The sequence below is a fragment of the Prionailurus bengalensis genome, chromosome X (assembly GCF_016509475.1).
Source record: "Prionailurus bengalensis isolate Pbe53 chromosome X, Fcat_Pben_1.1_paternal_pri, whole genome shotgun sequence".
Lineage (NCBI taxonomy): Eukaryota > Metazoa > Chordata > Mammalia > Carnivora > Felidae > Prionailurus > Prionailurus bengalensis.
The window spans coordinates 40813274-40885362 of record NC_057361.1 but is presented as its reverse complement, the minus strand read 5'-3'; the positions used below and the strand labels follow the sequence as shown (position 1 = coordinate 40885362).

Sequence of the window (72089 nt, the reverse complement as noted above, 5' to 3'; positions counted from 1 at the left end):
TGGAGAGTTGTAGTCAGGCACCAGAAGAAATCAGGCTCTAGTCCAGTTTATAATAAACAGTATTAGACTCTAACAGTTACTCAGGTAGGTCATTGAAACATGTTTCTCTTCTATAAGCGCCCTAATTTTTGCCAAAGATAGGCAAGTTACCATTTGTTTGTAAAATAAGTCTAGTTTTATTTTTGTTTATTTATTTATTTTATGAGAGAGAATGAGGGAGACAGAGAATCTCAAGCAGGCTCCACACGGTCAGCACAGAGCCCGATGCAGGGCTCGGACTCCCCAACCATGAGATGGTGACCTGAGCCGAAATCAAGAGTCGGACACTCAAATGACTGAGCCACCCAGGTGCCCCAAACTAAGTCTAGTTTTAACAACTTGGCCTAATTATTTACATAAGCTCAGCAAGAACAGTGACTGGCCATATAGGTTCTTTTAAATCTGCTTTGTTGGTGGGCACCTGGGTGGCTCAGTTGGTTGAGAGTCCGACTCTTGGTTTCGTCTCAGCTCATGGTCCCAGGGTCACGGGGTTGAGCCCTGGGTCAGGCTCCAGGTTGGGCTCTGCGCTGAGAGTGGAACCTGCTTAAGATTCTCTCTGTCCCTCCTCTGGTCATGCTCTAAAAAAAAAAAAGAAAGAAAGAAAAGAAAAAGATAAATGTGCTTTGTTGGAACTCTTCATAAGGATTCCCTAGACTGAACTTTTAATAGCCTCTTGAGGCCAGAAGCCGAGCCAAAACACGCACCAAATCCTTGCCAGGCTTTGTCTGCAACCCCTGCAGATTTGGGTGAATTCTTCTCGGGGAGGGGGGCCTCCCCATTTCTGTCGCTCTGTCTTGTCGAGAACGCCTTCCTTTGTAGTACTGTGCCCTGACATTTCTAGTAGCCTCGGCTGTCCTGAGCACTGATCTCTTTCTCCACCCCAAGAACCGCTGAACTCTTCTTGGGATCCCCCCCTCCCTGCATCACGTCTTGCTAAGTGCCTCCCAGCAGAGAGCCAGAGTGAGGGGCCCACCTCATTTACCACAATCCCGCATGGCCTCTGTCCGCTGTATGAGCACTGCTAACCTCATGGACCGTATCGGTGCCATCTAGTTGTTTACCGTAGGGGGGGAGAAGTTTAGTCCTGGCTCCTCCATCACGGCTGGAAACGGAATGGTAGGAGTTGATCACTCCTGCTTGGGATTCGCAGAGCTTCTTGGCTCCCTGGCTTAGATCTCTTTCAACATACGTGCTTTATTTACCTTTTGGCTGTTTCCCAAATGCCTCTCGAAGTTTGCTTCTGGTTTTCTGCATTTCGCCCCCTCGCTTTGGGACAAGCCTGTTGTCCTCAAAGTCACGAATCCCGTCTTCTGCTATGTCTAATCCACTGTTAAAACCCATACACAAGGAGTTCTTGGTTACTGTATTTGTTTTCAGTTATAGCATACATATTTTACCCATTTTTAGAGATGCCAGCAACTTTCACCCCGTTTGTCTTTTCCTTTATTTCTGTTATATTAATGGATACTGAAAAGTGCCTTTTGTGGATTCCAGCATCAAACTCGTGTGGGGTTTTTTTGTGTGTTAGTTCTCTACTGTAGCTGAAACGAATTCCCACAAACAGTGGCTTAGAACACCACCCGTTTACATAGTTCTGTAGGTCAGAAATCCTGGCGGGCTTGGCTACTCTCTGTCTCACAAAGCGGGAATCAAGGTATAGTCTGGGCTGGGTCTTAGCTGGAGGCTGTGGGGAAGCATCTACTTCTAAGTTCATTCATGTTATTGGCCGAATTCAGTTCCTGTGGCCGGAGGACTGAGGTCCTCATTTTCTGGCTGGCTGCCGCTCTCAGATCCTGGATGAGGCTCACGGATCCTTCCCCACATCAGCAACAGAGAATCCCTCTCGTGTTGGATCCCTTCCACACCTTCGAATCTCTGACTTCCTCTTTTGCCACCCAGCTGGACAAAACGGCCTTTAAAAAGCTCGTATGAAAAGATGAGGCGGGGCACCCGGGTGGCTCGGTCGGTTAAGTCCTGGCTCTCGGTTTCGGCTCAAGTCACGATCTCACGGTTCGTGAGTTTGAGCCCCGTGTCGGTCTCTGCACGGACAGTACACAGCCTGCTTGGTATCCTCTCTCTGTCTCTCTCTGCTCTTCCCCTGCTCCCTCGCTTGCTCTCTCAAAAGTAAATAAACTTAAAAAAAATACAAAAAAAAAAAAAGATGAGGGCTACTCAGATAATCCCCCTTTGGGCGTAGAATATAGCGTAACCACAGCTATCATTATATTCACACGTTTCACCCAGTCAAAGGGCTGGGGAGGGGGCACGGATTATAAAAGGAAGAGAGTCTGTGGGCGTCATCCTTAGAAGCATGCCTACCACAATTGTTCATTTTGTCCCAACAACTGCATCTCTCTGCCTTTTCTCATGTCTAGTAAGCTTCTGTATCAGACAGCGTATGTTAAAAAAACCGTGGAGGTTACAGGTGCCTGGGTTTGCCTTTTCCTCATTCAGCAGACGAGGCCTGGGACCGATCACCTCCGATCGAGCAGGGTCAGACTGCTGGGTGAAGATAACCTAGCTCTCCCCAGCACCGTTCCTCAGGCTGTCCCTGCTGCACTTCTGCCCGAGAGAGCAGGAGTGTTGGCTCTCTGTCTCCTCAGACGTGAGACTTCTGGAGATTTAGTTCCCCCTTCATAGGTACTGAGCTGAGCTCTTCAGCCTCCTCCTCCATGATCGCGCGGACCTCGTGCTCTGTCCAGACTGTTTGCAAAGCACGCGACACCACAAGAGGGCTCACGCTGTGTTTCTGGCCTGGGCCCGCTAACCTCCTGCGCCGTCACAAACTCGGCAAGCACCCCCTGGACGAAGGCAGTCATGCTCCTGGAGCTCTTTTCGTTTCCCAGTTGGCCCTATATAACCTCTACAAGCTCTTCTGGATCTCTACCCGCCCCCCTGAAAGTCCATCAGCCCGGGCCGAGCCCCATCCTCCGCTTGCCCCCAGATTCAGCAGATGCCTCCAGATAACGGACAGCGGTCATCCGCTCACCTGGAAAAGGCACTTCACTCTCTAGAATTTTCATTCCTCGAGTCCTCGTTGTTTCCACGGCTCTGCGATTGCCCAAAGGCATTTTTCTTTGCAGTTTCCCCTCCCTCCCCCCTAGCCGTTCCAGCAAGACTGCTGGCCTGGCAAGACCAACTGTAGTATACGTGGGAATGCGAGTCTGCTTTTTGCTTTCTCCTAAACGTTTCAACCCAGCACAAAACGCAGACAGTAGTAAATAACCACGCAGGATGTCCTCACCTTGCTTCCACTGGGTGAGGTCTGGAGGGATGAAGGGCACTGAATGTCAGTTAGAGGAGATGGCTAATGCTTGCTACGTCACTTACTATTTCTGAGTCCTAAACACAGTCCTGGGGCACCTGGACGGCTCAGTCGGTTGAGCGTCTGACTCTTGGTTTCAGCTCAAGTCACAATCTCGCAGTTCGTGGGTTCGAGATCCGCATCAGGCTCTGCAGTGACAGCACAGAGCCTACTTGGGATTCTCTCTCTCAAAATGAATAAATCAAAACTTTAAGAAAATAAACACACTCCTTATGATGGTTTCTTCAGCTATAAAACATCAGTTTAGCTGTTTGGTTGGGGGATGTGGGACTGTCATTATCCTCCTTAAAATTGTTGCCAAAAAGCAGAAAAATCCATTAACGTAATATTTTTATAAAACTAAAGACCCTTGGGGCGTCTGGGTGGCTCAGTTGCTTAAGTGTCTGACTTCGGCTCAGGTCATGATCTCACGGTTTGTGGGTTCGAGCCCCACATCAGGCTCTGTGCTGACAGCTCAGAGCCTGGAGCCTATTTCAGATTCTGTCTCCCTCTCTCTCTGCCCCTCCCCCACTTGCACTCTGTCTCTCTCAAAAATAAATAAACATTAAAAAAAAAAACTAAAGAGTCTTTACTTATGTAGAGAAAGTTTAAATTACACTTTGAACACCTTCCCCACGAGTAATATTTAGAGAGTCTTTGTCTTATAGAAACGAAGTCTGTGCTTGGATGAATGATTTTTCTGAATGTTGTGAATTCTTGGCCGCTTGGACCTTTCTGTGCTTCCCTGTCTTCGAATGCAGTCTGCCACACAGGTTGGTCTTGGCTTTCCCTGGGGCGGTCTAGCTGGTCTTCAACTTGCCTGAGTTCTAGGGGGAAAAATGCAATACATCATCATTTCTACTCTATATAATGTTATGGGATAAAATTAAGTCATAAATGTCCTGCTGTGCACTCCTATCAACAGGACTTGGGCTGATGTAAATGGGCTCTCCCTGTGCCCCCCCCCCTCCTCTGACTGCAAATACGATGAGATGCTGGCCAGTATTTAAAAGAATACACAGTCAGGCTGAAGATCAATGAAGAATATTATTATGTGATTTAAAGTGAGGGGTGAACACAAACGGATGCCGTATGGCTTTGCAGTTGGGGGATTAAGACTTTAATTCACGAGTGGAGTGGATTCCAGGCCACAGGCGGGCAAAGAACTAGAACTGAGATACTGCCTTAAAGCCGGAAGTCATAAAGGACATTGCGGCTTTTAAAATAGGAACTAGAAAGCTGTCACCCCCTGGCTGATGAAAACAGTAAGAATCAGGAGTCACTTACAGGAAATGAGAACCCAAGTCCTGTGCCACAGGAAGGCACGCACTCCACACGGACACCTGAAGCAGAGCACAAAACCCAGAGGTTGAAAAATTCCCGACAGCTGGTCCTGCCTCAGGGAAAGCGCTGGGCCCCAGCAGTGGCACGGGCCCAACAGTTCGGCGGGGATGCCGTCATAACGAGCACACAGAATTTCCATGGAAAAGAACTCTCACTGAAAATGAGTTCACAGTAAAAAAAATTAAAAACCTCAAAAGGAGGGGCACCCACGTAGCTCAGTCGGTTAAGCATCTGACTCTTGGTTTTGGCTCAGGTCACGACCTCATGGTTCATGAGTTTGAGCCCTGCACTGGGCTCTGCACTGGCAGCACGGAGCCTGCTTGGGATTCTCTCTCCCTCTCTCTCTGTGCCCCTTCCGCAGGTGTGTACTCTCTCTCTCTAAATAAACGTAACAAAACAAAAACCTCAAAAGGAAAGGAACCACGAGGTGAAACTTCTGTCCACAGAAAAACCTACATGTGTAAATGACAGCTTTATAGCAGCTTTATTCACAGTGGTCCAAAACTGGAAGCAGCCTGGATGCCCTTCAATAGGGTCCGACTTCGGCTCAGGTCATGATCTCACAGTTCGTGAGTTCGGGCCCTGCGTCGGGCTCTGTGCGGACAGCTCGGACCCTGGAGGCTGCTTCAGATTCTGTGTCTCCCTCACTCTCTGCCCCTCCCCTACTCATGCTCTGTCTCTCAAAAAATGAAGAAACATTAAAAAAAAAAAAGATATGGAGGAACCTGCAATGCATATTGCTAATGGAAAGAACAGTTACACAGTTAGATAAACTGATCCATTTAGTGGAATACAACTCAGTGACAAAAAGGAAGAAACTACTAACACAAAAACCAGATAAATCTCCAGAGAATTATACTGAGTGAAAAGAATCAATCCTGTAAGATTACATACTGTATGAGTCCATTTGTTAATGTTCTTGAAATGAAAAAAATTACAAAAATGGGGAACAAATTAGTACTTGCCAGGGCTTAAGGAGGGGGTAAGGGTAGGGGTGGGAGGAAAGGGATATGGCTATAAAATTCCTTATGGTGACAGAAATGTTGTGTATCTTGCCTGCATTAATGTCAATATCCTGGTTGTATTCTGTACTATAGTTTTGCAAGATGGCACCAGTGGGGGATACTGCCTAAGGGTCCAGGAAATCTTCCTGTATTATTTCCTATAAGTGCATGGGAATCTACAGTTATCTCAAAATAGAAGTTTAACTTTATTGTTTTATTTAAAAAAATTTTTTTCATGTTTATTTATTTTTGACAGAGAGAGTCAGAGCACGAGTGGGGGAGGGGCATTGAGAGAGAGGGAGACCCAGAATCCGAAGCAGGCTCCAGGCTCTGAGCTGTCCGCACAGAGCCCGACGCGGGGCTCGAACTCACGGACCGCGAGATCATGACCTGAGCCGAAGTCAGACGCTCCACTGACTGAGCCACCCAGGCACCCCTAGAAGTTTAACTTTAAAAAAAAAGCACACACACAAATATTCCAGAGAGGAATGGGGAAGCAAGACAACAAGAACCAAAAAAGAGAGGACAAAAAGAAAAGAAATAATGAAATGACAGGCCTAAACCCGACAAGATACATAATTACATAAAATGTAAGACTAAGAAAAAAGAGTGATATTGGTTAATCCCTAAAAGCATTTGCGACATTCAGTACCCAGTCATGAAAAAAACTCTCACAAAACCAGGATCAGAAGGAGATGTCCTCAACTGCTACCTGGCATCTGTGAAAACCCCTACAAGCTGAATTATACACAGCGGTCAAAGAATGAATGATTTTGGCCCAAGGTCAGGAGCAAGGCAAGGATGTCACTCTTCCTATACATAGGCAACATTGTACCAAAGATCTTAGCCAGTACAATAAGGCAAGAAAAAGGAATAAAGGCATCCAGATTAGAAAGGAAGAAATAAAATAGTCTTTATTCACAACTATAGGATTGTTTATGTAGAAAATGCCAAACTTTCAACAAAAAAGCTACTAGCCCCTAATATGTATGCTTAGGAAGGTCCTAGGATACAAAGTCGATATAGAAAACTGAAATGCAAAAAAATGAATACATACAACACACACTCCCACCATTAATGCTGTAGGAATATACAACAGGGATAACTTAAAATATGTGCAAGGCCTGTCCATTCAAAACTGCAAAACATTACTGAGATAAATTCAAGAACACCTGTAAATGGAGAGTTTTACCATGTTTAATAAATCAGAAGAGTCAATACAGCTGGCAGAACTACAATCCACAGACTCAAGGCAATCTCCAAATCTGCAGGCTTTTCCTCACAGAGATTGACAACCAGATCCTAAAATTTCTATGATGGAAAGAGCCTAAATGTCCATCAACTGATGAATGGATAAAGAAATTGTGGTTTATATACACAATGGAGTACTACGTGGCAATGAGAAAGAATGAAACATGGCCCTTTGTAGCCACGTGGATGGAACTGGAGAGTGTGATGCTACGTGAAATAAGCCATACAGAGAAAGACAGATACCATGTTTTCACTCTTATATGGATCCTGAGAAACTTAACAGAAGACCATGGGGGAGGGGAAGGAAAAAAAAAAAAGAGGTTAGAGGGGGAGAGAGCCAAAGCATAAGAGACTCTTACAAACTGAGAACAGGGGCGCCTGGGTGGCGCAGTCGGTTAAGCGTCCGACTTCAGCCAGGTCACGATCTCGCGGTCCGTGAGTTCGAGCCCCGCGTCAGGCTCTGGGCTGATGGCTCAGAGCCTGGAGCCTGTTTCCGATTCTGTGTCTCCCTCTCTCTCTGCCCCTCCCCCGTTCATGCTCTGTCTCTCTCTGTCCCAAAAATAAATAAACGTTGAAAAAAAATTAACAAAACAAAACAAAACAAAAAACTGAGAACAAACTGAGGGTTGATGGGGGGTGGAGGGAGGGGAGGGTGGGTGATGGGTGTTGAGGAGGGCACCTTTTGGGATGAGCACTGGGTGTTGTATGGAAACCAATTTGACGATAAATTTCATATATTGAAAAAACTAAATAAAAATAAATAAATAAACATTAAAAAAATAAAATTTATATGAAAAGAGCAAGGACCTAGAGTTGCCAAAACAACTGTGAAAACAAACAACAAATCTGGAGGACTCACACTACCTGATTTGAGCACTTAATATAAGGCTGCAGTAATTAACACAATGTGGTATATGCAGGTAGACTGATAACATACGTATTCAACTCATTTTTAGGAAGGGTGCTAGGGAAACTGGGAAAGAAGTCTTTTCAGAAATGTTACTGAATCGAATGGAAAGGAGTATGCAAAAAATAAGAATATAGGGGCGCCTGGGTGGCGCAGTCAGTTAAGCGTCCGACTTCAGCCAGGTCACGATCTCGCGGTCCGTGAGTTCGAGCCCCGCGTCGGGCTCTGGGCTGATGGCTCAGAGCCTGGAGCCTGTTTCTGATTCTGTGTCTCCCTCTCTCTCTGCCCCTCCCCTGTTCATGCTCTGTCTCTCTCTGTCTCAAAAATAAAATAAACGTTAAAAAAAAAAAATTAAAAAAAAAAAAAAGAATATAAAAGAATGTTGACCCTTACCTCACACCGGATATAAAAGTTAACTCATTATCCACCACAGGCTTAATTACAAGTACCAAACTGTAATCCTCTCTAAGAAAAACTATGAGAAAAATCTTTCTTACCCTGGGGTAGAAAGCAATTTGATAAATGGAACACAAAAGCATCAACCACAAGAGAAATACTTGCTAAATTGCACTTTATCAAAAATAAAGATGTCTCCTTCAGAAGACACTGTTAAGAACAAAACATGCCCCAAGTTGGGAGGAAACACTGGGAAAACACATAGAAGATAAAGAGCTTGCAACTACAATATATAAAGATAACAGATACTGCATGTGTGTGCATGTATATAAAGATATAGGTGTACATAAAAGGTTGTAAAAATGACAACTTAATAACAAACAAAAAAGGCAAAAGATTACAACAGATACCTCACCAAAGATGAACAGATGGCGGAGACAAGCACGTGGCAAGATGTTCACCATCGAGACTCGTTACAAAAATGCAAATTCAAGTCACGATGAGATACCTTTACACACCTACACAAAAGGTGTGTTGTTGGTGGGAAAACCAAATGGTAGAGCTAGTTGGCAGAACCCTCTGGAAATGTCTTCTAAGTGAAACATATGCTTACCATATGACCAGGCAACCCCACTCCAGATATTTCCCCAAGAAACAGAAAAACATATGTCCACATAAATATCTGTACAAGATGTTCACTAGTTTCCTTAAGAATAACGCGAGGGGCGCCTGGGTGGCGCAGTCGGTTAAGCGTCCGACTTCAGCCAGGTCACGATCTCGCGGTCCGTGAGTTCGAGCCCCGCGTCGGGCTCTGGGCTGATGGCTCAGAGTCTGGAGCCTGCTTCCGATTCTGTGTCTCCCTCTCTCTCTGCCCCTCCCTCGTTCATGCTCTGTCTCTCTCTGTCCCAAAAATAAATAAAAAACGTTGAAAAAAATTAAAAAAAAAAAAAAAAAGAATAACGCGAAACCTTGAACAATTGCAGTGGGCATGAGGTGGTCCACAGATACACAAACCGGAACATTACTTGGCTATGAAAGCGACAAAATAACACAATGTGCCACAACATGGATGAAATGAAAAAGCATTAAGTGAAAGAAGGGAGCTGCATTTGGCCATATACTAAAAGATTCATTTCTAGGACGTTCTAGAAAGAATTAAAGTACAATAAAAAAAAAAAGATCAAGCCTGGGAGTGGAAAGAGTAGTTTAAGAATAAAGGGAACAATGGTTTTGATGGGGAGTGATGAAAAAGTCTAATATCATGGTGCTGGTGGTGGTTCCATGACTCAATCTCCGTCAAATCCATGGGACTGTACGGTGAAGAAAGGTGAACTTTTTCTTTTTTTAAAAAAATTTTTTTAACAGTTTATTTATTCTTGAGACAGAGAGAGACAGAGCATGAACGGGGGAGGGGCAGAGAGAGAGGGAGACACAGAATCCGAAGCAGGCTCCAGGCTCCGAGCTGTCAGCACAGAGCCTGACGTGGGGCTCGAACTCAGACCGCGAGATCATGACCTGAGCTGAAATCAGACGCTCAACCGACTGAGCCACCCAGGTGCCCCTAGAAAGGTGAACTTTTGATATATAAATTATATCTCAATAAATATCACTTAAAAAAGCGTCATATCAGCATAAATATATAATGAAAACACATGAAAAATATATATAGGGATTATATTAAACATGATGACATACAATCAAATACCAGATGGTGCTATGTATGAATTTATTTTTTATTAAAATACCTATTAAGCATTAAACACAAACATAGTTAAATGATATGCCTGTGAAAGTATTCAGGGGTGAAATGTACTGGTCTCTGAAACTTACCAGGAAACACATCACAAAAAGAAAGGGGGCTGATAGGGGCACCTGGGTGGCTCAGTCCGTTAAGGGACCCACTTCAGCTCAGGTCATGATCTCACAGTCTATGAGTTGGAGCCCCGCGTCAGGCTCTGTGCATTGCTACTGTTTACACAAATGTTCTTTGCTGCTCCCTACACTATTTGAGACAGTCCAGTATACGGTGTTTATGTAACTAAAATTATTTTAACCTTTTTAAAGAAACAGATGAGCTATTAGAACACCTTACCCTGGAAGTGCAATATTCCCACTTGTCCTGTGGGCCTCTTCCCTCTGCCGTAGGGTCTGGGTGTGTCCTATGAGCCTCCTCTCTCTGTCCTAGGCTCTGGGCTGAGGCTCCTCCTCTTAGGACTCTGATAAGAGCTCTCTTGTTCCTAATGACGCAGGACCAAACGATCCAGAGACAAACGCATCTCCGTTGGGACCATGGCCACAGCACCGCATCTGTCCCTGAGCCAGGGAACTCACCTTCTGAGGCCTCGACTGGCTCTTCTGTAGACTAGGAAGCCCAGGGACGGCTGAGCCGGAGCCCGCAGGAGGTGAGCAGTGGTCTCACTGATGCGCCCTGACCCTGGAAACAACGACCGCACAGGAGATGCAGTGAGCAACCTCTCTGAGGCAGTGAAAGCGAGGAAAACCCAGATGGAATACTTTATGGAAGCAGCCACAAGGCCTCGTTTCAGTGTTAAGAGTAAACGCTTAGTAGCAGCCTAATTGTCACCAGACAAGGAGCTAAGCACTGCGTCATCCCATAAGGGTCCTAGCTGTGGACTCGAACTGATTGCCCGCTCTGTCGCCTTGATTCATTCAGTGAAAAAGTTGAGTGCCTACTGTGGACCTGTCCAACGTGTTGCAGGTACATCAGTGAACAAAGTAATCAGAGTTCCCCGACCCTGCGGAGCTGTGTTCTAGCAGGGAAGGCACACAGCAAGCACAAAGTTGATACATTTCGGGAACGCTCGTTAGAAACGCATAGGTGCTAGAAGGATCTCCCGGGGTTTTCTAGCCGTGTGACTCTGGACAGGCTACGAGCCTTTCTGTTCTTGCTTTCTCGCGATATAATGAAGACAATCGTAGTACCTACTCACAGCCCTCGGGAGGATGACCGTGCACCCAAGGGCGCCTCGCACGTACTAGACACTCAGCAAACGGCCGCTGAACCTGACCCAACGACTCAATGACAGTATCACTGGCTGTCGCCCCCGGCCCGTCGCCCACACTCAGCCCAGGGCCCCGAGGTCGCAGGGGCGCGAACCCATCACCCCCACCTGCCCTCCGGCCCGTGCCCGCTCCGCCTCCCGGTACTTGGCTACCAGAACCCGACAGCCAGGTCGGAGGACAACAAGCGGCGCGACCTCGCGCCGCCCTCGGGTCAGCGGAGCACTTCCGCTCCCGGCGCCCCGCAGCCCGAGGTCGGAGCGCGGCGCACGCGCAGGAGCTGCTTCGGGGCCTCCACGGCCAATGGCCAAGATGGCGCGAGTCGCGGCCAGTGATTCCGACGGGGTTCGTCTGGGGCACGATGTAGGGACCGGAGCGGGCGACCGTTTTCCGGACGAGTCGCACGAGAGGCCGGGGGGCGGCGAGGGGCCGGCGGACGGTCGCAGAGGCCCCGGTCCCGCCGCCTCCGAGGCCGAGGCGCCGTCTCCCTCGCCGTCTGCCGCGCACCCTCCATCCCCCGAAGCCGCGCTCTCCGCTGCCTTCAGCTTCTCGGGATGAGAAAGGGTAGTGGGGCCTGCTGCCGTTCTCAGCGGCACATGGGCGCCGCCATCTTGGGGGCGGGGCCTGTCCCTGGGAACCGGGCCTGCCCCAGGGGTCAGAGAGCAGAGGGCGGGCTCCGTCGGGGGAGTGGCCCGGAAGAGCGCTTGGGAGCGGGCGGGGAGGGCGGGCGATGCGCTCAGTGGGAGAAACCCCGATGCCCGGGTCTCCTGAAATAAATCGTGTTACTCCCGGGTCTGCGACCCAGGGCGTCCAGGGAGAGTCTGGTGTTTGCTTTTTGATAACACGGCGTAAAGTAGCCGAGCGTGTTGTTCTCTGTGCCGGCCGGTGTGCCAGCCGGTGGCAGCATGGCCTGCTAAAAAGGCCCGTAAGTGCCTTGAGGAAAGTTTTCTGGTTCCCGTCAGGGTCTGGGGAAAGAGGCCCAAGCGTGTGCTGGCCCTGGAGCTGCCTGCCACGAAGCAGAACTCTTAGGTCCGGGCACCGCAAGGTCCCAGCTCAGATCCACCCGATTGCTTCTGTGCCCGAGCCAGCAGGTGCCAGGCACTGTTGCGAGAAGCACGTGACAGAACCGTCGTGGAGCCGTCATAGGCGTATGGGATCTCCATTGGAGCATACTGCTCTGTCCCTGTCTTTCCCTTTCCCCTCCGAGGTAACTGACATTCCCGGGTGGTTTGGATGCATCAGAGCCCAAGCTTCCACCGCAGAGTTCTGGGAAGTGAGTGTCCCAAGCCTTATGTAGGAGTCCCAGGAGAGAAGCCTGTTTGCCCTCAGGGGAGTGGGCATTGCCACCAGTGTCAGGTCTTTGCGCATTTGTAAGCGATGGCCAGTCCTCGAGAGACCATCGTATTTGTTTCTAGAGGAGAGGCGACCTGCTAACCTTTTCAGACATCGGTATCAGGAGACCAGAAAATTAATATGATAGTGTCCCAAGGACAGTAGAGAAACCCCCAGCTGCAGAAGGACCTCGTCTTTGGCCTTGGTCAGAGTGTCCCCATACCCTGATAACACAGGAGCAAGGGGTCTCACCGAGAAACAAGACTTCTTGTTTTGCATGGGTCCTGGCGGAGGACACACATTTGTGACTCATGCGGTGCCAGCGCTTTTAGTGTGACTTTGTCATTTTGGAACCGAGCAATGTGCCAAGTTTTTCTTCCAGTCTATCCCGAGCCCGGGCTGTTGGGATATATCAGTCCATAGGGGAGAAGATTTGTCCTTACTACTCTCTGGTCCCTTGAGTCATAACTGTAGGTCCCCTGCCTGAATGGCTGTTGTGATTGATGTAGGGTACACCTTAGAGCCCCAAACCTAGGACTTAGCCCACAGCAGGCACCTGGTACATGGTGGCGGTTTACATTGTTTTCTCATACACACTACGCAACGTGCTGGTGCCATTACTGTACCTTCCCGTGGTGTGGACTTCCCCTTTGCCACCTTCTTGCACAATTGTGTCTGTCCCTGGTTCCACCCTTACCCAGGGTCAACTCTCCTATCCGACTGACAACAACATTTTTTTTTTAGTTCGGCAATTAGGCCTCTAATCAAGTGGCAAATCATTGGTAAAGTGTAAACCTGGGAGGCCTGGATGGCTCAAGCCACATATACTCCGAGGAGAATCATGTTTCAGGAGGACTGGTCCTTGTCCAGCTCCTGGGAGGCCGCCGCTAAGCCGCTGTCATATTCTGCCCGATCAGTGTTTTTGGATTCCAGGCATCGCCGTCCTAGTTTGGCCAGATCATTTCTACAAAGATTGTGACTTGCGGTGAACATCTGTGTTTGTATGTGTGAGGCCCTGGGCCACGCTGTGTTCGTTTGACGCCTGGGGGCTGTCGACTGAGTAGCTGAAGTCAGTCACGTGGTTGCCGCCTGCCTGCATGACCTCCAGTAGAGTCCCTGCGCCCCAAGGCTTGGCTGAGCTCCCCTGGCCGGCAGCACTTAGCAGGTTTTGTGACGCACCATTCCTGGGAGAATTAAGCATTGACCCGCGTGACTCCTTTGGGAGAAGACAACTGATCTGTCACCACGGGTTTCTACTGGACGTCCCCCGTGTGCCTTTTTCCGCTTGCCGGTTGTCTTGTGCGCGCTCTCACTGTAATAGGTCATCACCGCGTATAAAGCAACTCAGAAGGACTCGCAGGACTCTGAAAAGTAGAACAGCTCTCCCGAGTCCCAGGGAATCTTCGAGCCTGACGAGGGTCTCGGAGACCCGCCTCACGCTGTTGCTCCAGGTGCTCAGATCGGTACACGCTCTACCGTGTGATTCAAGCATCCCAGTAGGTGGGCCTACTGAACCCAGTTGGACTGTGCCCTTGGCAATCCCCAGGTTGCAGACCTGATCCGGAACATCCTGAGGGCACTCGGAGGAATGAGGGCTGGCCGGAGGGCCTGCCCGGGGCAGGAGCTGAGCGGGCTTGCTTTCTTGAAGTTTCTAATTATACTTTTGTGGTTATCCTAGAGATGATGACATCTACTCCTGATTTATTAGTCTCTTGTAGATTAATAATCCTTTTACTGCTTCCTCCAGAATTGAATAATGTAAAATATTTGCTCTGGCCCATCTCCCCTTTTGTCCTGTTGTTGACCTGCATTTTAGGTCCACATCTATTTTAATGCCTCTCAAAGCGATGTAATCGTTTAAGACGGTGTTCCTAGAAATTTACCCACATACTTGGTCTTTCTAGTACTCTCCACTCCTTTTTGCACTTCTATTTTTTAAGGATCCAGATTTTCTAACTTTCACAGATACCTTCAGGGGGCGCCTGGGTGGTTCAGTCAGTTAAGCATCTGACTCTTGATGCTGACTCAGCTCAGGTCAGGATCTCTCGGTTCGTGAGTTCGAGCCCCACGTTGAGCTCTGTGCTGACCGCAGGGAGCCTGCTTGGGATTCTTTCTCTCTCTGTGTCCCTCCCTCTCTCTCTCTCTCTCTCAAAATAAATAAACTTTAAAAAAAAAAATCTTGGGGCGCCTGGGTGGCGCAGTCGGTTAAGCGTCCGACTTCAGCCAGGTCACGATCTCGCGGTCCGTGAGTTCGAGCCCCGCGTCGGGCTCTGGGCTGATGGCTCAGAGCCTGGAGCCTGTTTCCGATTCTGTGTCTCCCTCTCTCTCTGCCCCTCCCCCGTTCATGCTCTGTCTCTCTCTGTCCCAAAAATGAATAAACGTTGAAAAAAAAAAATCTTGAGGATTTGTTTTAGTGTAGGAATGCTGGCAATTGATGTTATCATTTTTGTTTTTTCCGGAACCAAATTTATTTCATCGTCTTTCAAAAAGGATGTTTTCTCTGGCAGTAAAATTCCAGGTAAAGAGTGATTTTATTTTGTCACTTTAAAAACACCACTTCTTGGGGCGCCTGGGTGGCTCCGTCGGTTGAGCATCTGACTTCGGCTCAGGTCATGATCTCATGGTTGTGAGTTTGAACCCTGTGTCGGGCTCTGGGCTGACGGCTCAGAGCCTGGAGCCTGCTTCCGATTCTGTGTCTCATACTCTCTCTGCCCTTCCCCCACTTGTGCTCTCTCAAAAATAAATAAATGTAAAAAAAAAATTTAAAACACCACTTTGTGTTTGGTTTTCACTGTATTTGTCAAAAAGTCAGCTGCCAGTTTTATTGTTTCTCCTTTGAAGGTGATGTGCCTTTCCTTTCTGTGGCTGCAATTAGATTTTCCTTTTTTCTCTTTTGTTTTTCAGCTGTTTGATTATGATTTGCCTAGTTATGATTTCCTTTGTATCCATTCTGCTTTACATTAGGAGAGTTTTTTGTAATGTTCATTCATTTTTGAGAGAGACAGAGCACCAGCAGGGGAGGGGCAGAGAGAGAGAGGGAGACACAGAATCAGAAGCAGGCTCCAGGCTCCGAGCTGTCAGCACAGAGCCCGATGCGGGGCTCGAACCCACGAACTGTGAGATCGTGACCCGAGCCGAAGTCAAGCTCTCAACCAACTGAGCCACCCAGGTGCCCCAGGAGAGCTCTTTGAATCAACAGTGTGATATCTTCTGTGAATTTGGACATCTTTTCCAATTTATATCCTTTCCAATTAAACATGTATCCGATCTTTCCGTGCCCCATGTCTCTTGCATTCTTTCCATTCTTTTTCATTTTTTTTTTTCAGTGCTTTAGCCTGGATATTCTCCACTAACTCTCTTCCCATTCACTAAGCTTCTATTATGCTGCGTCTAATGTCTATTAGTGCTTACTTTAAGCTCTGTTTTCAGTTCTAAAATTTCCATTTGATTCCTTGTAATTGATATAATTTTGTCACCTGATTTCTTTTAAGTTTGTGTCTCATAACTCACATATTTGATTTGCCGATGGGTTTATTTATATAGTCTGTTACATCTTGGTTTCCTTCATCTGACTCATGGCAGCCTGTGATTTTTTTTTTTTTGAACACCAGAAATTGTATATGAAAAGTTTTCAAAGATTTCTCTGAAAAATGTAATCCTCCAGATATGATTTACTTTTTTTTTCTGGCAGCCCTCTATAATAGAAGCAGATAACCCCCATCCCATCAAGGAATCAGATGATTTGAGGCTCTGTTTTATCTCCATATCTGGTTTGCCCTTCCTAGGACAAAGCCATTTGGGATTTTTACCTGAAACCCTGATGGACCTTGATCTCTAACTTTTGTCTCTCTATCACTATGAGGTTTCTAAAAGCTCTGCTTAACTTTTTAGCCTCTTACTTGCTGCTTTCTGCTTGACTTCATGGCATCTTGTCTCGCGTGGTTTAGAAACTGAACCACACCCACGGTTTGGAGCTCTATTTTCTGCGGTTCCTTTTCTCATTGGATCTTGACATTCGAGTTCCTGGCTACCTTAGTAGCTAGCAGTAAATCCATTTTCCTGCCCTACTTCATGAGACTTCTCAAAGCTCTGAATTACCATTTTCTGCTCTTCAGCTTGGCTCCATACAGGTTAAGAATTGACAGACGTCTGGGGCGCATGGGTGGCTCAGTCGGTTAAGCGTCTGACTTCGGCTCAGGTCACGATCTCACGGTCCATGAGTTCGAGCTCCGCGTCGGGCTCTGTGCTGACGGCTTGGAGACTGGAGCCTGCTTCGGATTCTGTGTCTCCCTCTCTCTCTGACCCTCCCCCATTCATGCTCTGTCTCTCTCTGTCTCAAAAATAAATAAACATTAAAAAAATTTTTTTTAAAAAATTTTTTTTTTCAACGTTTATTTATTTTTGGGACAGAGAGAGACAGAGCATGAACGGGCGAGGGGCAGAGAGAGAGGGAGACACAGAATCGGAAACAGGCTCCAGGCTCTGAGCCATCAGCCCAGAGCCCGACGCGGGGCTCGAACTCGCCGACCGTGAGATCGTGACCTGGCTGAAGTCGGACGCTTAACCGACTGCGCCACCCAGGCGCCCCTAAAAAAAATTTTTTTAAAAACAATTGACAGACGTCTGTTTCAGACTGCGTCTCCCTCGCTCTGCCCCTCCCCCGCTAACACTGTGTTTTTCTCAAAAATAAACATTGAAAAGAAAAAAAAGGGGGCGCCTGGGCGGCTCAGTTGGTTAAGTGTCCGGCTTTGGCTCAGGTCATGATCTCGCTATTCCTGAGTTTGAGCCCCGCGTCAGGCTCTGTGCTGACAGCTCGGAGCCTGGAGCCTGCTTCTGATTCTCTCTGCCTCTCTCTGTGCCCCTCCCCTGCTCATGCTCTGTCTCTGTCTCTCTCTCCCTCTGAAGAATAAATTTTAAAAAACATTAAAAAATGCCTTTACCTAGTGAGATGTGATTTTTCTTTTATTCTATCAGCGTAACATATTGTATTCATTGATTTACAAATACTGCATTTCCAGAATAAACCCAGGTTAGTAATAACCTATTATCTTTTAATATATTTATGGATTTAATTTACTAGCATTTCATTTAGAATATATTGAAAAACACTGAATTTCATTTTCCTTTCTGGTCAGCTCTTGGATCAAAGTAATGCTGATCTCATAGAAGAAGATGGAAAGGGTTCCCTCCCTCTTTTCTCCGGAAGACTTCCTTTTCTTTGGAAGAGTTTGTGTAATGTTACTGTTAGTTCTCCCTTAGCTCCCTGATAAAATGCATCAAGCAAGCCATATGAACCTTGAGTTTTCCTTATGGAAGAGTTTTTTTAATGTGTGTTGATTTTTGAGAGAGAGTGATGGGGGAGGGGCAGAGGGAGAGGGAGACACAGAATCCGAAGCAGGCTCCAGGCTCCGAGCTGTCAGCGCAGAGCCCGACATGGGGCTTGAACCCACAAGCCTCGAGATCATGACCTAAGCTGAAGTCCGATGCTTAACTGACTGAGCCACCCAGGCGCCTTGAGACACACGTTATTTTGGAGGACGGAGGTTAAAAATACAAGGATGAGAAAAGATACACCATACTAACAGCAACTATAAAAGTGCCAGAGTAGCCATACTAATACATGACGAAATAGACTTTAAGACAAAAAATATCAGGGTCGGAGGGGGTATTTCATAATGCTAAAAGTGTAAATGTAGCAGGAACATATAACAATTTTGAACCTATGTGCATGTAACAATAGAGCCCCAGAATACATGAGGCAAGGGCTGACAGAAAGGGGAAATGGACAATTTAACGATAATAGTTGGGGATGTCAACACCCCATCTCTGAATAACAAATAGAGCGAGTAGAATATCGGGAAGGATATAGAAGACTCGAACGCTATCAACACACTTGAACCAACTGTCACCTATAAAACAGTCCATCCCACAAGAGCAGAACACACATCCTTTTCACACGCAAATGAATCATTCTCTGGGACAGACCATATGCTAGGCCATAAAAAGCCTCAGAAAATTTAAAAGATTTGAAAGCAGGCAAAGTATATTCTCTGAACACAGCAGACCTGAATTAGAAACCACGAAGATCAAAATTTGGAAAATTTCCAAGTATTTGGAAACTAACACTTCTTTTTGTAAAAAAAAAAAAAAAAAAAAAAAAATTTAATGTGTATTTATTTTTGAGAAAGAGAGACAGAGTGCAAGTGGGGGAGGGGAAGAGAGAGGGAGACACAGAATCTGAAGCAGGCTCCAGGCTCTGAGCTGTCAGCACAGACTCTGACGCGGGGCTCGAACTCAAGAACCATGAGATCATGACCCGAGCTGAAGTTGGATACTTAACCCACTGAGCCACCCAGATGCCCCAACACTTCTTTTTTTTTTTTTTAAAGTCAGCTCCACGCCCAGTGTTAGGCCTGAACTCACTACCACGAGATCGAGTGTCACATGCTATTCCAACTGAGCCAGCCAGGTGCCCCTAAAGAACACACTTCTCAATAACTCATGAGTGAAAGGAAAAATTACAAAAGGAATTTAATAATATGTTGAAGTGAAAGAAAATGAAAACACAACATATCAAAATTTATGGGACGCAGCTAAGGCAGTGCTTAGGGGAATGTTTTATAGCTCATATGCCTATATGAGAAAAAAAAAAACCCCAAATCAATAACCTAAGCTTCTACTTTAAGAAATTAGGAAAAGAAGATCAAACTAAATCCAAAGCAAACAGAAGGAGGAAGGTAACAGAGATTCGAGCACAAGTAAGTGAAACAGAAAAATTACGACTACAAAACTATAAAGAAAATCAGTGAATCCAAAAGTTGATTCTTGGAAAAGGTCCATGCATTTTAACAACCTTTGGTTACACCAAGAAAAAGGAGGCACGAATTCTCAAAATCTGAAATGAAAAAGGAATCATCATTATTGATCTAACAGAAATTAAAAGAACTGTTAGGGAACACTACAAATTAGAAAATGTACATGAAATTGGGGCGCCTGGGTGGCGCAGTCGGTTAAGCGTCCGACTTCAGCCAGATCACGATCTCGCGGTCTGGGAGTTCGAGCCCCGAGTCAGGCTCTGGGCTGATGGCTCAGAGCCTGGAGCCTGTTTCCGATTCTGTGTCTCCCTCTCTCTCTGCCCCTCCCCCGTTCATGCTCTGTCTCTCTCTGTCCCAAAAATAAATAAAAAACGTTGAAAAAAAAAATTAAAAAAAAAAAAAGAAAATGTACATGAAATAGACAAATTGCTAGAAATACACAAATCACCAAAGTGGACTCAAGTAGAAATAGAGAATCTGAATAGACTTACAGTAATTAAGGGCCCTGAATTACTGATGAAAATTCTGCCCCTGAAGAAAAGTCCAGGCTTGGATGGCTTCACTGTTGAATTCTCTGTAATATATAAAGAAGAATTAACACCGACTCTCACAAATTTTTCCAGAAAACAGAGGAGAAGGGAACACTTCCCAAAGTATTTTTTAATGCTTTTTTATTATTGAGAGAAAGACAGAGTGAAAGTGGGGGAGGGGCAGAGAGAGACGGGGAGACAGAATCTGAAGCAGGCTCCAGGCGCTGAGCTGTCAACACCGAGCCTGACACAGGGCTCGAACTCACGAACTGCGAGATCATGACCTGAGCCAAAGTCTGACGTCCAGCTGGCTGAGCCACCCAGGTCCCCCAACCTCCCAACTCATTCTATAAGAACAGTATCACCCTGATACCAAAGCCAGACCAAGACAGCACAGGAAAAAACGAACAAATACTGACAGATGTCCTTCATGAACATGAACATAATAATCTTCAACAAGATATTAGCAAAGCAAATCTGGCAACATATAAAAAACTGTGACAGGTGGAATTCATTTCAAAGATGCAAGATTGATTTATCATCTGAAAATCAACTTCTATAGTAAATCATATTACTGAGATAATGGATAAAAAAAAACACACTTTCATCTCGATAAGTACAGAAAAAAACATTTGATAAAATCTAACACTCAATCATGATTTCAAAAGCCAAAACACAAAACCTCTCAGCAAACTAGTATAATAGGCAGGAACTTCCTCAATTAGGTAAATGGCATCTATGAAAAACCCACAACTAACATCATAGTGATGACAATTAAATGCTTTTCCTGAATTGGGAACAAAGCAAGAATGTTTACTCTTGCCACACCACTTTTATTCGGTATTGAACTGGATGTTCTAGCCCATGCGACAAAGAAAAAAATTAAAGGCCTCCGGATTGGAAAGGAGGAAGTAAAAGTATGTTAATTTGTAGATGATATGATCCCGTATTTTAAAATTCCTAGGGTATCCCCCCAAAATTACTACAACTAATAAACAAGTTGAACAAGGTTACAGGATATAAGATCAATAGGCTAGTAGTGAGCAATCTGCAAATGAAATTTAAGAAAAGTATTCTATACACAATAGCATCAAAGATATAAAATATTTAGGAGTCGATGTAACAAAAGAAATGTAAGACTTCTACACGGAAAATACAAAATTGTTGGGAAATTAAAGATCAAAGTAAATGGAGAGACATTCCACATTGATGGATTAGCAAACCAAATACTGTTAGATCTATAGATCGGTATAGGTAGCAAATAGATCTACAGGTTCAACTCAATCCTTATAAAAATCCCAAATGGGTTTTTTTTTTCTCCCAGAACTGTACAAGCTGATTCTAAAAGGACCCAGAATAGCAAAAACATTTTTGAAAAAGAACAGAGTTGAAGGACTTTCACTTCCTGATTAAAAAACAAACAAACAAACTATAATGTTACAGTAATCAAGAGAGTGTGGCCTTGTCACGAGGACGGACTGGTACAGAATTGAAAGTCCAGAAATAAACCCTTACATTTATGGTCATATGATTTTTGGCAAAGGAGCCGAAAAAAAACTCAGTGGAGAAAGGAAAGTCTTTTCAACAGATGGCACTAAGACAATTGGATATCCTCATGCAATAGATTTGTACCCTTATCTTGCAACATACACAAAAATTCACTCACAATGGGTCACAGATCTAAATGTAAGTGCCAAAGCTATAAGACTTAAAAAAAAAAAAAAAAAAAGGGGCGCCTGGGTGGCGCAGTCGGTTAAGCGTCCGACTTCAGCCAGGTCACGATCTCGCGGTCCGTGAGTTCGAGCCCCGCGTCGGGCTCTGGGCTGATGGCTCGGAGCCTGGAGCCTGCTTCCGATTCTGTGTCTCCCTCTCTCTCTGCCCCTCCCCCGTTCATGCTCTGTCTCTCTCTGTCCCAAAAATAAATAAACGTTAAAAAAAAATTAAAAAAAAAAAAGACTTAAAAAAAATGGAAGAAAATTATGGCTTATGTTGGACTAGGCAAAAATGTCGTAGGTGTAACACCAGACACAATACATGAAAGAACAAACTGATAAACTGAACGTCATCACAGTTATAAAACTTTTGTGTTTCAAAATACACTGTTAAAGGGGCACCTGCGTGGCTCAGTCGGTTACACGTCGGACTTCAGCTCAGGTCATGATCTCCTAGTCTGGGAGTTCGAGCCCCGGGTCAGGCTCTGTGCTGACAGCTGGGAGACTGGAGCCTGCCTCAGATTCTGTGTGTTTTTCTCTCTCTGCCCCTCCCCCACTCACACTCTGTCTGTCTCTCTCTCTCTCAAAATAAATAAACTTAAAAAAATACACTGTTAAGGAAATAGACAATCCACAGTTCAGAAAACATATTTGTAAATCATATTTCTTGGCAAAAGGTTTAATATGTTCAGAATGTACAAAGAACTCTATCAACTTGTTAATAAGACAAAAAAAAACCTTAATTTAAAATTTTTTTTTTCTTCAACGTTTTTATTTATTTTTGGGACAGAGAGAGGCAGAGCATGAACGGAGGAGGGGCAGAGAGAGAGGGAGACACAGAATCGGAAACAGGCTCCAGGCTCTGAGCCATCAGCCCAGAGCCCGACGCGGGGCTCGAACCCACGGACCGCGAGATCGTGACCTGGCTGAAGTCGGACGCTTAACCGACTGCGCCACCCAGGCGCCCCTAAAAAACCCTTAATTTAAAAATGGGCAAAAGTTTAGAATACACATTTCACCAAGGAGAATACCCAAATGACCAATAAGTTCAGGAAAAATCCCTAGATCATTAATCTTCAGGAAAATGGAAATAAAAACCACAACGAGACACCCCTTCATACCCAACAGAATGTTGGTGAAGCTTTGAGAAGCCAGAACCTTCATGAATTGCTGGTGGGAATGTTAAAACAGGACAACCGCTTTGGGAAAACCATTTGGCGATTTCTTAAATAAACAAAGTTACCATAAAATCCAGCGATTCTTAAGGCATCAACTCAAGAGAAATGAAAACATAACACACAAAGGCTTGTACGCCCAATGCTCATAGCAACATTATTCGTAATAGCCAAAAAGCGAAAAGAATTCAAATGTCCATCAATTGATAGAAACAAAATGTGTTCTATCCACTCAGTGGACAAGAAAAAGAAACGAACTAGTGATACCTGTTGTAACATGGATGCGTCTCAAAAACGTTATGCTTAGAAAGAAGCCAGAGGCAAAATGTCATATAAATGTGATTCCGTTTGTATGAAATGTCCAGAAGGGCAAATCTACAGGGATAGAAAGCGGTTGAATAGTTGTCTGGGGCTGGGTGGTGGGAGTGGGGATGGCCAACATCATGTAGCCTACTTTGGGATGAATGGAAATGTTCTTAAACTGGATTGTGTTGGGTGCCTGGGTGGCTCAGTAGCTAAGCATCTAACTTCAGCTCAGGTAGTGGTCTCACAGGTCATGAGTTCAAGTCCCACATTGAGTGAGCTCTAGCCCCGCTTTGTTGAGCATGAGCTCTGCTTCCGGTGAGCTCGAGCCCCACTTTGGGTGAGCTGGAGCCTTGCTTTGGGTGAACTTGAGCCCCGCTTTGGGAGAGCCTCACTTTGGGTGAGCTTGAGCCCCACCTTGGGTAAACTCGAGCTCCACTTTGGGTGAACCCCACTTTGGGTGAGCTTGAGCCCTCTTTGGGTGAGCCCCACTTTGGGTGAGCTTGAGCCCCGCTTTGGGTGAACTCGAGCCCTGCTTCGGGTGAGCCCTCCTTCTCTCTCTCTCTCTCTTTCTTCCTCCACCCCTCCTGGGATTCTCTCTTTCTCTCTCTGCTCCTCACTCACCTGCGCCCTCTCTCTCTCTCAAAAAACTGGATTGTGTTGATAGTTTCTGCACTCTATAAATTAAAAAAAATCATCGAATCGTGCATTCAAAATGGATGAATTTTGTGGCATATAATTATTCATTGATAGAGCTGTTTTTTTTTTTTTTTAAGTCAAAGCAGACACGGTTCTCCTTACCCACAAGCTACAGGGCGCCTGACATTTAACAGAAGAGACACACACATCTGCAAATGTAATATTTTGAGCTAATTTCATTTATAGAAGCATATTCAATGTGCAATGGTTTTCTTTCCAATTATGTTTCACACCTGATCTCAAAATACAAAATTCTCCTTGCAAAAAGTGGATTTAAATAATAGTATTCTGAAATCTCTCATTATTTAAGCCCTCTTGCCATCTCTCTCTCTCTCTCTCTCTCTCTCCCCCCATCATCTATCTGTCAATCTATTCATTATCTATCTACCATTGAAATAGTGTAGGAGTAGACAAAATTGAAAGACTAGAGGTGGTCCCGGCTTTTGAGTAGTTTATATGTAAGTATGCAAATAGCAAAGGTTTCCCCGTCATTCTTTCTGTCTCTTTTTATCTCTGTCTCTGGTTTTTTTTTTTTCACTCCAGGTGGAAGATGCTGAAATTATTGGTTTGACCAAGTTTTGTGAGTGGAGTCTGGGAACATTTTGAGGGAAAGAGTAATTCATGGGTAGACATTTTCTGTAGTGAAAGGAATTGGTGTGGCGAAAAGCGTAAAGCAAATGTTCCAGAAAAGGGAAATTATGGGAGAATAATTTAATCCAGTTGTTGACGGATGTATGAAGAAGAACAAATACATTTGCTTGACTTAAACCTTATTCTAGAACATATTTTTTTAAGTTTATTTATTTTGGGAGAGAGAAAGAGAGCACGAGCAGGGGAGGGGTGGAGAGAGAGGGAGAGAGAGGGAGAGAGAGAGAATTCCAAGCAACGAATCTCTGCACTGATGTGGAGCTTGACTCGGGGCTTAAACTCATGAACCACAAGATCATGACCTGAGCAGAAACCAAGAGTTGATGCTTAACTGATTGAGCCACTCAGGCACCAAGGATAAACCAGAATTTACTACTGGGATCTCTTGAGCTATCCTGGAGAGATTCAGTTGTGGTTTTTTTGCTTTTGTTCTTTTTCAGTTTTCACCGTAGGACTTTCCTAGGGCCATGGTAAAAGAGAACCTCTTTACCCCGCACCCCCACCCCCCGCTTACCCAATATTGTAGCCTTATTCTCCAAAATTCTTAATTTCACAGGTCCAGTGTTGATGTGGGAAATGTACATTCATGTGGTTGCTGAAAGCAAAGGGTGCAGTGTGGCCACACTGGGGCAGCAGACGCTCGGCTTTTCTAGCTTTTTCTCCCGGAACTGTGATAAATGGAGTGTTCTACGTACACATTACTCTCTTTAATTTAGATGTCTTTTCCAGACTGCCGAACTGAGAGAAAGGACTATCCTTAAAATACTAACAACGGAGACCTCACGTTTTAATTAGAGGTTGGGTAAGAGCTTGCTTTTTTTTTTTTTTCCCCTAATGGCTAGTTTTTCAGAGGTCACTGAGGGCAAGGGACTGTTTCTTAGTCATTGGATAGCCTCGGGGCAATCATAGTGCCCGCCATCTCATGAGAGCTCAATAAGTTTTGGTTGTCATTAGTGTTTTTAGAAGGCAACTGCTCCAGCTCGCCAAAGCACAATCTCTAAGATTTCAGACCACCGCATCCAAAGGGACCTGCATCACCTCAGCTAAAGGTATTCACATGGTCGAGCAGATCTGCACATTTTCTATAGTTCGGCGGTCACGAATCAGATGCGAATCAGTCGCCGCTTCTCAAGGAACCTTAAAAAAAAAAATCAGTGATTCTGAGAAAGCATCTCTGACATGGTTACTTCTTATTTACTGTGTGAAAATTAATACAAGGAAACCTCATTAACGTGGACTCCGGAGGCTGGAAGCGGGGAGTAGTAGAAGGCGCCTACCAGAAATGTCAATTACAGGAACAAATCATCAATTACAGACTCCTAACAGAAGACTCTTCAAGAGGAAAGAATGATCAATTACAGACCCCCCAAAAGGAAATTGACCCCCAACCCCCCACCCAGGGGCGCCTGGGTGGCTCAGTCAATCGTCTGACTTTGGCTCTGGTCATGATCTCGCGGTTCGCGGGTTCGGGCCTCAAAGTCTGGCTGTCTGTTGTCTGCATGGAACCCGCTTCGGATCCTCTGTCCTTCTCTTTCTGCCCCTCCCTCATTCTTTCTCTGTCTCTGTGTCTCTCTCTCTTTCACTCGCTCACTCTCAAAAATAAATAGACATTAAAAAAAAAAAAAGAAATGGACTACCCTTGCAGCTCAACCAAGGAGAAACCATCATCACGCTGAACCCCTGCTTTTCTCAAACAGGCTTGCATTCAAAACCACCTCTCCCAACTTCCTCCTTCTCCATAAAATAGGGCTCCTCTCCTCCATTTGTTGGACTCACCTGTGGTTTTCCCATAGCTTGCATAGCCCATATTGTAATTCTCTGCTCTTCTGGAATAATCCCAGTTTTTTTTTTCTGTTAAAATAACTGGCTATTTTCTTTTTAAGGTTAACACTTTTGAGCTTTCACGGGCTCTACCCCATTTGCCTTTTTTTTTTTAATTTTTAAAAATTTTTGTGTATTTACGTAATCTCTGCACCCAACGTGGGGCTCGAACCCACGACCCTGAGATCAAGAGTCACATGCTCTTCCGACTGAGCCAGCCAGGCGCCCCTCCACCCCGTTTGTTTAAACCCGTTCGTTGGATGCCTGCGTTTTCTTAGGTGCTCCTTACACACATAGCCCATTTCGTATTTCTCTACATTGTAGGAAAGCTGGTTCACCCCTGTTTTTGTGGGTGCTGCAGCCTGGGATGCCCTTTTCTTCTTCTCAATCTAATTCTTCTGAGTCTTTCCTGGCTAGCTCAAGGCACGCCCTACCGATGCGGCCACAACGGACTCTTTTGTCGCTCAGTCTTACCCTCAGCACAGTGCTGTGCTAGATCACAGGCCCATTCATTTCCCTCCTTTATGAAGACCATCAGCTCCCTGAGGCCAGAGCCCTGCCTTATTTGGTTGTGCCTTCGCAGGGTCCACCGGAATTTCTGGCACGTTGGAGTGGCTCCATACATGTTTGTGGAATGAGGAAGTGAATCAATCCACTCACCGCTGAATGAGATGTTTCATTTCCTTCCTTTCTCCTCCCCAGTTAAAATGCCTTGATATTAAGAAAAAGGTCCCGCTTAGGAAATTATTTTAGAAAGAGGCAGTCAGCTCCTACCTCCCACACAAGGAACATCAGAGAATACAAATGAATCGTCATTTACATGCGGGACTTCCTGAAGGAGGAAATTTGCACCGTGAAGCTCTCAACGTCCCAGCCACTGTGGAGTCAGTGGTGATAGGGGCCAAGCTCCTGGCACGCAGCTCTGGGAGATGCCCCGCGTCGGGCTTCCAGAAGCCCCTCCGTGTTCCAAGGATGCTCTCCGTTGATTTTCACAGCATCTCTGAGTGATAAGCATGAGCAATGGAGAATTTCTTTCCTTCCTGCCCTTCTCTCTCTCTCTCTCTCTCTCTCTCTCTCTCTCTCTCCTCTCTCTCCTTTAACCTTCTTAACAGAGAGCTAGAAAACAGAAAAAGACCTAAATCAGCCAGGACACATTCCACCAATCTGTGCTTCCTGTAGCTTAAACAGGTCTGGGTTTTAATGAATCCGTGGCATATGGGCCATAATATTCCAAGTGCCTGGCATTTCCTGCAATTTATGATCAGGCGGGGAATAGGTTGTTTTCTCCTTTTGAATGAATTCTCACAGGCCGAGCTTTGGAGTTCGTAAACTTGACACGTATTGTTCTCAAGGTCTGCGTCATGGGCGAGGCGAGATTGTTTTGTGCGCTGTCTCCTCCGTGAACAGAGAAGTTCACAGTCCCTCTCCAGCGACCGGCAGTTGTTGGGCACGTGCCTTGCAGATCAAGGGCTCTCCTTCTGACTTGACCTCTGGTTTGTTTGTTTGTTTGGTTTCAATTTTCTCTGGTTTCCAAAAAGCCTCGTTGACCCTCGTGGCAGTGAAAGTCTGCGAATTCAGAAATGACCTGACCTGCGTGTGCTCTTTGTTTTGGCTGGGTCTTTCGGAGTCGTCTTGAGCGTGAGGACGGTAGCTACGTCTCTTTGTTCCAGCTTGCTGAGAAAGCTGCCGTTGCATATCTCTTGTGGGCATTTAATGCCTCGTGCAGGTGACACCAACGGATGGCAGTGAGCTTAAGCAAATACCTGTGCGACTAATATTGATGTTCGTGTTGTGTTCTTGAAGTGAATCGAAGTTCCCCGCAAGCCTGACCTTCTCCTCTCCACCAAATCTCTGGCTGGCAATGGTAGCAGTGGATTTTTTTTTTTTAAGAACCTCAAATTGCATTTCTCAGGAGTGCCTTCTACGGGAAATTTTCCCATGCTTTGTTTTCTAATATTTTATGTGCACAGGTCTTCCGAGCTTGCAAGAACTCTTTTAAGACGGGATCCCTGGATATGTCTGTGAAAGGCATTCTTTTCTGAGCCAGACTGTCAGGGGAGCTATTTAGACTCCATCGCTCCGTTTGAGGGCTGAATGCTGCATTTTTCTGAGCATATTCTTAACGCAAACACCGAAAGGCTGCAAGCGTGCTGAGTATTTCCAGACCCAGGCAATTTGTCAGTGAACTGTAGATTTTCTCTTGCACTGAGGAGCCCTCCAGAAGCACCTCTGTCTCTCCGTGTCTCTCTCTCTCTCTCTCTGCCCCTCCCCCACGTGTGCACAAGGACTCTCTCTCTCTGTCAAAAATAAATATTTTTTTTTTATTAAAAAGCGCAGCATCCTTATTTTAAAAAAGATCCCAGTTCAAAGATAAACATCAGGAAAGCTAGGAAGCAAGAGTCCTGGGTTTGCAATTTGTCACAGATGTAACAATTCTTGGGGCCTATGGGGGGCACACAACGTCCTTCTCTCACTGTGGGGAGACAGAGGCTGGGGGAGAACAGAAAAGGACTTCCCGGGGAACTCAATTCAGCCGGGGACACCGTACCTACATCGGATCTTGCTAGCGCTTGATGGGGCACGAGGGCTCCCGTGGTAATTCCCTGAGGTTAACCAGCTATGACAGGGGAAAGTGATAACCGTATGATTCATGAATGTGTATAACCAAACTGTCCCAGGCAAGGTTCACAGGGTCACGTAGAGACCAGCGTCTGAGGTCAGGTTTCAGGGTACCTGCATGTGCTTTCCTGTAAGCAAACGGAAAAAGCAGCCGTCAGTGTCGACTTGAGTAACACCCCAATCCACGGTTCAACACCACTTAGTAAGGAATTTGTAGGAGCGTAAGACGGAGAAGTGTGTTTTTTTTTCCCCTTTCCTTTCCTGCCACGAGAATGGACTAGAAGAAAAGTAGAACGCCCATAATTTTACTGGGGTTTCACCGAGTGTAGGTAGGTACCGTTTCATGTATGTGGATCGTATGGGGCTTCTCAGATGCACAGCCGACGTCCCCGGTTTGTGAACGGGTGAGTTTCAAACTTGAATGATGGATGGTAACATTCCGTGGTTCATGGTGGGACGAAGTTAGAAGGGGAAACAATGACCCACGGTGTAAGCCACAGGCACGTCAAAATGAGAAGCTGTACTAATTGAAAGAACTTCCTCTTGAAGCTCGGATTACCTTGGGAAAGTGTACGATGTTCTGTACCAGCACTTCAAAACATTTAAGCTTCTGTGATGCCTGCTTGACTTGATTCCAAACGCATTACCTCCTGCAGATAAAACATGGGAGCAGGAGTTGACTTTGGAAATAGTATAGATCAAATGAAGCCCAGTGTCTTCAGAGCAAGTTTCCTTGGTTTTTACTTCCTTTGGCCACCCAAACACTGTTAACTTCGGAGGTGATACATCAATCAAATGGATTCTACTTTGGAGTCATTCGGTCTTCCATCTTACGACAGTTAAGTTGGTGAACTCTTTGCTCTTAAGTAGATTTTATTAAAAATTATATATTACTCGAAGGGCGCCTGGGTGGCTCAGTCGCTCAAGCATTCGACTTCGGCTCGGGTCACGATCTCGCCATTCGCTGGTTCGAGCCCCGCGTTGGGCTCTGTGCTGATAGCTCGGAGCCTGGAGCCTGCTTTGGATTCTGTGTCTCCTTCTCTCTCTGCCCCTTCCCTGCTCGTACTCTGTCTCTGTCTCTCTTTCTCAAAAATAAACACACATTAAAAAAAAAAAAGAAAGAAACCGGGGGGCTCCTGGGTGGCTCTGTCGGTTAAGTGTCTGACTTTGGCTCAGGTCATGATCTCACAGTTTGTGAGTTCGAGCCCCGCGTCGGGCTCTGTGTTGACAACTGGGAGCCTGGAGCCTGCTTCGGATTCTGTGTCTCCCTCTCTCTCTGCCCCTAACCCACTTGCACTCTGTCTCTCAACAATAAATAAATGTTAAAACAAACAAACAAACAAACAAACAAACAAGTTTTAGAAAGCCCCTAAGGTGGAATCATGCTTGGCGTGTTTGAGGAATAATGAGGAAAATGGTGATGGGAAAAAGCAGAAGGAGGTAAGACTGGACTACGAGAAGAACTTGGAATTTGACTCTGGAATGCGAAGTCACTGGAAGGTGTTGACTGAGGAGTGATGGGCACAGTGTTGGGAAGAGACTGTTGGCAGGCGGGGGGCGGGGGGGGGAAGTGGAGAAAATGGCAGCTCGTACTGGGAAGTAAGGAGTGAGAAGAGGTCATAGTCTGGATGTATTTTGAAGGTATCGCAGAATGGCAAATTGGCGGGTTGGACGTCGAGTGCCAGAAACCAAGGATGACTCCAACGTTTCTGCCCCGAACAGCTGGAAAAATGGGATTGCCAAATACCAAGACGGGAGAGCACGGAGGAGGTGAAGGGGGCAAGATCAGGAGGGTTTTTGTTTGTTTGGGGGATTGTTAATTATTTTTTTACTTTTTAAAAAAAAATTTTTTTTCAACGTTTATTTATTTTTGAGACAGAGAGAGACAGAGCATGAACGGGGGAAGGTCAGAGAGAGGGAGACACAGAATCGGAAACAGGCTCCAGGCTCTGAGCTGTCAGCACAGAGCCTGGCGGGGCTCGAACTCACGGACCGCGAGATCATGACCTGAGCCGAAGTTGGCGGCTTAGCCGACTGAGCCACCCAGGCGCCCTATTTTTTTACTTTAAAAATAACTTTTAATTGAAATATGTTCTTTTTAAAATTTAATTAATTAATTAATTAATTTAGAGAGAGACAGCGTGAGTTGGGGGAGGGGCAGAGAGAATCCCAAGAAGGCTCCGTGCTGTCAGTGCAGAGCCCGCCATGGGGCTTGAACTCATGAACCGTGAGATCGTGACCTGAGCCGAAACCAAGAGTCAGACTCTTGGCCGACTGAGCCACCCAGGCGCCCCTGGAAATATCATATCCTAGCAGAAAAATACTCATTGAATTTTCACAAAGTGACGTCCCCTGAAACCCACATGCAGATCGAGGAATAAAACACTGTCACAGACACAGAAGTAGTGACTTCGGGCTGGTATTTGGATAACAGGTCTTTTGTGCAAGGAGATTTAAAAAAAAAAATTGAGCTTTGGCAGCACGTAGAAGGTAGTTAAAGCCACGAGACGAGATGAAATCACCTGGGAAGTAGATGTGGCTAGAGAAGAGACTTGAGGACTAAGCTGTGGGATCATCTAACACTTAGTGATTGGAGACACGAAGAGGACGCAGCAGAAGAGACCGAGAAGGAGCGGACAGTGACGTGGGACACATCAAGACGGAGTGAAAAGAAAGAGCATCTGCTAAGTACATGCATTCTGCTACATACTGGGAATAAAGCAGTGAACAAGATCGATCATGTCCTCCCCCTCAAGGAGCTTATGTCAAGTGAGGTATATAGACAGGTAAAAAAATCTATCATCTATCTATCTATCTATCTATCAATCATCTATCAGTCTATTTGTTATCTATCTATCATCTATGTATCGTCTATCTCTCATCTATCTCTCATCTATCTATCTATCTGTCTATCATCCATTTGTTATCTATCTATCATCTATCTATCGTCTATCTCTCATCTATCTATCATCTATCTATCCACCAATCATCTATTTATTGTCTATCTATCATCTATCGTCTATCTCTCATCTATCATCTACCTATCTATCATCTATTATCTATCATCTATCTATTGTCTATCTCTCATCTATCTATCTATCATCTATTTATTATCTATCATCTATCGTCTATCTCTCATCTATCATCTATCTATCTATCATCTATTTATTATCTACCATCTATCTATCGTCTATCTCTCATCTATCATCTATCAATCATCTATCTATCATCTATTTATTATCTATCATCTATCTATCGTCTATCTCTCATCTCTCATCTATCTATCTATCTATCATCTATTTATTATCTATCATCTATCCATCTACCTATTATCTATCGATCTTGTGTCAGGATTCTCACACAGGGAGTCGTGACACGGAGCCTTTTCTTTCCAGGAGGCAACTTTATTCCTGCTGGCGCCACTCAGTTGGGTTCGTACCCGAAGAACTGAGCCCCGAACGCCACGTGGTGTAGTTTCTTATGTATTTTTTACTTCTTCGTCTCCCATATCTGGTAACACACAAACATGCCGTCTGATGAAGCGGTCTCATGTTACAGGGTCATGCGGGATGTTGTCATGTACGCGTATAGCCAGGTTGCCTTGAGGTTTCTTTTTTCTCCTTAGGGAGGGGACCCTACCACAATCTATCTATCTGTCTATCTATCTATCTATCTACTATTATCTATCTATCTATCACCTATCATCTCATTATAAATTATAAAACAGGCTCTGAAGAAAAAGCACAATGAAGATGTTTAAGTGGAGGGATCTGATTTAGTTAGGACCAGCTTCTCTGTGGAATTGATATTTAAGTTGACCCTTGAAGGATAGAGAGGGATTATGCGAGATCAAATGTGGGGGCTGTATTAGTTCGTTAGGGCTCATGTAACAAATACCACAAACTGGGTGGCTTCGGGAGGTTATTCTCTTACGGTTCTGGCGGCTACCAGTCAGAAGTCGAGGTGCAGCCAGGTCAGACTCTCTCTGAAGGCTCTAGGGAGCATCCTTCCATGCTTCTTCCAGCTTTTGGAACGTGGCAGCAGTATCCCAATCTCTGCCCCTGTCTTCACCGGGCTTTCTTCTCTGTGCGTTTGTCTCCGCGTCTTCTCTTCTTAGAAGGACCCCAATGATCGGACTGAAGGCCCATGTTAAATCTGGCATGATTTCCTCTTGAGATCCTCCATTAATCACATCTGCGGAGACCCTATTTCCCAATAACGTCACATTCTGAGATTCTGAGTAGACGTGTCTTGGGGGGGGGGGGATCACTATTCAGTCCACGACAGAAGAGGGCCAGGAGAAAAAAAAATGTTTAGGGGTGCACGGGTGGTTCAGTTAGTTGGTCAAGCATCTGACTTTGGCTCAGGTCACGATCTCAGGGTTCGTGAGTTCGAGCCCCGCGGCGGGCTCAGTGCGGACAGCCGGGAACCTGCTTCGGATTCTCTATCTCCCTCTCTTGTTGTGCCTTCCCTGCTCGTGCGCGCACTCTCTCAAAATAAATAAACATTTAAAAAAAAAAAAAACAGAAATGATCCGTTTGAAGCAATGACGTGCTGAAGCTGGTGGGAACCCATCCCGAAGAGCCGATCGTTAAATTTGTAGCAATTTTGTTATCTGTGCCCCAATCTCATCCACTATTTCTGTCAACTTTATCCCTTGGGGTTAAAGTAGGCAGAATTCTTAAATGGCTTCCAATGAGTCTCACCCTTGTATAATCTTCTCACTCTTGAGGGTATTTGAAATTTTTGAATATAACATGAAGCCTGTGCTGATGTTATGTTACGTAGCAAAATGGAGATTATCCCGAGTGGGCCTGACCTAATCAGATGATCCTTCAAAAAACTTAAAAAAAATTTTTTTTTGAGAGACAGAGAGAGACTGAGCACGAGGGGGGAGGGGCAGAGAGAGAGACACACACGGAATCCGAAGCAGGCTCCAGGCTCCGAGCTGTCAGCACAGAGCCCGACGCGGGGCTTGAACTCACTGACCGTGAAATCCTGACCTGAGCTGAAACTGGACCCTTAACTGACTGGGCCACCCAGGTGCCCCCAGATGATCCTTTTAAAAGCAGGGTGTCCTCTGGCTGGTGACCGAAGAGGAAGGCTGAGATTTAAGCACAAGGATTCAGTGCACCCTTGCCGACTTGAAGACGAAGGGGGCAGCTGAGGAAAGAACGTAGGTCGGAGAACCAGCCATGCTATGCCTGACTTCTGGCACGCGGAACTGTGAGGTACTAAATTTGTGTTGTTTTAAGTTGCTACGTTTGTGGTCATGTCTCCCCTAATGAGAAACCTCGTACACTTCGGAGGCTCCGCTAAAGTAAGGCGAAGAAGGCTCAGGGCTGGTTTGCTGAGCAAGGCCTGACCACAGAGAAGTATCTATGAGGCACCGGAGACTCCTAAGGGGGCAGGAGTGACGTTATTACCAGGTGTTACTCATATGATTACGACTTCACAACTGTCTTGTGAATTATAATCGTGGTTACGGGGTCCGTGCCGATTCTTACGTGGTGTGCCATTACAAGTAAGCAGGCCACACTGTGGGCCTTGTGAGCACCGACGCAAATCCCGGCCGTGGAAAAAGGAACCGCGTGAATTGCCGCATCATGTTCTTTCAGATTCCAGGTTGTTCTCTTGGAATATAGTTTTTCTCTTTTTGCAGGTTGGGCAGGTGCTCTGGAGGATGTGGGCCCTTGGATACAACTCCAGACTCCTATTTGCTACGAAGAAGCAAGCAGCTCACACAACAGAAGCCCAGTGACCAAAAAAAAAAAAAAAAAAAAAAAAAAAAAAAAAAAATTACAATCTTTCTAGAGATTTCCAATCGATGCAAAGGGGTAGCACAGCCCTGGCGTGAATATATCACAAAAGAGTATTTCTTGTTCTTGGTTTTTCTTTTTTTAAATTTTTTTTTAACATTTATTTATTTTTGAGACAGAGAGAGAGACAGAACATGAACAGGGGAGGGGCAGAGAGAGAGGGAGACACAGAATGCGAAGCGGGCTCCAGGTTCTGAGCCATCAGCCCAGAACCCGACGCGGGGCTCGAACTCACAGACCGCGAGATCGTGACCTGAGCTGAAAGTCGGCCGCTTAACCGACTGAGCCACCCAGGCGCCCCTTGGTTTTTCTTTTAAAGCAGCAGCTTTTGTAAATTTTTATTTATTTTTGAGAGAGGGTGCGTGCGTGCGTCTGCACAAGTGGGAGAGGGGCAGAGAGAGAGAGAGAGAGAGACACAGAATTCGAAGCAGGCTCCAGACTCTGAGCGGTCAGCACAGAACCAGATGTGGGACTCAAACCCATGTACCACAAGATAATGACCTGAGCCCAAGTCGGATGCTTAACTGACTGAGCCACCCAGGCGCCTTCAAAAGAGTATTTGTGATGTAGTGAGACATGATTGTGGCCTACTTTACTTGTAGGTGTTGACATGAAGTGTGCTCAAATGAATAAGGCTAATGAATGATGGGCGGCTGTTAGAGAGGAAGAGCTTCTTTTTTGCTCTATGGTCCTTCTAGCCGGACTTAGAATCAAACTGACCTAAGACAAATAAGACAAAATGAGATTTAATAGGCGTTCATATTGGGAATCCACAGAGACATGGACGTTCCAAAGACAATGAGAAAACGTGAAGCTTATATAAGCTAAGGAGAGGGGTAGGGTCTGGGGATCCAAAGGGGAGGAAGGCCCTTAGTAGGAACTTGCAAATTTAGGCAGTCAGGGGGCGAGGAGAGAGCTTTTCCTGCATCTGCTGGGTTTTGATTACCTTTAACTTGAACTGAACTTTATGCCAACGTGGCGCATTCTGGGTCGTCTCGTCCTGCACCCCTTTGTGGCTCCTGGGTTGAGCTGGAGTTAGTTTTTTAATGTTCATTTCCTTCCGATTCTCCCTAAAGGTGAGTTCTGATTCGGATCTCATGCTTCCTAGCTTTGTTGACTTAAGGTTGGGTCTTTATAGGAGTAATCGATCTTGCTGGATTGTATGTAAAATCAATGCGTGTTGGGCAGGGGGGGTCCAGATGATGGGGAATGGCTTACAGGGTAGGGAACCGGTAGAGGAAACAGAAGCCTCGGCCTCTTCTCCCAGGCAGATGTCCTTGAAAAATAATATAATAATCCCATAATAATAGCTTTCCTTTCTATAGCACTTTTGAAGCAAAAGCAGTGATTATCTCCATTGTACCATGAAATACATGACCAGTGAAAATCAATAACTTCCCATTGAGAAAAAGGAGATGTGGCCAGGTATCTAAAACAAGATATGTGAATGAGAAGAGACTTAGCACAACAAAGCACCGATGAAGCCGGGGAGGAGACAGATTTTAGAAGAGGGTTGGATGAGACAGAAGTTGCTGGATGTGTACTATGGGTGTTGATTTTAAAATGTGTGTGTGCGTGCGTGTGTTTTATTTAAGGTAACTTCTTTTTCTTTTTCTTTTTATTTATTTTTATTTTTTAACGTTTTATTTTATTTTTGAGACAGAGAGAGACAGAGCGTGAACAGGGGAGGGGCAGAGAGAGGGAGACACAGAATTTGAAACAGGCTCCAGGCTCTGAGCTGTCAGCACAGAGCCCGATGCGGGGCTCGAACTCACGGACCGCGAGATCATGACCTGAGCCGAAGTCGGCCGCCCAACCGACTGAACCACCCAGGCGCCCAAGGTAACTTCTTTTTTTTTTTAATTTTTTTTTCAACGTTTATTTATTTTTTGGGGGACAGAGAGAGACAGAGCATGAACGGGGGAGGGGCAGAGAGAGAGGGAGACACAGAATCAGAAACAGGCTCCAGGCTCTGAGCCATCAGCCCAGAGCCCGACGCGGGGCTCGAACTCACGGACCGCAAGATCGTGACCTGGCTGAAGTTGGACGCTTAACCGACTGCGCCACCCAGGCGCCCCAAGGTAACTTCTTTTTTAAAAAATTTTTTTAAAATAAGTTTTTAAACATTTATTTATTATTGAGACACAGAGATACAGAGCGTGAGCAGGAGAGGGGCAGAGAGAGAGAGGGAGACACAGAATCTGAAGCGGGCTCCAGGCTCTGAGCTGTCAGCACAGAGCCTGACACGGGGCTCGAACTCGAAAACCTCGAGATCATGACCTGAGCTGAAGTCGGTCGCTTGACTAACTGAACCACTCAGGCGCCCCTTAAGGTAACTTCTAGTGTGGGCTGAGACGGAATGCTATCTCCCGTTTGATACAGATAAATTCAAAGGGGGCAAATGAGTTTTATTAATTAAACCTAAAACATTTCTTTTTTATTTGATTTATTTTATTTTATTTTAGTTTTTTATTTTTATTTTTTTTTTTAAATTTTCTTTTTCAACATTTATTTATTTTTGGGACAGAGAGAGACAGAGCATGAACGGGGGAGGGGCAGAGAGAGAAGGAGACACAGAATCGGAAACAGGCTCCAGGCTCTGAGCCATCAGCCCAGAGCCTGACGCGGGGCTCGAACTCACGGACCGCGAGATCGTGACCTGGCTGAAGTCGGACGCTTAACCGACTGCGCCACCCAGGCGCCCCTATTTGATTTATTTTAGAGAGAGAGCGCGTGTGTGCATGAGTAGGGGAGAGGAGCAGAGGGAGAGCGAAGTAGAATCTCAAGCAGACTCCATGCTCAGTGCGGAATCCAACACGGGGTTCAATCTCACAACCTGGGATCGTGACGTGAGTAGAAATCAAGAGTCAGACCCTCAACCGACTGAGCCACCCAGGCGCCCCACACCTAAAATATGTCTTGCAGGGGCGCCTGGGTGGCTCAGTCGGTTGAGGGTCCGCCTTCAGCTCAGGTCACGATCTCACGGTTCATGAGTTCGGGCCCTGCATCGGGCTCTGTGCTGACAGCTCAGAGCCTGGAGCCTGCTTCCGATTCTGTGTCTCCCTCTCTCTCTGCCCCTCCCCTGCTTGCTCTCTCTCTCTCTCTCTCTCCCTCAAAAACAAACGTAAAAAAATTAAAAAAAAAATAAAGTATTTCTTGCAAAAAATATTACATGGTGGTGTAGGGGAGGAAAAATTGGCTTCTCCTCTACCCTCCTGGGTTCAGTGGCTGAGGGCTGTGAATCAAGCTGATAAAGGAATCGATTAACAAGAGAAAAGACGGTTTTATTATGTAAGTGCCCACGGGCGTTCACAAAGGAAAATGTGGCTCAAGGAGGCAGCCAATTAATGGAGGCTTATATACTATCTTAGGCTAAACCAAGGAAAAGGCATTTTGGGTTTCTGGGCAGGGGAGGTGAGTTATGGGAAGGTAAGGGAGGAAATGTATGACAAATACAGATAAAAGTGTCTCAGGTGATGAGTGGTGTCTTCCTGGTAGGAGACGTCTTTACAAATGGAAATTTCCTTTACAAAAGGGAAAATTTGTACTCTATTTTTGGGCAGTGAGGGGGAGATAAAGAGCTTTTCCTGTGTCTGCTGGTTCTCTTTGGCCTTTAGCTCAAAGCAATTCATAGGCCAAAGAGGCATATTTTGATCTCTTCAGTAGGCACATAATCCAGTTTTCTTTAGAAGTGGCTTTATCAGTGTCACTTATTTTGCAAATGATTTTCACGCATTTTTGCGTCTTTAAGTTAGAGATAGAAAGAAAAACCCATCCAATCAATTCGTAGCAATATTCCTCTGTCCGTTGCTTGGGGTGAGACACACGGGAGGGAACGCTGGAGCAGGAACAGAACAGATCCGGGTCAGTTCATGCAGCGAATAACAACTGAGCCAGCAGGACAGAGAACGTCCCTGCCTTCAGGGAGCTTACAGTCTCGTGGAAAGGAGAGAGACTTTTTTTTTTTAAATTTTTTTTTCAACGTTTATTTATTTTTGGGACAGAGAGAGACAGAGCATGAACGGGGGAGGGGCAGAGAGAGAGGGAGACACAGAATTGGAAACAGGCTCCAGGCTCTGAGCCATCAGCCGAGAGCCCGACGCGGGGCTCGAACTCACGCACGGACTGCGAGATCGTGACCTGGCTGAAGTCGGCCGCTTAACCGACTGCGCCACCCAGGCGCCCCAGGAGAGAGACTTTTAAGAAGCGAAACTTTTTTTTGGTTTGTTTTCTTTATTTATTTTGAGAGAGAGAGAGAGAGAGAGGGAGAGCAGGAGGGGCAGAGAGAGAGGGAGAAACAGAGTCCCAAGCAGGATCCACACCGTCCGCACAGAGACCGACGCGGGGCTCGAACTCACGAACCGTGAGATGGAGACCTGAGCCGCAATGAAGAGCCGGACGCTCAACCGACCGAGCCACCGAGGCGCCCCAAGAAGCGAAACGTAGTATGATAATTCAGAGTGGGGAAGAGGGTCAGAATATGCCCCCCCCAAAATATGCCACTTTGGCACGAGGATTATTTTGAGCTGCGGATCAACTGAGAAACAATAGACACAGAAGGAACTCTCTGCCTTCTCCCTTTCTACCTAAAAGCAGGGCAAACATTCCCATTTGTAATGGTCTCTCCTCCTCACCTACCAGGAAGAAGAGAATGACCCTTAATCACCACAGTTGACTCTTATCCCCGGAGACGTCACTGACTTGAGTCTGTGCACCAAACTGTGCAAAACAACCCTTATCTACCACTAGTTTCTCCCATATATTTACCTTCCCACCGTTTCTTAACCCTAGGAACCCAAATTCCTTTTCCTTTGTCCCGTTGTTTATTTCACAATTTATCACTCCTTGGCTCAAACGCTGCATAAGCACCTGGGTCTAATTGATGAGGGACCCTAAGGCAAGCTGAGGGCCAAGTACAAGCCGACATTACCGCGCCCCCCTCCCCCCACCAAGGTGGGGGTATGTGTGACATTCCTCAGGCACTCCTGGCTGCCCAAGGACCAACGAAAGGACAGAAAACACATGATCCAACTGAGAAGAGTCTCCATCCGTTTACAAATATCTCAGCAAATTACAAGAAAAAGGCAATCTTATCAATAGCCTAATCTCCAAAAACCTACCGACTCCGTATCCTGGAGCCCCAACATCACCTCCCCTCCATGGTGATGTGGGGAACAAAGGCAAGAAGGAAATGGCAGATAAAATTAAACTTCCTTATAACCTGCAGCCCATTGGCAGATACTTGAGGCGGGCGGAGTAAAACGTTTCTCCAGGAACTGCCCACGGGTCCTGGGCAGAATAAATAATAAACGCATTTATTATTTATTTGATAATAAATTAACTAATTTATTTATTTAATAATAAGTTAATCATTTCTTTATTTAATAAACCACCCTTTAAGAAAGGTGATTTAATAAAATCTTTAATAAAATATTAAGTCACCTTTTTGCAACAAAGACGTCTTCAAGAATTCTTTCTTGGCTGTCGGCTCTGGACCTCACCATCACCCCAAAACCCCGTCATAATCACCACTTTGGAGATTTCACTTCTTTTCCACATAGCTTCCCCACCTCTGCCACACACACCCATAAAATGAAAAGTACCAATTAAGGGGCGCCTGGGTGGCTCAGTCGGTTAAGCATCTGACTTCAGTTCAGGTCACGATCTCGTGGTTTGTGGATGTGAGCCCCGCATCGGGCTCTGTGCTGACAGCTCAGAGCCTGGAGCCTGCTTCGGATTCTGTGTTTCCCTCTCTCTGTGCCCCTCCCCTACTCTCTCTCTCTCAAAATTAAACATTTAAAACAATCAATTAAATGTGTATTTGTTCCTCCTGTTCATCTGTCTTTTGTCATTTAAAGTTATTTTTAAATTTTTTAATGTTTATTTTTGAGAGAGAGAGACAGAGCATGAGCAGGGGAGGGGCACAGAGAGAGGGAGACCCAGAATCCGAAGCAGGCTCCAGGCTCTGAGCTGTCAGCACAGAGCCCAACACAGGCCTCGAACTCGTGAACTGTGAGATCATGACCTGAGCCGAAGCCAGATGCTTAACCGATTGAGCCACCTGTCTTCTGTCAGTTTAATTCACAGGCTTCGGGTACTGAACCTAAGAGGGTATAGGAAAAGCTTTCTTCTTCCCTACGTTGGCGATAACGGTTTTGAAGAAAATAAAAGAAAGTAATGAGATAGGGGATTGAGGAAGGTGACTTTAGATAAGGTAGTTGGGGGAGACTCCTCTGAGAAGGTGACATCTTAGTTGAGACCTGAAAGGTAAAAAGGCACAGACCATAAAAAGACCTCAGGAAACGCGTTCCAGTCAGAGGGAATAGTAAATGAAAAATCCCTCGATTAGACGTCAGCCCGGAGTACTCAATAGGCAGAAAGAAAAGTCCAGAGTGGTTGGAGTGGCCTGAACTAGGGAAAGAGTTTAATTAGATGAGGTCGGAAATGTTGGCAATTTGGCTGACGGTGCAGGTTCTTGTAGGTCAGTGGTTCCCAAACTTAACTGAGCATCAGAATCACCTGGAGGACCTGGTCAACTTAATCCAGTTTCTTCGGTCCCCTCCCTAGAGTTTTTGATTCTGGGCATCTGGGGCGGGTCCCACAATTTGCATCTTGGAAGGACCGGAGTTCTTATCCTACTTGGCTACACCTTGAATGAAATCATTGATATCACTGAGCCTTAATTTCCTACTTGCCTATTAAGCATCAGAAATCAAAGCTTCACGGGGTGTTGAATGATCTCATCTATGTGCTAGAACAGGGAAAATGGAAAGCCTTTGCGATTGTTAACAAAGATGACATTTCTGGGTTGCAAACAAAGGAAATCCCCCGTCTAGTTGTGGGATGTGCTAAATGGAAGGACACAGAGGAGAGATGAGGCACGGGGAATTGCAGGCAGGCATGAGTTTTTAAAAGTTAAATTTAAGGTAAAACATATTTGATAAATGGAGAGCCCAACTTGGGCCAAGAGGTTAGATTTTTAGACTGAACTTGAATGCCTTAATCTTGAATGCACTTATTCACAGAACTGTGTGACTTTGATCTTGGAAGAAATAAAACACTCCGTTAAAGGCTCAAAAGACTTTTGTTCGAAGAGACCAGTACGCAACTCTTAAAACCTTTTTGAAGTGGAAATGATTGGAACTCTCCGGTATTTTACCCATCAGGGGAGAGGGTTTGGTGAGGCTCACCCTAGGGGTTGTCTTGCACTGTATCCTTCATGGCTGATAACGGCTGGAAATTTAACCTAAAGGTTTTGGAGCCTAATGTGTGTGTATGGGGAGAGTCAATATGTATTTAATTTTAGATAACACAACTGAGAAAGACTAGAGGTAGAAAAGAGGTTTTGTGTGTGAGTGTGTGTGTGTGTGTGTGTGTGTGTTCACATGTATGCAGGATATTCCTGTCTCTAGTCTGATAGCAGTCAAATGAAATCTACATTTCCAATGGTGGAGAGACCAACAACCTTCCAGATTATATTTAAGCCATCCTTCTGTGCTTGGGTTTGGTACAAATCTAGTAGTCACCCCTGTGTTTTACGTTTGAACTGGTTGATACGAGAACCTGATAGCACAGAGACTTTTTCTGAACATTTCTAAGGAGAGGGTAGACTCCTATCTAACACGAATAGTGTCTGTGTCATGCTTTGTGGATGTGGGTTCTGTCAGAGTTTCCAGATACATCTAAAGTGGTCTGCTAAATCCTCCTTCACTCATTTTCTCAAGAGAAGGAAGAGGGCGGGGCGCCTGGGTGACTCAGCCGGCTAAGCGTCAGACTTCAGCCGGGGTCATGATCTCGTGGTTCCTGAGTTCGAGTCCCACGTGGGGCTCTGTGCTGACAGCCCGGAGCCTGGAGTCTTCTTTGGATTCTGTGTCTTCCTCCTTCTCTCACTCATGCTCTGTCTCTTAAAAAGAAATAAAGGCGAACAATTAAAGGAGAAGGAACTGGGCTGGAGAAGGCTTTATGTGGGTATCCCTTATTGGAATCCAACTCCTGGGAGCCTGTCACACTTTCAACTCTGATCAATTAACAGGGATTAATGATTGACACCTAGAGTTGGTGAGGTGGAAACCCAGGAAGGAGAAAAAGAGGTGATGTCAGACGTGGAGGGCTGGTGTCAAAGGGCAGACATGGGTCTGGAGCCCTCTCCTTCACCCCAGATGCAGCAGGGTCTACATGATGGTGGGGGAGAGTTTGGGTAGGACTCCCGTTACTTAGACGAGAATCTGGCTCCATTGTCGTGTCCTCTTGATGGAACTTTTAATTTTCATTTTTTAAAAAAAAATTTTTTTTCAACGTTTATTTATTTTTGGGACAGAGAGAGACAGAGCATGAATGGGGGAGGGGCAGAGAGAGAGGGAGACAGAATCGGAAACAGGCTCCAGGCTCTGAGCCATCAGCCCAGAGCCCGACACGGGGCTCGAACTTGCGGACCACGAGATCGTGACCTGGCTGAAGTCGGACGCTTAACCGACTGCGCCACCCAGGCGCCCCTAATTTTCATTTTTTAAAAAAAATGTTTATTTTGAGAGAGGGAGAGAATGTGCGTGAGCAGGGGAGGGGCAGAGAGAGAGAGAGGGAGAGAGAGAAGCCCAAGCAGGCTCCACGCTGTCAGCACAGAGCCTGCTGCAGGGCTCGAACTCAGGCACCGTGAGATCATGACCTGAGCTGAAATCGAGAGTCAGACGCTTAACTGACCGAGCCACCCAGGCGCCCCGATGGGACTTTTTAATGTATAGAATAAATACCTACCGGATGTGATGTTCTCTTGACATTCCTCTGATGTGTCCATCGGCTTAGAGAATGAGGTTTATCCCCTCAGGGGGGTCATTCTCTTCATGCCTTTTCTCCTCTTCCTCTCTCAGAGCTCCGTCCAACCTGCCTCCGGGAAGATGGTCATGCCAAGATGGCAAATTTGCAGGGCAGGTATTGTGGGGAGACAAAGGAGACAGTACACGAGGAACGTGGTCTGTGGAACCAAACAGAGTTGGGCCAAAAGTTTACCTCGGTGCTTACAAGGTCTGTAACATCAGGAACCCTTGCATTAGTCAGGGTTAGGACAACAGAACAGAAATTGCTCTTGGTATCTCCATCAAAAAGGGTGATAACGCAGAAACTTAGGTGCTTATTATGCCTGTTGGAAGGGCTGAAGGAGCAGAGCTCAGGGAACACCACTGCCGTCTCTCAGAGACTCGGGAAGTTGCTTCAGGTGTCCAGGAAAGGAACCGCGGGAGGTCGCCACCGATGGTCACGGCTGCCGGTAGCATCGGAGAGGGTGATTAGCAGAGAAACCCTTAGAGTCTCATGAAAAAAATCTTACCCGTTGACATAGAGAGGTCTACCTGCTGGCAGACCTTGTCTTCATCTCCCAAATTTTGTGCATATCCGTTTCCTTGGGAGAACCCGAAATGCATCCGGAATGCTGCTGACAAGGAAGTCTGGGAAAAGTGGTTCCCAGACTTGTAACCCCCGAAAAGCGAGAGAGGCATAGAAGGAGGTGCAAAGAAACGGTGCGTGCCAGCACACTCCGTGTCCGGCACAACAAGGGATTAGATCTTTGGGCGTATGCCATCATCCGTAAAGACAGAGATCCCGATGTTCACAACAACAGTGATCACAAAAACATGTACGCAGAGCGGTCGATCCAGAGTTCCCAAACCATCTGTCCTTTTTCTGGAAAATCGTGAGTATGATTATAGAAAACCAAAACACTTTTCGAAAGGAAGTCAAACAAGAGAACTTTTGTGCTACTTATGTTCTATGATTAAAAAAAATTTTTTTACTTTATTTTTTGAGAGAGAGAGGGAGCGAGAGCAGGGGAGGGGCAGAGAGAGAGAGAGAGAGAGGTCTCCCAAAACTCAAAAGACCTCCTCCTTTGTTTCATCACTTCTCTCAGATGTCTTGTTCTTTTGTTAAGATGCCGTGTAAGTCCAAATTCGAAACACCTCTTCGAGTTGATCCTTAATCATACTCCTCACTGAGCATTCCTGTGCTTGTGTCCAATGCGCACGTTCATAAGCCCGTTTTTCTCTCTTGTTAACCTGCCTTTTGTCGGACCGATCTGCAGAGCCCCAGTGGGAGAATCTAAGAGGGTAGAGGAAAAAAATTAAGTTTTTCCTCCTCTACGATAATAAACGCTGATCGCCAACATTTTGAACGTACCAAAAGACACAAAGTGCATCCGACAGCCAAGGAGATGATTTTATTCAGGCTAGTCCCCGCTTTTGTTGACAAATACCATGAGTCGCTTAACAACTCAGAGGTGATCATAAACCCGAGCGGAGGAAGCTGGGTCTTAGAAATAGTCTTTCCAGCACTCTTGTTGGCACTGTTCCCGAAAAACCAGTTTAAACCATTAGCTGAGATGTGCTGGCCAAGGTAAGTTGGTTTAGGATCCTGGAGATCGGGCATTTCAAAAGAGGGTTGCCTGAAGTGAAAATGAGAAACGCTAATATAAAAAACAAACAAACAACAACAACAAAGAAACCAAAAAACCAAAAAACAAAACCCAAAACCAACCTAAATCCTCCCAAATGGGTGGAGGAGAATCTTTAGCCCAGGGGTCAGGAGAACTGTAGGTGTTTGACATATTTCTTTGTTGGGGCCTTGGGTGTGATTATCAACTGTGAGGGTCATCAACGGTAAAGATGTCAGAGAAATTTTGGGTAACAGATGTATAGCACTTCCTTCCCACTACTGGGACCTGGACCCTCTCTGGAGGCCAGAATTATGTGAGCATCAGTCAGGCAGCACACCTCACTGACCTTTTTTTTTCTTAATGTTTATTTATTTTTGAGATAGAGAGACAGAGCGTGAGCAGGGGAGGGGCAGAGAGAGAGAGAGAGGGAGGCACAGAATCCGAAGCAGGCGCCAGGCTCCGAGCTGTCCGCACAGAGCCCGACGCGGGGTTCGAACTCACGAACCACGAAATCGTGACCTGAAGTTGGAGGCTTAACCCACTGAGCCACCCAGGCGCCCCTGACTGGACTTCGTTAGTGGTCCTGGTCTTTCAAGGTTTACATCAAGTCTTTGGGATTCAGCCTGCAAGGTTTCTTCAGGTCCCAGGGGGAAAGGCTAGTTGCAAAGGGAGCCCCGAGTCTCAACAGTCAGAATCTCTGTGCAGTCAGGTTCTTGGTGATTCTGAGTCGGGCAGGAGGGAGAGAAATTGGATATGTTAGTTTAGAATGTTTAGCCAGATGGGGCGCCTGGGTGGCTCAGTCGGGTAAGCATCCGGCCTCGGCTCAGGTCATGATCTCGCGGTTGGTGAACTCGAGCCCCGCATCTGGCTCTATGCTGACAGCTCAGAGCCTGGAGCCTTGCTTCGGATTCTGTGTCTCCCTCTCTCTCTGCTCCTCCCCTGTTCACGCTCTGTCTCTCTCTCCCCAAAATAAATAAAGACATTAAAACAATTAAAAAAAATGTTGTAGCCGGATACTGGATAAGACGGGAAGAATCTACAATTTAGCAAGAATGGTTAATTTGAGCAAAGTCACAGGATCCATTCCAATTTGCAGGTAGGAACCAACATTGTTTTTTTTCCAGAGGGAGAAGAAGTCAACTAAATCTCTGTCAGACAAGATGGAGTTTGGATTATCTATCAGTTACCTGCAATTTACAAAGAGACGCAAAATGGTTCATTGACAACGAACAGAATGAGGGTCTGACCGCCTGGAAGGGTGTGCTAGAAACAACACAGAGATCTCCACTGAGACAAAATTTGTCTCTGTAATTGAGAATTATTCATTTATTCATTCTATGAACATTTGTTACATCGTTGAGACCATAATGGATTTCCAGTCGAGTAGTTTGAGTTTTTATGTGCTTTTCCCCCTTCGACTGAAAAGGAATTCTTTAGAAGGCGAAAATGTTCGCTATGTATAGGATGACACATCACTCTGAAAACAGAATCTATTTTCAACGCCCCCAAAAATTAGCAAGCAAAGTTTAAACATCAATGGGATACAAATTGGGAAATTTAGAGAGGAAGGAAATGATACCACAAAATGCCAAATATTTATGTGTTGGACTCTCACAAGTGACTTTTCACATATTTATTTTTGCACCCCTCCAGCGAGAACGTAGACGTCAGCACCGAGAAACCCTTTACTGATGTGTATGAATGAGTGTGTTTTGATCCTAATTAGAAACAGAGTTTTGTCTGCCTCAGTGAGAGGAGAGGTTGAAGAAACACACAAGTCATTGGGCCTGCTAATTTGTTGTTGTGATTCAGTGCAGGATGGGAAAACTGTGCCTCTTGGGCCAAACCCAACTTTTGGGGGGGCGGGGGGAAACACACACCTTTTTCTCTACCCTCTTAGGTTCGGTTCTTGGAGGCCTGCGAATTAAATTGACAAAAGGCAGATGAGTATAGATGCGCATAGGTACTCAGTAGCTCACAGAAACGTGTGACTCAGCTGGAGGTTAGAATTTGGAGTTTACATATCATCTCCCTGGGATCTGGGGAGGAGCAGAGATGGGAGGTGTGGTAGCATGGCAGTGCCTATTTGGATGTGGTGTTACCTTCTCCTCTCCTAGAGAAGAGGAGATTAGACTTGCTCCCGGGAAGAGGGTTTATGATAGTTGGGCTCTTTGGGGAGGCTCTGCTTCTATTTATTTATTTGTTTATTAAAAAAAAAATTTTTTAATGTTTATTTGTTTTTGAAAGAGAGAGAGAGAGAGAGAGAGAGAGACAGCGCATGCGTGAGTTGGGGAGGGGCAGAGAGAGAGGGAGACAGAATCCAAAGCAGGCTCCAGGCTCTGAGCTGTCAGCACAGAGCCCGACGTGGGGCTTGAACCTACGAGCCATGCGACCGTGACCTGAGCCGAAGTCGGGCGCTCAACGGACAGAGCCACCCAGGTGTCCCTGAGAGGCTCTGCTTTTAGCATAGAAGCTAAAACTCCAGTGCCTTCGACTCAAAATAATTCTGATGCCAAAGTGGCATGTTTTGGGGGTGATATGCTGATCTCTTTCATGGCCCACTGCCTGTTTTTATAAATAAAGTTTTATTGGAATACACCCGGGCCTGTTTATTTATACATCACCTATGGCTGCTTCTGCCGTGAGAGTGACAGAGGTCTTATGGTCCACAGAGCCTAAAACATTTACTCCCTGGCTCTTTTCAGAAGACATTACTGATCTTTGAGTTAATTATATATAGTGTATAAATATATAGAATCCACATTTTGTCCCTGAAGGTAAAAAATCTCCCACAGATTAAAAACACTGTATTTGTGTGGCCTGGCTATTGTTAATAAACGTCAGTTTGATACATGATTTTTTGTTGTTGTTGAGCTTCTAACTCTGTGCCAGGCCCCGTGCTTGGAGCACACCGTTTCCTTCTACCCTTCAGGATCTTTTCGAGCAGGGGGAACCAGAGACAGGAGCCCTTGCAATCTGAGGCAGCCAGTGGAAGTGTTAGAACAGAAAAGAGCCAAACAAGAGAAAAGCAGCCATAGTCAAGGGACAGACTCTGTGAGGATCACCAGGGAGCGATCGTGGAGGAGGAATGATTTAAACGATGCATGGAAGGCGCTGAGAGTCCACAGACAGGTAAGGATGGGAGGAGAGAACATTCCACACAGGGAGAACACCATTCACTCACTCGTGTGTTTAACAACTCTTCATCTGCAGCAGGCGAGGTTTCGGTCTGCACAGAACTTACAAGTGGTAAATGTTTTGAAGCAAAAAATGCTCTGGGTGGAAAATGCCGGGTGTTTTAAGAAACAGTTGCATGGGCTTCTGCGGCTACAGAGGAGGATGCCTGGGGATGCGGTATCGGGAAACCATCTTGTCTGGAAAAAGAGATGTTTCTGAGGATTTAGGCTAGACAGAGAAGTTACTGCTATTCAAAAGACTCGAAGCAGGGAAGGGGAAGTCGAGGTGTGGGTTATAGTAGGTTACTTCCCGGGTCGCCTAGGTGGCTCAGTCGGTTAAGCGTCCGACTCTTGATCTTGGCTCAGGTCACGATCTTGTGCTTCGTGGGTTCGAGCCCCACATCAGGCTCTGCGCTGACAGTGTGGAGCCTGCTTGGGATTCTCTCTGTCTCTGTCTCTCTCTCTCTCCCCCCTCCTCTCTGTTCCTCCCCCACTCACTCTCTGTCTCTCTCCCTCAAAAAATAAATAAATAAACCTTTACAAAAATAAAATAGATTACGTCGCTGCTTCCCACTACCAAAGGATGATCCAGAACTTTACAGGGCCAAGATGTGAGCTTCCTCTGGATAAGTCCACTAAACGTAGTGTTTAAATGATTCAAACCAGCTATTCCTAGCTCTGGTTTTGAGACTTCCTGGCGTGAAGAAATAATTCTAAGCACTGTCATGATATCTTTAAGAGTTTTGAAACCTATATTTTTCTGTTCTAATTTAAAGCAAAAATATCAGCTATACGATACTTTTTTTAAAAAAAGTTTATTTATTTTGAGAGAGAGAGAGAGAGAGTGCGTGTAAGCAGGGGAGGGGCAGAGAGCAAGGGAGAGAGAGAATCCCAAGCAGGTTCTGTGCTGTCAGGGAAGAGCCTGACTTGGGGCTTGATCCCGAGAACTGTGAGCTCATGACCTGAGCTGAAATCAAGAGTTAGATGCTTAACTGACTGAGCCACCCAGGAGCCTCCAGCTATACGACACCTTTTGGAAATGGGATATATTAGCAAATACAAATAACGTGGCACTCAGTCTTTAAGACATGGCAAATTAGTGTCGGATTGACTGTAAGTTTTGCTTTTCATACTGAGAGCTTGGCTGTCTCTAGACTAGAGAAAGGCTCCGTGATTTTTCCAATGACATTTCCGTGAGTTAATCATGCCAATGTCCTTTGAAGGCCCGGGAAAGAGGCTTTGGAAGCCCTGAGAGTGAACAGTCAGTCCCCGACCCGGGGAGGCAGAGTTTTGTCACTTGCTCCTTGTGTCAGCCTCTATACCCCTAGTTTGGGTTTTGGGGCGCCTCGTGGCTCAGTCGTTTAAGCGGCCGACTTCGGCTCAGGTCATGATCTCACAGTTTCTGAGTTCGAGCCCCGCGTCGGGCTCTGTGCTGACAGCTCAGAGCCTGGAGCCCGCTCCGGAGTCTGTGTCTCCCTCTCTCTCTTTGCCCCTCCCCCCCCACTCTCTCTCTCAAGAAAGAATAAACATTAAAAAAATTTAAAAAAAAGTTTGAGTTTTTACTTCCCAGTGGGGTCCTGGTCCCATGTTTCCAAGTATAGCTAGTCATTCTTACTTTAAGCTCAAGTTTCCAGAAGGTGAATTTGAGGTTAGTGTCAGGATGAGATATCTAATGCCTGATGCTTTATGGAAGTTGGTGGTGAATATACATGTCTTCCTTATGGATATTTAAACAGTTTGAATATGGTCATCTCTTTCCATTCTTACTTTCTACCTTGGAAGTTTGGAGCTAGCCTTCTAAGAGTGTTTATATCACCAGGTCACATACAAAAGCCATGCTTTCTACTTTGCACGAGAACATTGGGTTATTATTCAGGATTCTCCAGAGAAATAGAACCAATGGATAGATAGATAGATAGATAGATAGATATAAGAGATTTATTTATTTTTAAATGTTTATTAGACAGAGAGAGAGAGAGAGAGAGAGAGAGACAGAGCAGGGGAGGGACAGAGAGAGGGTGGGGACAGAAGATCCAAAGCAGGTTCTGCGCTGACAGCTGTGAGCCTGAGGCGGGGCTCGAACCCACGATCTGCGAGATCATGACCTGAGTTGAAGTTGGCCACACAACCGACTGAGCCACCCAGGCGCCCCTAAAAGAGACTTATTCTAGAAACTGGCTCACGTGGTTACAGAAGCTGAGAAGTCCCATCATCTGCCATCTGCCAGCTGGAGAACCAGGAAATCTGGTGGTATAATTCTGTCTGAGTCCAAAGATCTAAGAAGTAGGAGCAACGGACGTCCAAGGGCAGGAGAAGATAGAAAGAGAGTGAACTTGGCCCTCGTCCCCCTTTTTATTCTCTTCAGGCCCCCTCGGTGGATGGATGATGCCCTCGTGCTGGGGGGAGGGGGCGGTGATCAAATGTTAACCTCTTCTAGAAACACTCACAAGCCACGCTTTGCCAACGATCTGGGCCTCCCTTAGCCCACTCAGGTTGACTTCTCACATGAACCATCACAACTGACCGACCACCTGAAGGACTTCGCACTTTCAGTTGTGTGTTTCGTGAGGGGGGATTCCCTTGAACTAAGTGGTGAAGAGTTCACCAGCACAAGCAAAGTGGAGGTAAAATACATAAGAAAAGGTACCTGTTTTGTTAGGTTTTTTTTTTATTTTTTAAATGTTTATTTCGAGAAAGAGAGAGAGAGAGAGAGAGAGTGTGTGTGTGTGTGTGTGTGTGTGTACGAATGGGGGGAGGGGCAGAGAGAGAGAGGGAGACACAGAATCCGAAGCGGGCTCCAGGCCCTGAGCTGTCCGCACAGAGCCTGACGCGGGGCTTGAACTCGCAAACCACGAAATCATGACCTGAGCCAAAGTCGGCCACTCAGCCGACTGAGCCGCCCAGGCGCCCCCAAATGCACTGCCTTCTAGTTTCTTGGGTGCTTTTGGCCTGCTTTCCATGGGATTTGGGAATGTGTGAGCAAAGATGCCGGGACGATTTGCTATGGGCAGGAATGTGTACTTTTGGCAGTGTGGGAGGGCAGATGAAGGGCTGTGGTCCCGAAACTCCTCCCGTTAGAAGCCAGAGAACGCTGGTCCAAGCCAGAAAATCAAAAGAAGAAGAAGAAAAAAAGAGCCTGTCGAATGCTGGAATTAAGTCTTCAGTTAGAATTGGTCATCTTGGGGCGCCTGGGTGGCTCAGTTAAGCATCCGACTCTTGATCTCGGTTCATGTCATGATCACAAGGTTCGTGAAATCGAGCCCTGCATCGGCCTCCATGCTGACAGCGCAGAGCCTGCTTGGGCTTCTCTCCCTCCCTCTCCCTCTGGCCCTCCTCCTCCACTCGTGTGTGCGTGCACTCTCTCTCTCTCTCCCTCTCTCAACAGGAGTAAACTTCAAAACATTTTAGAAAGTAAACTAAATAAAAAAAAAAATAGTAACATCGATCATCCCGTGTATTTTCCGCGTCACGTAACCGGGGGACTGGTAACTTCTGCCATTCTGGGGCGCGTTGGCCTGTTGGAGTAAAAGATGAGAAGAGGTGTGTCCAGAGCAAGACCTAGCAGGGTTTTCGTGTCTCGTGACCACTTTGAATTCAAAGCACAGTGTGTCTGAGGATGATCGTAAACTTTCCTCCCCGCCCATCTCTTATTTCTGCACTATTTTGAACTTGCCCTTCATTAGGAGTTCTCGGCACAATTAGGGACAGAGAGTGATTCTGTCCATTGTCACTTGTATTAATTAAGGCGTGTTCAGCTTTTATAGAGTTCTCATACCTGAATTTTAAGACCGGCATTAGTGGGTCTATTGTAGCAATTGTATGTGTTAATTTTCTCTTCCAGTTTGATTTTGTTTGCATTTTTTTTTCTCTCCCTTATGAGTGTTCTTTGAGGGTGACATCTCTACCAAAAGCTCTTTTTCTTCCCGGGTACCTTTGTGTGAATTAATTAAACCTGTGTTTAACTCAACAAAACACTCCAGCCCCTTTGTTTAGCCGTTGGAAAATAGCTATTCTCTTTCTCGGCGAGAGAGAATTCTTTTCTCATCTTTTTGATTTAATATCAAACTTTCTGATTAATGTCTTTGTTATTATGTGAGGGGCTCATTAATGACCCACAAAAGGTTATTCATGGGAGGGAAAAAAACCTGACTTCATTAAAGATGCCTTAATTGGAGGAAGATGTGATATCTCCCCCACATACTTGGACATACTTGTTTATGTTCCCTGAGACCTAGTTTTCTTCTTTCGTTTTTATTTTTTTTTAAGTTTATTTATTTATTTTGAGAGAGAGACAGAGAGAGTGAGTGGGGGAGGGGAAGAGAGAGAGAGAGAGAGAGAGACGGGGAGAGAGAGAATCCCAAGCAGGCTCTGCACTGTCAGCACAGAGCCCGATGTGGGGCTTGAACTCACAAACGGCGAGATCATGACCTGAGCTGATGTCAAGAGTTGGATGCTTGACCAACGGAGCCACCCAGGCGCCCCCACTTCTTTTGTTCTTAAAATTGAGGTCGGGGCGCCTGGGTGGCTCTGTCGGTTAAGCGTCCGACTTTGGCTCAGGTCACCATCTCACGGTTCGTGAATTCGAGCCCTGCGTCGGGCTCCGGGCCTGGAGACCGCTTCGGATCCCATGTCTCCCTCTCTCTCTCTGCCCCTCCCCCGCTCCTGCTCTGTCTCTCTCTGTCTCTCAAAAATAAATACATGTTAAAAAAAAATAAAAAAAATTTGAGTTCTTCTAGTCTGTAAATGGCCATCTCGTCTCATGCATACGTAACACACGGATTACTGGGCTAATGAAAGAAAGAGAGTGGACTGGTCGGTTTTTCAAAGTTGAGTCAGGGTGTCTAACACTGAGGGGGAGATAAAGGCCGGTATGGGATCAGTCTGCTGCTCAGAGCCAGGCATGAAGGAACGGGTCCCCTGAGTTCCCAGCAGCGAGCTGACTCTTCCTGCCATGTCGCAGATTTCCGCAGGACAAAAGACTTCAGTTAAGAACACTGTGTGGAAGGGTGGTTCTGAGAACCGGGACAGGCTCCTCTTCTACTCACTGACTGTCCTCACAGAAACAATCTTTCCAATGGTTAATGGAGTACACAAGTCCGTCTCTGTAGAAGACGTCATGAGGCAGTGTCTCAAAAGAAACGTTCCCCAAAATGGAAAAGGCTGATACTTGTCATAAAAGGGAACCGTGCTAAGTAAGATCAACTGCACATATTTTTGGAGATAACTTGACTGAAATCTTGGCACTTGGATCGCCGAATAGAAATGGAGAGGAGTCATGGGCAGTGTTGCTGATTGAGGTCAACTACGTTTTTAAAGATGAGGTCTCTTTAGCTTCTCTGACTAATACTGCTCCCGATAAGAAGCTCATATTTCATATTTAGGGGAAATGAACGCTTTTCCACTTCCTCAACACAAAGCTGTCTTCTGTTTGTTTATCAACCGAGTGGCAGATTATTATATGGCAAACGTATTAGTATCTTTCTCAGTTCACGCAATCAATCAATAATACTTTCTGAGTGCCAAGCATTGACCAGGCACAGGCCTGGGCACATTACAGAATACAGTCCCGAGTGTTTCCTGTCTCCTGCCCCTTGAACATACCTTGTTCTTTTCTATGTTGATTCTTCAGTTACTTCTGTCCTGTCCACTCTGATGCCCTCTTCTCTACCACTCTAAATCCTACCCATTCCCCTTAGACCTAGGTCAAGTGTCTTCTTGGCAAATCCTTTCCAAAGGACTTCAGGGCGCAGGGACTTCTCCCTTGTCTAAATTCTCATCCAGTTCATAAATTACTGGCAATGTTTCTTCTACCTTGGTATATGTGTTCTGATTCATTTGCCTCAATAGATAGGAAAACCCTTGGGCAAGATGAGCATGAAGTGAGGGAAAGGGACAACGTTTCGGCGTATGTGTTCCTCACAGTGACTGGCTTGCGGTGCGTTGCCCCCGGGAAGTGATTTAAGAATTCCGAGAAGACAGTGATGCCTGGGCTAAGGTCAAGGAAAGGTTCAGGGAGGTGAGATTTGGTTTGTACTTAGAAGGGTAGGTAAGGGGTGCCTGGGTGTGTCAGTCCATTGAGCGTCCAACTCTTGATTTGGCCCCAGGTCGTGATCCCGGGGTCTTGGGATGGAGCCCCACGTAGCCTGCTTGGGATTCTCTCTCTCTCCCTCTGCCCCTCTCCCCCACTCCCACGTGCTTTCCCTCTCTAAAAAAAAAAAAAAGGAGAAGGGTAGGTAAGATTTAGGTAAGGAGAGGAGGTGGAGGTTGTGTTTCAAAGGAGCGTGTGGACAAGTGTGGGTGAAATTGGGGACTCAGCATCAGACAGAAATGTATACTCTCGAAACAATTAAAGCCTGCCAAGAAGATGGGTGAATTATGAAGGATCCTGGGGTAGTGGCCTCCTGAGGCACACAGTAGAGTATTTAAGCCCAGGAGGTGGGGGAGAACAAGGGATGGCCAGCCCACGTGTCTCATTGGCTGCTTTTCTATTACACTTAACGTTCATGGTATATGCTTTTTTCTACCTCTTTTTTTTTCCACCATGTTGAAGAATTTTTGTGTGTGTGTTATGTAGACCATTAAGTAAGAGAGTCCAAGGTTTCCTATTTCTTCATGGGAAAGGCTAAGAATGACCCTCTTTTTTTTAATGTTTATTTTGTATTTTTGAGGGAGACAGAGACAGAGAGCGAGCAGGGGAGGGGCAGAGAGAGAAGGAGACACAGACTCTGAAACAGGCTCCGGGCTCTGAGCTGTCAGCACAGAGCCTGACGTGGGGATCATGACCTGGGCTGAAGTTGGATGCTTAATTGACTGAGCCACCCAGGAACCGCTAGGAATGGCCCTCTTGTAAAGATTTAAAAGTCCTTTGACTGACATATCCTAGAAGAGGGGCCAAAACTCAGGGGCACACAAACATAGAAACAATCCTTGACAGGAAACAAGCTTTCCCAGCCATTCCTGCTGGGAAAATAAGGGTTTTCACGATGTCAAAGGAGAGCATGAAGTTTTACTTTCCTCTTGCCCTGAGCACCATGATGCAGAATGTGGCCTGTTCGGAATAGCGACGTTGACCATCAGGCAATATAGGATTAGGGGAAGGTCTGGGATTTGAGAAATTAAGGAGTTATGAATCAGTCATTTTCCACTCACTGAATTAAGGAAACTGCCATAGAGATTTGGCAGCATGAATGGAGCTATGGATTTCTTCATCCTGGAAAAGCCCGAAAGTAAATAATTATTGGCTTCATCCATGTAGAGTACAATGGTATTCAATTGGACACCGCCAATGAAGATGTTTATGATGTTTGAGAGTGAAAGGTTAAATACTTGGGGCGCCTGGGTCGCTCGGTCGGTTAAGCGTCCAACTCTTGGTTCCCGCTCAGGTTATGATCTCACGGTTCACGGGTTCAAGCCCCGCATCGGGCTCCACGCTGACAGTGAGGAACCTGCTTGGGATTCTCTCTTTCCTCCCCCCGCTGCCCCTCCCCTGCTTGCTTGCTCTCTGTCTCTGTCTCAAAATTAAATGAATAAACTTAAAAAATAAAATAAAGAGTTAAATACTTAAGGCGACAAAAAGATATTAAATATTTTCAACGGCTTGTCATTAGGGATGTGCAAATTACAAACACAGATTATGTCATCCTCAAAGATTTTTCCTTACTTAACACTTTGTTAAGATAGCTCAATTACATGAAAATAAAGCTCTGTCCTTCATGTGTTTGTTTATTCATTCATCCAACAAATATTTATGGAGCGCTCACTAGCAGTGGGGATATAGTGGTGAATAAGAAAAAGAATGTATTCTTACGAAGATTACTTCTAATAAAGATCGCCACCAAGCAAAAGAGAACACCAAGAAATACGTTTTATTGTCTTATAAAAAAAGAATAGAACAAATTGAGGGGATAGAATGTTACAAAACAAGAGGACAAAGATAATTTTTCATAGTGGTGAGAGACGACCTCTTTGAGGAAGGGTTACATTTGAGATGAAAAACATACAATTATAAAAGTTCTAGTGAATAGTTCATAATTATGTTGGAGGAGACACATAACTTACAATATTGACTCTCAACATCTCGTAATTTGGTATATCTGTTGGTTCAATCAGATTTTCTTTGATGAAGTTTCATACTTCGTTTAATATAGGTCTTACCCGTTTCTTGTTAAAATTATCCTCAGGTTTTCAAACAGGTTTGTTTCCATTGTAAATGGAATATTTGGTCATTACGGTTTCTATCTGATTATAGTTGGCATAGAAAAGCTATTAATTTTTTGATATTCATCTCGTATCTTGTATATCTTGTATAAGACACTCAACTTATTAAGTCTGCCTTGGGGGAAACAATCGTATCACTTTTTTTTTTTTTTTGCATCGACGATATTCTCTAGAACAAAATAGAATGATAATAGTCTTTATAATCATCTTTTAAAACATTCTGACATTAACAAGAATCCTTGTAACATTTATTTCACCAATAAGCGGGATGCTTGCTGTTGCTTTCTTGTATAATTTTTTTTTTTTTTAAGTTCAGGAAGTTTCTTTTTATTATTTGTTTCCTACGAGGTTAGCAGGAATGAATGTTGGATTTTATTACATGCTTTTTGGTGACTTTTAATGCTAAGGTATATTTTTTTTCTCATTTAATCTATTTCTGTGAAGCATTAGATTAACTTTTTTTCTGAAAAAATTTTTTAATGTTTTTATATTTGAGAGACATACAGAGTGTTCCTGGGGGAGGGGCAGAGAGAAGGAGACACAGAATCCAAGGCAGGCTCCAGGCTCCGAGCTGTCAGCACAGAGCCCGACGTGGGGCTCAAACCCACGACCGTGAGATCATGACCTGAGCCGAAGTTGGACGCTTAACCGACTGAGCCACCCAGGTGCCCCAGTTGTTTTCTAGATTTAGAGTGGGACCTCTGAGTAATTATCCTTGAAGTTTTGATAGAACTTTCCCTTAAATCACCTTTGTGTGGTGTCTTTATTTTGGAGAGTGTATCCCTTTGAATAACATGAAGTTTTCCTATATTCATTAGATAACTCTGGTGTTGTGCCTAATCTTCAGTCAATATTTGTGATTGGAATGGGAGACGATATTTGTAAGCATACATAACAGAAAAAAGATTAGTAGCCAGAATACATAAAGAATGATTCCAGGGGCATCTGCCAAGCATCTGACTCTTGATTTCGGCTCAGGTCATGATCTCACAGTTCATGAGATCGATCCCTGCATTGGGCTCTGTGCCAACAGCACGGAGCCTGCTTGGGATTCTCTCTCTTTCTCTCTCTCACTCATGTGTGCACATGCTTTCTGTTTCTCTCTCTCTTGAAAATAAACATTTTTGGGGCGCCTGGGTGGCGCAGTCGGTTAAGCGTCCGACTTCAGCCAGGTCACGATCTCGCGGTCTGGGAGTTCGAGCCCCGCGTCAGGCTCTGGGCTGATGGCTCAGAGCCTGGAGCCTGTTTCCGATTCTGTGTCTCCCTCTCTCTCTGCCCCTCCCCCGTTCATGCTCTGTCTCTCTCTGTCCGAAAAATAAACGTTGAAAAAAAAAATTTAAAAAAGAAAATAAACATTTTTTTTAAAAAAAGAATGCTTCCAGTGGTTATTTTCTTTAATCTGATTTTATTAGTTGGTAACAACGCTTTTTGTCTTTATTTAAATATTAATGAGAGGCTGGAATTAATTTTACAAAATTCACAAGTATGATTTTTTCCTCCGGCGGGGGGGTGGGGGGGGCGAGGGGGAAGGGGGAGTGGGTGGGGATGTGCATCCTACTGGTTTTGACATGATGGTTTCTTTGGTCTTTGTTCATAAGTATTTCATAATTTCAGTTCTTATTTCCTTTTTAACTTGAGTCATTTAGTGGTTTTTTAAAGCTATCTATAGTTTCTTAGTGCATAGCTCCTTTTGGGTGGTTCTTTGGTTGTTAATGTCTAATTTTATTTCATGTTGTGAAAGAATAAGCCTATATGACATTGATCTTTTGAATTTATGAGATTTTCTTTGAGTCCTAATATGTGGTCTGTTTTAGGAGTTGCCTCACTAGTTGAAAAGAGTAAGCAGCCGCTCTTTGTTGGATTCTGTGTTCTACTTAGGTTTGTTAAGCCAAACATGTTAATTGCGTTCAGCTCCTCCATATTGAAATGTACCTTAAGGCACTCAGTCTGTCAAAATATGAGCGAGCATGTAAATTACCCACAAGGATTCACTCACTCGTTCAACAAATATTTATCAAGGACGTGCCACGGTGCCAGGCCCTGTTTTAGGTGCGGAGGATATAGCCGTGAGTGAAACCAAGACTGTGCTTTCATGGGACTTATATTCTGGTTGGAGGAGGGACAATAAATAAGTAGATAAAAATATCCATGACGTTTCAGGTGGGAAGAAGTGGGAAGAAGGCAAAGAGAGCAGATAAAGAGATAGAGAATGAAAAGGATTATGGAAGTGGGGGATGGGCGTTCTTCTAGAGTGTTAAGAACGGCTGCCTCTGATAAGGTAACAGTTGAGCAGAATGGACAGAGGGATGGGGAATCCAGTGTATCAATGGGGCGCCTGGGTGGCTCAGTGGGTTAAGCGTCCAGCTTCAGCTCAGGTCCTGATCTCGTGGTTCGTGGGTTCGAGCCCTGCATCTGAAAGTGCAGAGCCTGCTTGGGATCCTCTCTCTCTCTCCTTCTCTCTCTCTCTCTCTCTCTCTGCCCCTCCCCCACTTGCACACATATGTGTGTATACGTGTGCACATGTGTTCTCTCTCTCTCAACAATAAATAAATAAGCTTCAAAAAAAAAGAGAAAAGAATCCATGTAAGTGCTTACCTCACCTGTGCAGAACCTTGAACCTGTTCTCAGTGGTCCTGCACTTGAGCAGAGACTTGAAGGAAGGGGAGTGGCGGGCAAGGCATGTGGTTCTCTGGAGGAAGGATGTTCTCAGCAGAAGAAAGAGTGTGCAAAGGCTGAGGGGAGAGTGTGCTTGTGAGAGAGCCAAGGAAGCCAAAGGAAGTGTAGGTACCGTGGTCAGGGAGTGGTAGTCCAAGGGCTTGAAGGTCAAAGTAAAGTCATAGTAAAGCTTTGGACCTGTGCTTTTATCACTTGTTTTCCTATAATAGTCGGTTTTTACTTTGTGTAGTTCAGTCCTTTAAAATTATTGTGTTTTGATCTGTGCCTCCAGATTCAAAACTGACACAGCTTCTCTGTAGACCATTCTTTTATCTGGACAATCTATGTTTAAAACAGATTTCCAGTAGAATGGACATACGCTCTTATATTAACGTTTTTTTGACTCGAATTTAATTGTGTCTGCTGTTCCTATTATTGACAATTTCCTAGAAATGCCATGGCATGTCTTGGGCAATTCATTTATTTTCAGTATCCTTTTTGCCATTTGCCTTTCAAAATAGCAAAAAGCCCAGTGTCCCTTGCCCATCTACATAATGTAATACTGCCAGAATCTGGTATCTGATTGCCTTTCTGGACCCATCACCAGTAACTCCTACCTTGGCTCAATTTTGCCTGTGTCTCAGCGTATTTGCACTGGCTAGCGCCTTTGGGACACTCTTCCTCCAGAGATCCATTTGGCTTTACCATTTCTCCTTTAGGTCTTTCCTTATATATCCCCTTTCACTGTGGCCTTTTGTGACCACCATTTTTATAACTGAACTCTCAAGGCTCTCCATACCAGGGCTGAGAGGCTGGTGGAGTTGGCCGAGCGTCTGACCCTTGATTTCGGCTCAGGTCATGATCTCACGGTTCGTGGGTTCGAGCCCCACACCGCACTCTTCGCACTGACTGCCGGGAGCCTACTTGGGATTCTCCTTCTCTCCCTCCCTCTCTGCTCCTCCCCTACTCATGCTTTCTCTGTGTCTCTCTCAAAAGAAATAAACTGAAAAAAAAAATGTACAGGGGTACCTGGGTGGCTCAGATGGTTTAGCGCCGACTTCGGCTCAGGTCGTGATCTCACGGTTCGTGGGTTCGAGCCCCGCGTCGGACTCTGGGCGGACAGCTCGGAGCCTGGAGCCTGCTTTGGATTCTCGGTCTCCCTCTGTCTCTGCCCCTCCCCCACTCATGCTCTGTCTCTGTCTCTGTCTCTCTCTGTCAAAAATAAACACTAAAAAAAAGACGAAAGATTCATTAAAAATTGGGTGCTTGCATACACACTCAATTGTAAATTGAGCCTCTGGAGACTTGAAACAGGCCTTTGGGTTTTCATATCTAGAGATCTTTAGGAGCTAAAAGTTGTTTTCAAAAAAAATTTTTTTTAATGTTCATTTATCTTTGAGACTTAACCGACGGAGCCACCCAGGCGCCCCTAAGGGTTGGTCTTTTAAGTTTGATATTAAAGACTTGCTTTACGCGACCATCTTTCCCAGACATGAGCAAGAAATCAGTATTGGTCATATATTCTATAACCTACTCCGATACAGCTACAAAATTTATGTTCCTATTTCGATTGAAAAGCCACTTGCAAGACACTTGGGCCGAAAGCATTAATGCTGCGGGACTGCTCTGTAGCGTTGGGCAGGGTGTGCATAGCCGAGGATACGCAGCACGCACGAACTTCGGGCGGAGAGCCTCTTAGGGGACGAAACGATGAATGAGGCTCCTGAACTCCCATCTCCGTCGTAGGAGGAAGAAGCGGAAGAAGGCCGCAGAGGACTGCCCTCACTTCTTGGGGCTTCAAAGGGAGTCACGGCCGATTGAGGCTCCCTGGGAGAAGATACACGGGCAATATCGTAATGGAGACGGAGTTGATGGGGGGAAAGGAATAGAAAAAGGTGTAGGGAGGGCAGCATGAGCTGACATAGGTGGGAGAAAAGCCTGAACAGGCTGATTGATGGGCAACTGGTCCCTTTAAGGCGAAGGGTGGATATAACGGATCAAGTCTGTACGATCACACACATTGTCCACTGCCAAGCCCTAAAGGATGCTGTCTACATGGTGTTCTATGCGGACGATGCCCCTAGGGTTGTGCAGTGCACAACCTACACCACCATACACAAAGGCTGTGGCGCACAGGCTCTATTCAGCTCGCGATGTTTAGCTCCTGCGCCAACGGCTCACGTGGAAACGTTTTCAGTGACTCGGTTGCCAATATTGAAGGTATCACATAATAATCTGGATCTCAGCATATGCCTGTACACAGGTAGTTTTCTCCACCTCTAGGCTCAGCCATTTCTGCAAGGAGCCCGGGTTCTTTTTATTAGAGAAGAGCATTGGGAAACTGAGATCTGGGCGCTGGGTGTGCTCATTTGTCCGGAGGAGTCATTGCCTCTAGACCCTCTCAGCAGACAGAGCAAGGAAATCTAAGTGTGTGTACTAACTCTTGTACGCACAAAGAGCTCTCATCCTGTATCTATCCATCTGTAAATGTATATGTATATACATTCAGACCGATATTTCTGAATCTACTCCAGCACTGCAGGGTTCATTCTAGCCTACCCTACTTGCTTATTTGTAGGTTCTTTTTCTGAAAGGGAGATATCTGGGTCCTATTAACCCCAATTTGTTTACAGCACTCCCCCTTATCTGTGGTTTTGCTAACTGTGGTTTCAGTTACCCATGCATGGTCTGGAAGCAGATGATCGTCTTTTTTTAATGTTTCTTTATTTATTTGTGTGTGTGTGTGTGTGTGAGAGAGAGAGAAAGAGAGAGGACAAGTGGGGGAGGGGCGGAGAGAGAGGGAGACACAGAATCCAAAGCAGGCTCCAGGCTCCGAGCTGTCTGCACAGAGCCCGACGCGGGGCTCGAACCCACGAACCATGAGATCCTGACCTGAGCCGAAGTTGGAGGCTCAACCGACTGAGCCACCCGGGCGTCCCAGATGATCCTCCTTCTGATATATCATCATACGGTCCGGTAGGAGCCTACCCCTACATCACAATGCCTGCGTCGTTCACCTCACTTTATCTCGTCACACAGGCATTTTATCATCTCACGTCATCACAACAACTTTTATCACAGTATATTGTCATAATTGTCCTAGTTTATTATTAGCCATCATTGTTAATCTACTGTGCCTAATTTAGAAATTAAACATCGTCACGGTGCACGTATAGGACAAACACTGGGGGTGTTACAACAAATCCCCTTGTCCTCATCTGTTCAAACTACATGAAAAGTAGCTTGAGAATTGCTGACCTCCTGTGAGAAATTTATCGAGTAGAATACAGTGCTCATGTGTCGTCCGTTTTGTATTTAGCCTTAGATTATCCAGGCGAAACTCTGTTTTCACAAGCTAATTGGAAACGCTCCAATAAATACATAAATGGGGAGAAGAGACAAGTCTTGCTTACAAAGGAATTTCAAATAATGTAGGTGGGTGCTTCTTCCTGCAGGAAAGTGGAACTTGATGCCCGTTCTCCCAAGCCACGCGAGACTTAGTGACTTCTGTCCAGATGAGAGTAGAGGAAAGGAAAGAGAAACTTTACAGTGGCATGACGTGGTAACGTCATCGTTAACCACAGGATGAAGGTTAACGCTATCAGAAATTGGGGATGTTGATAGCATATGCCCCCTGGTACGATAGGCACTTCATCTCTGTGCTATTCCCCCCCAAAACTCATAAGACCGGTATCATCCGAAGAAAAACATCCGACAAACCCCGATTGAGGGCCATTCTACAAGACCCAAGGCCAGTACTCCTCAAGAGTGTCAAGGTCATGGAGAACAAGGAAAGACTGAGAAACTGTTAAGGACTCGAAGAAGCTGATTGGGAGACAGAACAAGAAAATGCAGTGTGATACCCTGGATTGGACCCCAGAACAGAAGACAGGATGTTAATGGAAAAACTGGCAATATTCAAACAGAGCCCGCAGTTCACTCAGTGGCAACTGTACTAATGTTCCTTTCTTGGTTGACAGGTGCACCACAGAAATGAAATTTTTTTAATGTTTTATTTTTAGTTTTATTTTTTGAGACAGAGAGAGGAAGAGCGTGAGCAGGGGAGGGGCAGAGAGAGAGGGAGACACAGAATCCGAAGCAGGCTCCAGGCTCTGAGCTGTCAGCACAGAGCCCGACGCGGGGCTCGAACTCACGGCGAGATCGTGACCTGAGCAGAAGTCAGACGCTTAACTGACTGAGCCACCCAGGCGCCCCTAATGTTCCTTTCTCGTTGAAAGATGCACCAGAGAAATGAAAGATGTGAACAACGAGGAAAACTGTTGAGAGGTATACAGGAGCTTTCTGTACTGTCTTTGTAACTATTCTATAAATCTAAAATTATCCCAAAGTAAGTTGATTTTATTTATTTATTTATTTATTTAGAGAACGAGAGTGGGCAAGCAGGGGAGGGGCAGAGACAGAGGGAGAGAATCCCCAAGCAGTCTCCATGCTGTCAGTGCAGAGCCCGGTGCGGGGCTCAATCCCACAAACCGTGAGATCGTGACCTGAGCAGAAATCAAGAGTCAGACACCCAGGCGCCTCCAAAATAAGTTTGCTTTTCAAAAAGGTTACCTAAGGGGCACCAGCGTGGCTCAGCTGGTTAAGCGGCCGACTTCGGCTCAGGTCATGATCTCGCAGTCTGTGAGTTCGAGCCCCGCGTCGAGCTCTGTGCTGACAGCTCGGAGCCTGGAGCCTGCTTCCGATTCTGTGCCTCCCTCTCTCTCTGCCCCACCCTCACTTGTGCTCTGTCTCTCTCTCTCTCTCTCTCTCTCTCTCAAAAATAAATAATAAAATAAACATTAAAAAAATCAAAATGCATTTATGATTCATCCATGTTGTTGCATGAATCAAGTGTGTTCCTTTTATTGCCAGATAGAATTCCATCGTGTAGATGTAACGCAGTTTACAATCTGTAATCCCAGATTGTATTTGTGTCGTTTACGTATTTGGTTTCCTGCCCCATTTTGGTTGAGGGGAGGTATGGGATGAATCTACAAAGCCTCTTGTCTATTCTTTCCTCTTTCATAAACTGCTGATACCAGGGTTGTTTAGAATTCAATTAAGTTGTAAATTTGTTTTCCACCTCATGTCATCGCATCATTCATTTATTTTAGGGTTGCCAGGGCACAGACACATGGGGCAAGTTTTTCAAAGGTGACGATCAGGTTTCAAGTACAAGATGAGACACCGACGCTTTCTTGCAGAATCCCAGCGAAACATCCGAAGAGACATTTAAAAACGTATTGACCCATAAAAGCTCTGGTCCACCAGTGGACCAGAAATTTTAAGGCATTTTTGGAAGCTGGAAAGTGGAAAGATTTCTCGGATGGGAAAACTGAAGGGGGGCGGCTGCCTAGACGGTACCCTCCCCTTCCCCAGAGACCCGAAGACACGCCAAGCTCTGAGCCCCACAAGCCCAGAGAGGGAGTGGGCTCATTACTACAGTTAAGGGCGCATTCTAGGAAGGCATAATGTGCATTGAGGGCAGCACCTTCCTGCATACAAAACGATGCCCCTTGCGGGCAGGTGAATTACAGATGGCACAACGTCCTCATGGATTTATTCACACCAGGGCACGGAGTTTTGAAAAGGGACTGTGACTGAATTTCAGCCCTACTCACCGCCCGCAGTGGGATGCCTCTGTTCGGAGCAAAACCTCCACAATCTTAGCTGGGTTGTGGGTTTTTTTTTTTTTTTTTCTGTTTTATTGCATCTGTCAGATAGATACACAGGAGTTCCCCTGCCCTTCCTAGGGAAGGTGGTTCTCCCGTGCTGCGTGATTTTATTTCTTGTATTTCTTCTTTTCCCTTTTTTAAAAAAAGTTTATTTATTTATTTATCTATTTATTTTGAGAGAGAAAGAGAGGACTACTACTCACTTCTGATTGTCTCTTCAGTAAAGTGGCCCCGTTCCTCCTAGGTCCTACCTCTTAAACAAACCCCGGAAATAACACACAAACAAGCATTAGGGAGAGTCTGAAATGTGGAGAAAGGAGAGAGGAAGGGGGGAGGGCTGCTTAGGGACCTCCGCATTGAAGAACAACATGGGAGTGAGTTTCCTTAGCTCTCTCATTGCCCCACCCCCCCACCCCATACCCTGGCCAAGAGGCTGCAGAACCCTTGGGGGTGGGGGAACAGCCAACAGGTGCAGACAGAAAAAAAAAGCTCCAAGAAAAGCCGGTTTCCCCCAGCCAAGGGAACGGGGAAAAGGTCGCCTTACAGAACAGGAAATCTTTTTGGTAATACCCACCCTGCACCAGGCAATCACATCTGACTGCTGATCGTCTACCTAATTCCAACCCCCGGGCCCAATGGAAGCAGGCCGTGGCGTTCCAATGTCCCTGCTTGGTGGTGTCGCAGGGGGCGGGAGGGGGGGGGAGGAAGGTGAGCAGATCACATTATGTGGGACATGTTAGGTATCGGTAAGGACTTGCATGTTTACTCTGAGAACCCAGCGGAGGGTTGCGAGCAGGGAATGGCATGATCTGCCCGAGATTTAACAGGATATGGCCGGCGCGTGGAAAACAGACAGAGGCCAGCTGTATTTTCTTTGTGGAACCGCGAGACACCTCAACAGGGTCGCCAGGCCACATTTTCTCATGTTACCTTTGTGGCCAAGACAGCCGAGACTCAGGTAACTGGCACGTTCAAGGTCACGCAGCCGGCGTGGCCCACCGCCACATCTGCCCCCACCCCCTGCCCGCCCCCGGCCTTCAACCTTCCGTGAAAGGAGTCGCTGAAGTTACAGAACTTCCAAGAGACTTTTTTAAAGAGTCCCTGCTAAAGTGCGAAGTGTTTGTGAAAATTGCATTGGTCGGGGGTCATGGGGGAGAGCGGAAAAAGAAAGGAGCGGGGGAGAAGGATGCTAAATATAGGCTTGCATTGTCCCCCTTCCACCATTAGATGGCAATTCTCTGTTTGTTACAGAGGAAATAGTGCCACAGTTTCCCGGGCGGCGGACAGAAACGATGCAATTAAGGACCGGAACTAATGCCTGAGTGGGTCAAGGTTTTGAAAAAAAGCAAACTCCAATGGACCGAGTACATGCGTGGGGCGGTGGGAGAGGAGGATCGGGGCTCTGAGAACAGGAGTAGAATGAACACCAAAAAATTGGCAGTCACAGCTGACAGCACAAATTAGAACATTGATTTTCAAACAGCAGGTTGTAAAAGAGAGTAGTTCCTAAAATCAATTCAGTGAGGGGGCGACTCGCAGTCTTTTAACTAAAAGAAACAGAGTAAAATGGGAAATAACAACAGACGATGTCAAAATCCACTGCACAGGGTACATCAGAATTAAATCGTGACGCTTGTCCGGTTTTATAAAACTAAATATGCATGTGTTGAGTTAGCATGCAAAATGTGTTTAAAATTTTCTTTATCAAAGGGACGCCTGGGTGGCTGCGTCGGTTAAGGGTGTGACTCTTGATTTTGGCTCAGGTCATGATCTGGTGCTTTGTGGGTTTGAGCCCCGCGTGGGGCTCTGCGGGGACAGCGTAGAGCCTGCTGGGAATTCTCTCTCTCCTCTCTCTGTCCCTTCCCTACTTGGGCACATGCACTCTCTCCCTCTAAATAAATAAATAAACTTAAAAAAAAATTTTTTTTTTTTAATCATGGCTATGGTCAGAAGAAGTCTGAAAGACACGAGATGAAATGAAATGGAAAGGGACAGAAGGGCTGTACCCACTTGAATCACATACGATTTTGTAGAGGTGTTTCTCTTGGTTATAAACTTTCTCTTCTTTCCCGGTCTCAGGGCCCATGATAGACTGAACTGTATACCCCTTCAAATTTATATACTGAAGCCCTAATCCCCAGGACCTCAGCATGTGACTGTATTTGGAGACAGAGCCTTTAAGGAGGGGATTAAGTCAAAACAAGGCTGTTAGGATGGGCCCCGATCCAATCTGACTGGTGTCCCGGGAAAATCTGAGCACAAAAGAAACACCAGGGGTGTGCACGCACAGAGAAAAGACCATGGGAGGACGTAAGGAGGAGAAGGCGGCCGTCTGCAAACCAAGGAGAGAGGCCTCAGGAGAAACCAGACCCATAGACACTGTGATCCTGGACCTCCAGCTTCCAGATCTGTGAGACAATAAATTTCTGTCGTCAAACCACCCGCTGTCGGACAAGAAAAGACCTGGGCCAGCGGAATGTCCTGCTGCTTTCTAAATGAGGGCTCCTGGATTCAGTTCAGTGCTTCACAGAGGAAGGCGTGCACACTCTTATGCCAAACGTACCTGCAGGATTTTGGCTTAGATGTGGGCCTCCCCGAGATGAAACGTCCTCATTTATAAAATTGAACGAACCGGACCTTTCCTGCGATGTTGATGTAAAGATTAAATGAGTCAATTCTCTAGAATTCCTAGCAGTCAGTAAATCACTGTCGTTTTTCCTGGTGTCACTGTAGTTAACGGTTATTATGTATTCCTCCTGTGGTTGTTGCAATTTCTGCCTTTCCTGGGAAGGTATACTGTCTTCTGGGAGCATCAGCTCCAACGGTGAAAGGGTAGGGAGTGGGAATAAGAGAAGCTGAAAAGACCAAAATTATTTGATGCAATGTAGAAACGGTTGGCAGGGGGAGAGGGGTCCTGGTCCCACGGGTGTGTGAGGCAATATCCAGTTCAAGTTGTTAAGAGGTTAATTAGTAAATGGATCAGAGATCGAAATAAGGATCAAAAATAAAATCATACAAGTAATAGAGGAAGACATGAATAAATTTCCTTTTTTTTTAAAAAAAATGAGAGGGCGCTTGGGTGGCTCAGTTGGTTGAGTGTCCGACTTCGGCTCAAGTCATGATCTCACGGTTCGTGAGTCGGAGCCCCATGTCCGGCTCTGTGCTGACAGCTCGGAGCCTGGAGCCTGTTTCCGATTCTGTGTCTCCCTCTCTCTCTGCCCCTCCCCTGCTCGTGCTCTGTCTCTCTCTGTCTCAAAAATAAATAAAAGCATTAAACATTAAAAAAAAATAAAAGTAGTCAAAATGGCAAACTTCATGCTATGTATATTTTGTCACAATAATAATAAAAAAAGATCCCTGCCATGAACTGAATGTGCCTCCCACCCCAATTCGTACGTGGAAGCCCTACCCTCCAATGTGATAGTATTTGGAGGTGGGGTCTTTGCAAGTTAATTAGTTTTAGATGAGGTCCTGAGAGCAGGGACCCCATGATGGGATTAGTGTCCTTTTAAGAAGAGGAAGTGGAGCACCTGGGTGGCTCAGTCGTTTGAGCCACCGACTTCGGCTCAGGTCACGATCTCATGGTTCGTGGGTTCGAGCCCCTCGTCGGGCTCTGTGCTGACGGCTCAGAGCCTGGAGCCCGCTTCAGATTCTGTGTCTCCCTCTCTCTCTGCCCCTCACCCGCTCACACTGTCTTTCTCTCTCTCAAAGATGAATAAACGTTAACAAAAATACAGAAAAGAAAAGAAAAGAAGAGGAAGAGATACCAGAGCTCTCTCTCTTGGGCATGTGAGGACCCGGCAAGAAGGCAGCCTTCTGCAAGCCGGGAAAGGGCTCTTACAAGGACGTGAAACTGTGGCACCTTTGTCTTAGACTTCCAGTCTCCAGAAATGTGAGAAATAAGGTTTGTTGCTTCAGCCACCCAGACTGTGGTATTTTGTTACGGAGCGCTGAGTGGACTAACACACCTACGGGACAATATCACAACTAGGATATTGACACGGATACTAGTCAAGATACAGAACAGTTACATTACCAACAGGGAGCCTTCATGTTGCCTTTTGTAGCCACATCTTCCTTCCTGATCCCTCACTTATGGCAACGGTTAATGTGTTCGCCATTTCTATACGTTTGTCATGTCGAGAATGCTGTATAGATAGAACCATATACTATATGACCTTTCGGGATTGGATTTTTTTCTTTCAGTCTAATTCCCTTGAGATCCACCCAAATTGTCACTGTATCAATAGTTTGTTCCTTTTTATTGCTAAGTGATATTTTATTGGTATGGATCTACCACTTTTTTTAAAGTTTATTTATTTTGAGAGAGAGAGAGAGAGAGAGCAGGGGAGGGGCAGAGAGAGAGGGAGAGAGAGACTCTCAATCAGAAACCTTGCCATCGGCACAGAGCCCGACGCAGGGCTCGAACTCATGAACCATGAGATAATGACCGTAGCGAAAACCAAGGCTATGCTGAACCAACTGAGCCACCCAGGCACCCCTCTCCTATGATTTTTTTTAAAAGTTGTACAGTTTTACGATTTACATTTATGTCAAAATGCGACTCATTTTGAACTCATTTTTTTGTAGAAGGTATGAGGTAGGTAAAGGTGGTTTTTTTTTTCTACCTGTAGATGTTCAGTTGCCCCAGCAGTATTTGTCGTAAAGGCTATTGTTCCTCCACTGAATCGTGTTTCACCTTTGTCAAAAAGCAGTTGGGCATATTTATGCGGGTCTATTTCTGGGTTCTCTATTCTCTTCCATTCATTGCTGTGTCTGTTCCACCTTGACATTGGGGAAAGGGATTCCTACCACTTGATTCTGCTTTTTTTCAATACTGTTTTAGCTATTCTAAGGCACGTACCTTGCCAAATAGATCTTAGAATATGCTCGTCTATGCCTACGAAAAACCTTGTTGGTATTTTGGTTGGAAGTGCAATAAGCCAATGGATTGATTTGGGGGGCGGGAATTGGCATCGTGACTATGTTGAGCGTTTCAATCAACGAACACTGTATGTTTCTCCATTAATTTTCTTTGTCTTTGATTTCTTTCCTTAGCATGTAATCTTCAGCACACAGATCTTGTACGTGCTTTCTTAAGTAGATACTTAAGTGTTTCATTTTCTTTGGAAAGACTGCAAATGGTATGGTATTCGGAATATTGGCTTCTACATGCTTGTTGTTAGCATATAAAAAGCAATTCGTTTTGTGTGTTGATCTTGTATCCCACAACCTGGCTGAACCCACTTATTATTTCTAGGAGTCTTTTTGGCAGATTCTTTAGGATTTTCTTTTAATGTCTGTCTGTCTGTCTGTCTGTTTGTTTTTGAGAGAGAGAGAGAGAGACAGAGTGCAAGATGGGAAGGGGCAGAGAGGAGACGAAGACAGAATCTGAAGCAGGCTCCAGATTCCAAGCTGTCAGCACAGAGCCCGACACGGGGCTCAAACCCATCAACCGGAAGATCAGGACCTGAGACGAAGTCGGATGCTTAACCCACTGAGCCATCCAGGTGCCCCAAGATTTTCTATTTACATAATCGTGTCACCTGCAAAGAGATAGTTTCATTTCCTCCTGTGCAATCCATACGCCTTTAACGTCTTATCCAGTGGTTAGAACTTCAAGCCACTAGAAGCTTCAATGTTGAGTAAGAGCATTAAAAGTGTGCATTGTTGCCTGTTCCCAACCTGAAGAAGAAAACAGTCTTTCACCATAAAATAAGATGTCGGCTGTAGGTTTTTTGTAGATATTTCTTAAGACGTTGAGATGGCTCCCCTTTATCCCTAGTTTGCTGAAAGTTTTTTATCATAACTAAGTATTGGATTTTGTCAAACGCCTTTTCTGTGTCAATTGATATGATCATATGATTTGCCTTCTTTAGCCTGGTAGATTACAATGGTTTATCTTCAAATGTTGAACCAGCCTTTCATAGTTGAAGTAAATCCCACAAAGTTATGGTATATCATTCTTTTTAAAAACTGCTGGGTTAGGTTTGCTGATATTTTATTGAAGTTTGCTAATATTTAACTGCGTTGAAGTCCACGAGAGATATTGTTCTCCAGTTTTTCTTTTCTTTTTGTTCTGTTTTTGTTCGTTTTTGGTATCTGGGTCATTAGTATCGCAACATGAGTTGGACGTCTTTAAGTGTTTGGTGGGATCTGTAGTGATAGCCTATGTTTTATTTCTTATACTGGTGATTCATGTCTTCTCACTTTTCAATCTTTTTACTGATTTCTTAAAAACAACTTCCTTTTGTGTCATCGATTTTTCTGTATTGTTGTCCTATTTTTAATTGCATTGATTACTCCTCTTATCTTTATGATTTCCCTTCTTCTGCTTTTACTGGGTTTATTTTGCTTTTCGATTTCTAATTTCTTGTTTTTTTTTTTTTTAAATTTTTTTTTTCAACGTTTATTTGTGGGACAGAGAGAGACAGAGCATGAACGGGGGAGGGGCAGAGAGAGAGGGAGACACAGAATCGGAAACAGGCTCCAGGCTCTGAGCCATCAGCCCAGAGCCCGTCGCGGGGCTCGAACTCCCGGACCGCGAGATCGTGACCTGGCTGAAGTCGGACGCTTAACCGACTGCGCCACCCAGGCGCCCCTCTAATTTCTTGTTTTCACCCATCCCTGTGTTCTTCCTTCCTTTCTAAAGTTCCAAGCCGCCTGTTAGCATTTCTTTTCTATTTAGAGAATGTTCTTTAGCCATTCTTGAAGGGTAGGTTTTCTCGTAACAAATTCTCTTAGTTTCCTTTGACTAAGAATGTCTTTATCTCTGAATGATAGTGTTGCTTGATACAGAATCCACAGTCTTTTCTTCCAGTACTTAAAAAATGTGCTATTTCCCGCTGGCCCATATGGTTTCACATGAGAAATCCCCTGTGATTCAAATTGGTGTTCCACTGTAAGTAATGCATTATTTCTCTCTGGCTGTTTTCATGGGTTTTTGTTTGTTTGTTTTTGTTTTTGTTGTTGTTGGTTTTTATTTATTTTTTGGTCTCTTTAATTTTCAGAACTTTTGTGTCTTAGCATGGATTTCTTTAGATTTATCCTGTTTGGGGGTCCTCTCAGCTTTTTGAATCGTTTCGAATTCACCGAATTTGGGAAATTTTTAGCCATTATTTTTTCAAAAACATTTTCAGTCCTTCTCTCTCTCTTGTCTGTTTTGATATCCTATGATACAAATGTTAGTTCTTTTATATTTGTCCCATTG

General features: G+C 45.4%; 1 non-coding gene across 1 annotated transcript; it reads right to left on the bottom strand.

Annotated features, from left to right (window-relative positions):
- Positions 1-26452: 26452 nt before the first annotated feature.
- TRNAK-CUU lies at positions 26453-26525 on the bottom strand. The gene has a single exon. It is a non-coding gene; the product is annotated as a tRNA-Lys (tRNA).
- Positions 26526-72089: the final 45564 nt, after the last annotated feature.